General features: G+C 41.3%; 2 protein-coding genes, 1 long non-coding RNA gene and 1 pseudogene across 3 annotated transcripts; all 4 read left to right on the forward strand.

Annotated features, from left to right (window-relative positions):
- Positions 1 to 323: 323 nt before the first annotated feature.
- Positions 324 to 3,415, forward strand: LOC112246020. Its single transcript, XR_002952846.1, has 7 exons — positions 324 to 388; positions 498 to 847; positions 1,026 to 1,219; positions 1,347 to 1,495; positions 1,586 to 2,054; positions 2,165 to 2,249; positions 2,351 to 3,415. It is a non-coding gene; the product is annotated as an uncharacterized LOC112246020 (long non-coding RNA).
- Positions 3,416 to 11,008: 7,593 nt separating this feature from the next.
- On the forward strand, positions 11,009 to 22,190 carry LOC112246040 (annotated as a pseudogene).
- A 430-nt stretch (positions 22,191 to 22,620) lies between these two features.
- Positions 22,621 to 28,532, forward strand: LOC112246041 (BTB/POZ domain-containing protein KCTD5). The gene is made up of 6 exons (XM_024414301.1): positions 22,621 to 22,981; positions 24,294 to 24,402; positions 24,627 to 24,718; positions 25,166 to 25,261; positions 25,502 to 25,627; positions 26,260 to 28,532. The coding sequence occupies exons 1-6, from the start codon at positions 22,763 to 22,765 to the stop codon at positions 26,287 to 26,289; spliced, it is 672 nt and encodes a 223-aa protein (XP_024270069.1). The 5' UTR covers positions 22,621 to 22,762; the 3' UTR covers positions 26,290 to 28,532.
- A 3,875-nt stretch (positions 28,533 to 32,407) lies between these two features.
- LOC112246039 (SUMO-conjugating enzyme UBC9-B) lies at positions 32,408 to 44,425 on the forward strand. Its single transcript, XM_024414300.2, has 7 exons — positions 32,408 to 32,556; positions 34,410 to 34,489; positions 34,992 to 35,075; positions 36,966 to 37,038; positions 38,347 to 38,456; positions 43,528 to 43,607; positions 43,831 to 44,425. The coding sequence occupies exons 2-7, from the start codon at positions 34,424 to 34,426 to the stop codon at positions 43,889 to 43,891; spliced, it is 474 nt and encodes a 157-aa protein (XP_024270068.1). The 5' UTR covers positions 32,408 to 32,556; positions 34,410 to 34,423; the 3' UTR covers positions 43,892 to 44,425.
- The last annotated feature ends 12,510 nt before the right edge of the window (positions 44,426 to 56,935 follow it).

Consider the following 56,935-nt stretch of genomic DNA (forward strand, 5'->3'; position numbering starts at 1 on the left):
GACTTATCATATATAGCGTCATGTTTGTTTAAGTGTTCTTTGTCTTATTAAAGATGTATTCATCTCACGCTGCGCCTTGGTCTCACCCATTCAACGAACGTGACAGTATGACTTATACACCAACACAAAACACTTTTCTTTTTTTTTTGCAAGAGTGCAATGTGAAATAGAAAATATTAGACATATGTTCATAAATGTTATGATGGGTTAATTTGAGCAATTAGATAGTAATCAACTTTGTCACAGAGGCACGAAGAAGGCGTGGAAAAGCGAACAGCTTTCATATGATTACAGGATGTGACTTCCTCTCATCACGTTATGATGCTTGACTTCACGCACTCATTCATTCTCTCTGAGAGATGCCCTATCCACAAGACCCACGTACAAGGTAGTATGGACCTTTCTCAGAACTGTTTTCCATTGTGTACTTTCTACATTACTGTAAAATACATAATTTGCATGTTATACATGACTTATGCATGTTTTTCCTGGTTTAGCCTTACCGACTCATGCTAAGATGAAGCTTCTACTGGCACTTTGTGCAGTTTGGAACATCATCCAACTATCAGAGGGCTGTTCTTCTGGAAGTACTGTACAAGATTCCATTGTACTGTCCATTTTGTTCATGTTCAGATTTATGTCCAGGAGTAAAAGCTCATAACATAGGTGACATTGGTTGTGATAAAAGGGTGTGTTTCTTCCCAGAAATCACAGAAATGACAGATCGACTCGCCTGTGTATCTGATTATTGGTTTACAATTACCTGTACTTTGAACATCACTGACGAGCCTACAGATGTCAACAACACCCACTACTGGTTGAATTTCATCTGGCCTGATGAAGCTGGGTGAGCCTTATTGTGTGATGATGACGGATTCTTATGTTATGAATCTCTTGGTTCTGTCCATTGCATGAAGTGGAGAGACAAATACGCAACATTAAATGAGAACAAAAATGATTATGCTGAGGATAAATAATTACTAATATCATTTGAATCACAAAAATCATGAACATTTTTTCCACAGGAACACATTCAAATGTCCACTGGTGGAGATGGGGGACAGTTATGGTTGCACATTTGTGGCTGATTTTGATGAGAATGTAAGGTATAACGACGCTTCATTTAATAGCGTGGACTGTTTCAATGTGCGTCTTTGTTATAACATTGACTGCCAATCAAACTATGATAACTTGACAGACTTCGAACCATCCAAAAATAGTAAGTTCCCTGTGAAGATTATATTGATTTGCAATTCATGGAAAATTGCATGAAATAATTCTGATTGTGCAAAATATATTTGTCTATAGCTGACAAATAAGTGTAATGACTAACTCTTTGTCATCAGTTCAACCAACAGCTCCAAGTCATCTCGCTGTCCAGTGGACTTTAGAGGGTTACAAATGCACTTGGCAAAGTGGATATGAACACCATCCTTATTTAACAGAGTTCCATTACCAACTCTGCTTCTACAAATACCATGGCGATAAGGGCGAGGTAAAGTGCATTGTAATAGAAGTCATGCTTCAATGTCTTGTTAAAGTCAATGGTTGTTTGATTAATTGTTTCCTGAATTTTTTTTCTCAGGTGTTTTGTGTGTCCCCTCAAAACAAATCTATTTTAATTGATAGATCTGGACTTAAGCCAGATACCACATATGTTCTGAAAGTCAGATCTGAGCTATATAAGTCCTCTGGATATAAAGGACAGTGGAGTCAGTGGAGTGCATTGGTGCAATTGAGGACTGATGCAAAGGAAGGTGGGAGATATCTGCTTTGGAGACAAACTAGTTAAAGCATATAACACTCTTACCTATCTCCTCTTTGTTATTGTCCCAAAATATGCTATGGAGAAACCATTGAGGCTGCGTTTAGACAGACCAATTAGTGGGAAAATTATTTGAATTTGGCTGCTTCTCTAAACACAGCCATTGATGCATATACTATGTTTCTCCTTCAGCAGAACCAACTATAGTCCTTGTCCTCAGCAAGTTTGTATTTCCTGGTTGTGTGATTGCTGGAGTTCTGTTGTTTGGATTTTACAACCCCACTATAAGGTAACGGTCTTCTTCAGAAACCCATACAAATACTTAAAAATTGTGTCATGAGAAAGCGAGGCTGATTTGGAAGCACACACACAAATAATTTATAATCATTTGTGCCATAGAAAGATTTTATCTTCATTCTATGATGTGCCAAGCCCAGCCCCTTTATTCCAACCTCTCTACAAAGATTATAACAAACATTTCCAGGTAAAGTCGACTAATTAATTATTTCCCCAAAGTGGTCCTCATAACATTTTCAAAATGGTCCCTGGGATAAAGTTTATACTTGAATAATTTTTTCTCTATAGGACTGGCTTGAGTCAGAGTGCAATCTGATACCAACATACAAACCAGAAGAGTTCCTGACCATCGATACTTTGATTATTGAGGCCAAACCTATAGCAGAGGACCAGGACTGCTCAGCTTCAACACCATATCCCCTAGCACAAGTTCACACTCCCTATGTTGGTCCCTCAGTGATGGACTGGGTCTGCAGTCACAGTCCAAATGGAAATGGTCCAGGGGACATCCCTTACACCCAGCTGCCCTGCTCTCCCCTAGAGCTCCAGTTTGGAGCGATGGTCACCTCTTTCTCTCGGGACCCTTCGGTCTCCTGCGAGGGGGACTCTGGATGCGAGGACTTAACACTCAGCCCAGACAGCAGCTTACCTAATAGTCCTGTATCTAGTGAGCCAGAATGCACCTGTACTGATTACTGTATCCTACATGAAACCTCTAAAGGTTTTATCCCCACTGTTGTGTCCAAAGAGGTCTCTACTCATCCCTTGAAGAGTTATTGCATAGAGGGACCAGGTAAGGAGGAAACCTGTGCCACTGAGTGAAGTTACCAAACGTTACATCATATGCCAATAGGACAGACAGCCTACCTCTTGGGTTGTGAAAATGTACTGAGCAAGGGGTGTTCTAGTCTTTATAATTGCCTAAATGACATAATGTTGTCTTACGATCATTTGCAGTTTCTTACTTGTAATTCTGATGTAGAATTGTGTATACTATACTGTAATGAAGTGTGTTTTGTCTGTTTGAAATAATGTACATTTTTTAATTACTATATCAATTGTGTGATAGCTTAAATAGCTATTTTGGACCAGTTCATTTCATAATTTGTATGCACTGATGGCACTAGAGCCATTGATCCTTCAGTATGTGAGATAACCACCAGAGGACGCTGCGACTCAACACTTGCTACTATCTATAGGAGAAATTGGCGAGGTGCATTTTCTTGGATGAACAATTTCAGCTATATGTAATATTTCGAAAGTAGTTTAATAATCCTGTAATTACTATGTCCTTTAATTTGTATTGTATTACATACTTGTTCGCTATTGTAAATAAATTAATACATTGACGTATGGTTTGTGTCGTTTTCTATTTCGCAAAACAGTGGATGAGTAGCTATACTTATCAGAGGCAATTGCAACAATATATATGTATAGCCCACCAACGGTCTTCAGCTTGCTTCATCTTTCATTCTTAGTGCAATTTCAAAACATATGCGCGTGCTACAAATGAACGAGAGTAAAATGTTTTGTTGTCATATGACGTCACGTTCCATGTCAGCAAGTAATCACTGACCAGATAGTGAGTATCTGCCTGTGTTGCATTAACTGTCAGTTGGTTGTGGTAATGGTGAAAGTCAGGCAATGGTGACCTTATACTACTAACGTTAGCTAGTCAGCTTAGCGTGTGCGGGTAAGATTCACTTTCATGTTCGGTGTTGGGTCTAACAGTCAGCAGCTAGCACTGGTACTAGCTAACGTTAGCTATATTTCTACTTTAGCACATCCGTGTGTGCAGATGTCTTCTCAAATTTGTCTTGCAAAGATGTCTAATTGACAGACAAACACTTTTCAAACTGTGGCAGCCCTAGCCGACTAAACTCAACGATTGTTTCAGTATGATATGTTAGATAAAGGAATAACGACAGACACCAATGTCAGGTTCAATAGCCTTGTTTGTGCCTTGTACGAATGGTTACAACTGGAGTCCGGGGAACAGTGCGGCTAGTCGATTGCCTATCAACTAGACTCCGTAACATCATCCTTTTCAATAGAAAGTGTAAACATAAAGGCATAACATTAAATTCTTAACAGTCAGGTCATAACAATAGAAAAAGCATTACATTTTCTTTTTTACTTCAGTTGTCATCTTCCTTTTTTAATTTCAATGTAATTATTTAAGAACAAATATAGATTTTAATTAACCGAGGGCAAGTTAACAGTCCCTAACTTACAGAGTAAGCCTGTCCGGTGGCTTGCACAGCCGACCCACCCGTGAGTAAGTATTGGCTCTGACAGGGGTAGGATTAGGGGCATGAGCTGGAGAGCTTGGTGGGGTAGAAGCCTCACCTTCAGTTGGCTCATGTCTCAATTCTGCACCCCTTACCCTTAGGCCTGGACTGTGATCCAGCTCATCTAGGTGAGTGTATGGCGTGTTCTGGTTTGTCTGCTCTGCTACGCGCAGATCCACCCGATTGCGACGATAGAGGGAGCCACCAACATCCACCAGGTAAGAACGTGGTGCAACTCTCTGCAGGCATGTGCCCAGCCTCCAAAGTCCTGTGTGGTCTCCCGGCAGCGGTTTCATCCTTATCGTTTCACCCACCTCCAGCTCTGGTAGGTCCCAAGCAGTCCGGTCGTAGAAGCACTTAGCGAGCTGCTTTCTGTGACGCAGTTTGTCCGTGACGCCAACCATGACGCAGGGCTCAAGTAGCTTGTTAGCTACGGGGATGGTAGTCTTCAAACGTCTGGACAGAAGGCGTTGTGCTGGGCTGCTGTCCATGTTTTCAGTGGGTGTGTTCCTCCACTGTAAGATCGCTTTCCATGGGTCGTTGCTGTCGCGCAAGGCCCTGCTTAACAGGTTTTTTTTGCAATCTTGACAGCTGATTCTGCCTTGCCATTTGCTTTTGGGTGTCTTGGAGAGGAGGTCACGTGGTCAAACTCCCATTCTGAGGCGAAACGCTTGAACTGTGCAGTGAATTGTGGGCCATTGTCCGTGATTACCTTGTCAGGCTGACCTTGCCTTGCAAACTGCGCCTTGCAGCGCTTTATGACCGTCTCTGCAGACAAGTCAGGGAGCAGTTCAATTTCCCAAAAGTCAGAGTAGTGATCAACGATGAGAAGATAGTCCTTTTGTCTGTGGCTGAATAAGTCCATGCTGACGATTTGCCAGGCCCTTGTGGGCAGTTCGTGTGACATAATGGTTTCCTTTTGCTGTTCATGAGCGTACTCGTTGCATGTGGTACAGTTGCTAACAAAGTCTTTAATTTCTGCTTGCATGTTTGGCCAGTATAATGTTTCACGAGCCTGGCGGTAGCATGCATCACCTCCAACGTGACTGGAGTGTATGCGGGTAAGCATCTCTGGACGTAGTGATTTGGGAATAATGACCTTCTGACCTCTGAACAAGACGCCATTTTGCACGCTGATCTCATCTCGAAAGGTCCAGTATTCTCTCACTGTGAAAGGTGTCTCCTCTTTCAGGTATGGCCAACCTGCGAGAGCCATGGACTTCAGTGACTGTAGGCGTTCGTCCTTGTCAGTGTGTTGCCTTATCTGGGCTAGGCGGTGATCTGTGACGTTTAAGTAGTCTGCCTGATTGATCTGTTGAACATCTTGTTGTTCCTGCTGTAGCGAACAGATGGCCTGCCGCTGATAGACAGTGCCTCTGCCTGTACATTGTGTTGTTGCCCTGCTCAGTGTGTCGCTGATGTACATCTCTGGTCCTGGCTTGTAAATGACCTTCAGGCTGTAGTTTTGCAGAGTCAGGAGCATGCTTTGAAGCCTCTTGGGCGTGTTGAGGAGAGGTTTACTGAATATGGCAATGAGTGGTTTGTGGTCAGTTTCAGCGATGACCAGGTCTCGCCCATATAAGTAGTGATGGAATCGCTGGCAGGAGAAGACGATGCTGAGGCACTCTTTCTCAATTTGTGCATAGTTTTGTTCGGTGGGGGTGAGCGCTCTCGAGGCAAACGCAACAGGCTGGCCTTCCTGCATAAGGCAGCATCCAAGTCCCCTTTGGCTGGAGTCGCTCTGGATTGTGACAGGCTTCATGACGTCGTAGTAGCGCAACACTGGCATGGATGAAGCCAGAGATTTCATCTCCTGCACTGCGGCCTCGTGCTTGGGTAGCCAGTGCCATGGTGTGTCTTTGTCCAGCAACCGGCGCAGAGGCTCACAGACTGCTGATAGGTGTGGCATGAACTTTGCAAGATAGTTTGCAAAGCCGATGAGATGCTGTACTCCTTTTGCATCAGACGGGTTTGGCATGTCGAGGATCGCTCTGACCTTGTCTGGGTCCGGCTTCAGGCCTTTTGCCGAGAGAATGTGGCCATGGAAGTGGACGTCTTTCACCTTGAACTGCAGCTTCTTCAGGCCAAGGCGAAGCTTAACTGATCGGCAGCGCTCCATCAGTGCCAGGAGCTTCACATCGTGGTCGCGTACTGCTTCTTCGTCTGTGTCACCACAGCCTACGATCAGGACATCATCTGCGATGGGCTCAATGCCCTTGAGCCCAGCCAGTAACTCGTGCTGCTTACGTTGGTATATCTCAGGCGCCACCGAGACACCAAACGGGAGCTTGAGCCAGCGTTTCCGACCCCAGGGGGTCCAGAAGGTAGTCATGAGGCTGCTTTCTTCATCCAGCTTGCATTGAAGGAATGCATCTCGGGCATCCACCAAGGTGAAAATCCTGGCCTTGGGAAGCTTATGTGTCGGCATGATGTAGTGGGATCGTTTCAGTGCTTGGTTCAGATGCTTTGGGTCGATGCAGACCCTCAGCTTCTCTGGTTTTTTCACTATGACCGTATTGCTGATCAAGTCAGTTGGTTCAGTCACAGATGTCATGTGGCCATCGGCCTCATACTTGTCCAGCTGGGCCTTCACAGCCACTTTCATTGCAATGGGCACATTGCGAGAAGCACACTGGACTGGAGTGATGCTCTCATCCACTTCAAAGTGTACCTCCCCAGGCACAGATTCAACGGGCATGTTGAATACATCGTCATATCTGCTAAGTAGTTGTTCTTTGGACAGGGGTCCATGCTGGACATGATCCACAATGTGCAGGTCATTTGGTACAGTGAACTGCATCAGTCCCAGGCGTTCGCATGTAGAGCCTGAGAGGAGAGGATGTTGACTGGTTTTTACAATCTCAAACTCCAGCTTGTGTTTGCGTCCCCGAATAACACATTCGGTCTCAGTGCTGTGAGGGTGAGATTGTGCCGGTAGATATGCCTGCATTCGCTGCCCATTAAACTCCTCAGAGTTGCCGCTTGTACCTCGTTGGGTTTCTCTTGTAGACCGGTCGCCAGCGCATAGTCCTCGAATTCATCCCTGAAGTTGTCCCAATTAATATTCCAGTCCCCTGTGAGAACCATGGGATTTGGTGGCGGAATGTTCGCTGCCATAGCAATGGAATATGAGATTTCTTTGCCTTCAGTCATCGACGTAGGTAGGGATGCTAGCTAGGCAGCTAACAACGAGTTGATCAACGTTGTGAGTAGGAAACGGTGTGTGTTCGCATATGGAACGTAACTGCGCCTATACTGTACTTAGCTACAAAAATAACAAACGTGTGTTTTCCGAGCCACTTCTGACACCATGTTTCAGTATGATATGTTAGATAAAGGAATAACGACAGACACCAATGTCAGGTTCAATAGCCTTGTTTGTGCCTTGTACGAATGGCTACAACTGGAGTCTGGGGAACAGTCCGGCTAGTCGATTGCCTATCAACTAGACTCCGTAACAACGATGATGGAGTTGAGCAGCGTCTAGTTGTAGGCGGACTGGAGTTCCGAGTTCAGTTTTTGTTTAAATACTACGGATTTCCGCACCCAAAGAATAGTCAGCATTTACAAATGACATTGTCCTGTGTAAATGCGGGCTATTCTTTGGGTGCTGAAATCCGTCGTTTTTGTATAAAAACGTTATTTTATGTGACGTCGGCTCTGCAGTCTGCCCACGCTAACGTTATTTTGGGCTCAAATAGATCATACATCGTTGAGTTTATTCGGCTAAATCTGTATAGGCCAATGCTTCTGCAGCCATCTCTTTACATTAGTGTAATGTTACATCTAGAAGGATTGTTAATTTAACATAGCAATGTTGTTGGTTTTGGTTATCTGCTAGGTTATTACCACCGACCTATGCCATAAAGGTCAGGCCTCTTGGCAGAGGATGTAGGCCAGGGTGCCCCAACTGGCGAATTTGGCCCACATTTGATTTTATTTGCCCCACCCTCCCAGTGTTCTGAGCAAGATTATTATTATTATTTATTTTTTAAATTGTTGGACATAAGACTGTTTAACAAAAACAAATCAGCTCCAAGTTATTTTAATTTAAGAAATCTGTTCCAAAGTATTCCCACACACAATAGCAAGATACACTGTATTTGATCGTATACAAATGTCAGCAAGGTTTGAAATTATTATGTTTTAGTCAAATATATCTGTTTGGGCTTTTTGTGGTCCATTTTTAGTCTACAAATCGTTTGTAATTATGTCTCGGCCCCCTGACCATCCACACAAGAAAGAAAACTGAATCTAGTTCCCTGATGGAGACTAATTACCCACACACATACAGAAGGCTACAGTCCTCCGGAGAGCTGTAATATTATAGGGTCATATAATACCACAGTCATTATACCCATAAAACCTAGCGGTCATACAGAGAAACGGTTCCAATTGTTCTTCCACCATTCATCATTCTTCCCATAGAGGATTTTAGAGACACAGGCTTACCCTGGTGTGATGTTTTGATAACCGTGTCAATCTCTCTAGGTCTAGGACAAGGTGACTTTTATCAATATATTCGCCTGGATTAACCCCCCAAAATTGAAATGCTAATTAGCTGCTAATGTGGCTATCATAAATAACTACAAATGCCATGATGATCTGGGCGAGACTGCCGAATCGAGGCAAAGGTAAGAATCTCTGGATTACCTATCTAATGTTAGTTAAATGTAGTAATTAATAATTTGGCTACGTTTCTTTCAATTGACAATTCTGTGAACTGTCTTGTGCAAGTTTTAAATTGACCTGTTAGCAAAGGCGTCAGCTAGAGATGACGTGTAGGACCTTTCAGGGATTTGTAGTTTTGCGTGTCTACTTTGCTGCTAATTAGCATTTTTTTTAAATATGAGAGTAAATAGAGCCAAAAATACACTACCGTTCAATAGTTTGGGGTCACTTAGAAATGTCCTTGTGTTCCATGAAATGAGTTGCACAATGAATAGGAAATATAGTCAAGACATTGACATGGTTATAAATAATGAATTTTAATTGAAATAATAATTGCATCCTTCAAACTTTGCTTTCATCAAAGAATCCTCCATTTGCAGCAATTACAGCCTTGCAAAATTTGGCATTCTAGTTGTCAATTTGTTGAGGTAACCTGAAGAGATTTCACCCCATGCTTCCTGAAGCACCTCCCACAAGTTGGATTGGCTTGATGGGCACTTCTTACGTATCACACGGTCAAGCTGCTCCCACAACAGCTCAATAGGGTTGGGATCTGGTGACTGTGCTGGCCGCTCCATTATAGACAGAATACCAGCTGACTGCTTCCTCCCTAAATAGTTCTAGCATAGTTTGGAGCTGTGCTTTGGGTCATTGTCCTGTTGTAGGAGGAAATTCACTACAATTAAGCGCCATCCACAGGGTATGGCATGGTGTTGCTAAATGGAGTGATAGCCCTCCTTCAAGATCCCTTTTACCCTGTACAAATCTCCCACTTTACCATCACCAAAGCACCTCCAGACCATCACATTGCCTCAACCATGCTTGACAGATGGCGTCAAGCACTCCTCCAGCATCTTTTCATTTTTTCTGCATCTCACGAATGTTCTTTGATCCGAACACCTCAAACTTAGATTCGTCTGTCCATAACACTTTTTTTCCAATCTTCCTCTGCCCAGTGTCTGTGTTCTTTTGCTCATCTTAATCTTTTCTTTTTATTGGCCAGTCTGAGATATGGCTTTTCCTTTGCAACTCTGCCTAGAAGACCAGCATCCCGGAGTCGCCTCTTCACTGTTGACGTTGAGACTGGTGTTTTGCGGATACTATTTAATGAAGCTGCCAGTTGAGGACTTGTGAGGTGTCTGTTTCTCAAACTAGACACTCTAATGTACTCTAATGGACACCTCTTGCGCAGTTGTGCACCAGGGCCTCGCCTCCCACTCCTCTTTCTATTCTGGTTCTAGCCAAATTGTTCTGTGAAGGGAGTAATACACAGCGTTGTACAAGATCTTCAGTTTCTTGGCAATTTCTTGCATGGAATAGCCTTCATTTCTCAGAATAAGAATAGACTGACGAGTTTCAGAAGAAAGTTCTTTGTTTCTGGCCATTTTGAGCCTGTAATCGAACCCACAAATGCTGATGCTCCAGATACTCAACTAGTCTAAAGAAGGCCAGTTTTATTGCTTCTTTAATCAGAACAACAGTTTTCAGCTGTGCTAACATAATTGCAAAAGGGTTTTCTAATGATCAATTAGCCTTTTTAAAATAATAAACTTGGATTAGCTAACACAACGTGCCATTGGAACACAGGAGTGATGGTTGCTGATAATGGGCCTCTGTACGCCTATGTAGATATTCCATTAAAAATCTGCTGTTTCAAGCTACAATAGTCATTTACAACATTAACAATGTCTACATTATATTTCTGATCAATTTGATGTTATTTTAATGGACAATTTTCAAAAACAAGGACATTTCTAAGTGACCCCCTCTAAAATCCCTTATGGGAAAAAATGAATGGTAGAAAACGATTCTAACCATTTCCATGTTTGACCGCTAGGTTTTATGGGTATTATGACACCTCCACTGTGGGGCTCTATGGATAAGCTTGAACACAAACATTTAAAGAAGCTCTCTTTCTCACCTAGGCAAGACGTGTCACAACAGGAAACCACTGATCTTAATCCGTTCATAAAATAACGTTGTTTATAAATACAGATTCATGACCTTGTGTTTAAGTTTCCTAGAACACAGGTAATTTACGTTTATTGGCTTGTTTACTGCTTTGGAGATTAGACTAGGCTATGATTTCCTGTCTCTAGGACAGATGGCTTTGATTGTCCCAGTTAATTTTTAACTTTTTTGTTTTTACAGTAAGAGCTGTTTTCTTCTAAATTGTACATTTCTATGTGCAAAGGGACATACCCTTCTGGTTTCTGTGGTTTATAGTTTTGTCATGGTGTTGTTGGAGCACTGTCTTCTGTGGCAGGTGTCTGGAGTGGAAAGTACCCTACACCAGGGATTATCAACTAGATCCAGTCACAGGCTGTTTTTTTTCTTTTTTCTTGAGTGGATGGTCAGGGGGCCAGAAAATAACAACAAATAATTTGTGCACCAGATTCTACTCTGCTGAAATAGTATGTGCATTACACTATTTGCATTCTAAATGTATAATTCACAGGTAAGACCAATTTCACTATGTATTATTAAGTTTGACATAAACATGATTTTTAAAAGTATTTTTGTATCTTTGAATAACTTTTAATGGAAGTTTTATGTTTCTTGTTTAGAAATTGTGGGCTCTATTTTCGGCTTGCGCTAAGGAGTTGCAAGTGTCGAAAGCATGTTAGTTAGACAGTGTTCGTTTGCAATTTCGTCATGTAAAAACTGGCGCACAATTGATTTATTTATCCAGTCAGTCAATAAATAATATAATAATACTCGTAGGAAAGATTTTTATCTTTGGCTCACAATCTGTAGATACTATACGATTAGAAAGGTTCAAAATGTATGTAAAACATCACAGCACAATTGAAAAATATATGGCACTTGAAAACCAAACGAGAGTGGTCTATGGTGATAGGTGGGATGGGCAGAGCGTGGCAGAGGGGTGGGATTAAAGAGTTTATTTTTAGTAATGTATTATTGTTATGTGATCATTTGCAGACTAAAAATGTACCGCAAGAAGCCCAAACATTGAAATGATTATGTTTTATTCAAATATACAGTACCAGTCAAAAGTTTGGTCACACCTACTCATTCAACGTTTTGTCTTTATTTTTATTATTTTCTACATTGTAGAATAATAGTGAAGACATCAAAACTATGAAATAACACATAAGGGATCATGTAGTAACAAAAAAGTGTTAAACAAATATAATAAATATAATATTTGAGATTCTTCAAAGTAGCCAGCCTTTGCCTTGATGACAGCTTTGGACACGCTTGGCGTTCTCTCAACCAGCTTCACCTGGAATACTTTTCCAACAATCTTGAAGGAGTCCCCACATATCCTGAGCACTTGTTGGCTGCTTTTCATTCACTCTGTGGTCGAACTTGTCCCAAACCATCTCATTTTGGTTGAGGTCGGGTGATTGTGGAGGCCAGGTCATCTGATGCAACACTCATCACTCTCCTTCTTAGTCAAATAGCCCTTACAAATCCTGGAGGTGTGTTGGGTCATTTTCCTGTTTAAAAACAAATGATAGTCCCACTAAGCGCAAACCAGATGGGATGGAATATCGCTGCAGAATGCTGTAGTAGCCATGCTGGTTAAGTGTGCCTTGAATTCTAAATAAATCAGTGACAGTGTCACCAGCAAAGCACCATCACACCACCTCCTCCATGCTCCACAGTGGAAACCACACATGCGAAGATCCTCCATTAACCTACTCTGCGTCTCACAAAGACACGGCAGTTAGAACCAAAAATCTCAAATTTGGACTCATCAGACCAAAGGACAGATTTCTACCGGTCTAATGTTCATTGCTTGTGTTTCTTGGCCCAAGCAAGTCTTCTTGTTATTGGTGTCCTCCAGTAGGGGTTTCTTTGCAGCAATTCGACCATGAAGGCCTAATTCACGCAGTCTCCTCTGAACAGTCGATGTTGAGATGTGTCTGTTACTTAAACTCTGAGAAGCATTTATTTGGCCTGCAATCTGAGGAGCAGTTAACTCTAATGAACTTATTCTCTGCATCAGAGGTAACTCTGGGTCTTTCTTTCCTGTGGCGGTCCTCATGAGAGCCATTTTCATCATAGAGCTTGATGGTTTTTACACTTGAAAAAACTTTCAAAGTTCTTGAAATGTTCCGCATTGACTGACCTTCATGTCTTAAAGTAATGATGGACTGTAATTTCTCTTTGTTTATTTGAGCTGTTCTTGATATAATATGCACTTGGTCTTTTACCAAATAGGGCTATCTTCTGTTACCACCCCTACCTTGTCACAACACAACTGATTGGCTCAAATGCATTAAGAAGGAAAGAAATTCCAGCAATTAACTTTTAAAAAGTTAATTGAAATGCATTCCAGGTGACTACCTCGTGAAGCTGGTTGAGAGAATGTCAAGAGTGTGCAAAGCTGTCATCAAGGTGGCTACTTTGAAAAATATAAATTATATATATATTTTGTTGTTGAATTTTCCCCATTGTTCTCCCAAATTTTGTGGTATGCAATTGTTAGTAGTTACTATCTTGTCTCATCGCTACAACTTGTCACGCCCTGGTCAAAGTATTTTGTGTTTATCTTTATGTATTTGGTCAGGCCAGGGTGTGGCATGGGGTTTTTGTAATTGTGGTGTGTTTGTCTTGGGGTTTTGGTGGTGGTATTGGGATTGTAGCTTAGTGGGTTGTCTAGCAAGGTCTATGGCTGTCTGGAGTGGTTCTCAATCAGAGGCAGGTGCTTATCGTTGTCTCTGATTGGGAACCATATTTAGGCAGCCATATTCTTTGAGTTTGTCGTGGGTGATTGTCCTTAGTGTCTTACTTGTACTCTCTGTTAGTTTGCACTAGATAGGCTGTTTTCGGTTTTCGTTACGTTTATTGTTTTGTAGTGTTTAGTCGTGTTTAGTGTTTAGTCGTGTTTACGTTTTGTTTAATAAATATGGATCGCAATCGACACGCTGCAGTTTGGTCCGACTCTCCTTCATCACCACTAGAAAACCGTTACACAACTTCGGTACGGGCTCGGGAGAGACGAAGGTCGAGAGCCATGCGTCCTCCGAAACACAACACAACACAACCCAACCACGCCGCACTGCTTCTTAACACAGCACACATCCAACCCGTATGCCAGCCACAGGAGTCGCTAGTGCACGATGAGACAAGGATATCCCTACCGGCTAAACCCTCCCTAACCCGGACGACGGTAGGCCAATTGTGCGTCGCCCCATGGACCTCCCGGTCGTGACAGAGACGTGCGATGCAGTGCCTTAGACCACTGTGCCACCCGAGAGGCCTTATAAATTATATTTTGATTTGTTTAACACTTTTTTGGTTACTACATGATTCCATATGTGTTATTTCCACAAATAACACAAATAACCGGGCTCCCGAGTGGCGCAGCGGTCTAAGGTACTGCATCTCAGTGCTTGAGGCGTCACTACAGACACCCTGGTTCTATTCCAGGCTGTGTCACGGTGTAGGCCGTCATTGTAAACAAACATTTGTTCTTAACTGACTTGCCTAGTTAAATAAAGATTACATTGTAAAACATTTAAATAAACATTTCATACTTGATGTCTTGACTATTCTACAATGTAGAAAATAGTATCAATAAAGAAAGTCTTGAATGAGTAGGTGTGTCCAAACTTTTCGCTGGTACTGTATATTTCAATAAAACGTTATTTAAAACATTGCCTACATTTTGTATACGATCAAATATACAGTATCTCTATTATGGGTGGGAATACTTTGGAACAGATTTCCAAAATTAAAAATCACTTGGAGCTGATTTGCTGCTGTTATTAGTCTTTATGTCCGACAATTAAATAGATTTTTTTTTGGGGGGTTGCTCAGAACTTGGGGGGCAAATAAAATGAAATGCAGGCCAAATTCGGCCCGTGGGCCGCCAGTTGGGAAACTGCCCTGCACAAAAAAACTGGATAGGTGCTGCTAGGGCTGGGCGCCATGCTGCTTGTGTTTCTATTGTTTTGATGGTTGCTTCTCTCAATGGACTCATTCACCAGTGTCTCTAAACCTTGTGTTTTCTGTTGTAGCTTAAGTCAACGATCACTTAGCCTAATAAAAGTAATTTATGAAAGTAACTTGCTACCATATTTTCATGATTGTCCCAGGACAATATTCTATAAGATAAACAACAGCTATTAATGTTTTTTTAAATATATATATTTAACCTTTATTTAACTAGGCAAGTCAGTTAAGAACAAATTCTTATTTAAAATGACGGCCTAGGAACAGATTTAAGCCTTGATAAGGGGCAGAACAACAGATTTTTACCTTGTCAGCTAGGGGGTTCAATCTAGTAACCTTTCGGTTATTGGCCCAATGCTCTAACCACTAGGCTGTCTGCTGCCCCATGCTATGTTGTTGTCTTCGGTCTTTCTTTATGTAGTGTTGTCTCTTGTCGTGATGTGTATTTTGTCCTATATTTTTATTTAATATATTTTTAATCCCAGCCCCCGTCCCCGCAGGATGGCCTTTTGGTAGGCTGTCATTGTAAATAAGAATTTGTTCTTAACTGACTTGCCTAGTTAAATAAAGGTTAAATAAAAAAGCATGGCAGCAACACATGACAACACAGCATGGTAGCAACACAACATGACAACAATGTGGTAGCAAAACAACATGGCAGCAGCACAAAACAGGGTACAAACATTCTTGGGCACAGACAACAGCACAAAGGGGAAGACGGTAGAGACAACAATAGATCATGCAAAGCAGCCACAACTGTCAGTATGAGTGTCCATATTGAGTCTTTGAATTAAGAGATTGAGATAAATCTGTCCAGTTTGAGTGTTTGTTGCAGCTCGTTCCAGTTGCTAGCTGCAGCTAACTGAAAAGAGGAGCGACCCAGGGATCTTTGACAGAATGTGTTGTATGTGGAGGATGAGGGCTGCAGTAGATATCTCAGATATTAAAGACCCTTTCTCTCTCGGAGTCTTACTTGAATAATGAAATGGTAATTATAAGGAATTGGAACAGCACCTGTAGTCATGCGTGAAAAAAAAACATAAACAAGAACTCTCCCTGTGCGGAAGCAGCACGCTAGTTTATCAGCTGTGGGTTACTCGCTGTATGGTGGTTTTCTTTGTGTGTGTGTGTGTGTGTGTGTGTGTGAGAGAGGGGAGGGAAAGTGTGGTGTAGCTTTGTTTTTTTTTGTTATGTGACTGTTGTTTTTCTGTCTCTGTACATCCTTTAAGGTATGCTGCCGTTCCTATTCTGTCCAGCATCATCCTGTATTCCTCCCCTCCACCTTCTATGGTAAGAATCACCTGGACTCCAGTTTGTTCCTCCACCTAGGAATGGAGGGCCCTCAAGCCTCCCCAACACTTGGAAAGCAGCCAGAGGACTTCAAATTTGGTCGAATTCTAGGAGAAGGCTCCTATTCAACAGTAAGTCCTCATACATTTTCTATGGTGTTGTATTTTGTGTGTGGGGCTTACAGATAACAGGTGCAGTCATATTAATTACTTTTATTTTCTATTGTTGGTAAAGGGTTGATGGATTGTTAGAAAAATATATTTGTTGATTGCAAACTTGTTTCAGGTTGTGCTGGCAAGAGAACAGGCCACAGGGAAGGAATATGCTAGTAAGACCCTACAAATTTGTTTTCTCTTGTTGCATGATGCTGATGATCCTCAAGTGGCATTCAAATGACTGTCCTGGATTTGTGCTAAACAATAATGCTCTTTGAAGTGAGGAAACTGGTATTTGATTCAGTCATAAACACAGAGTGAAGCATATCGGTTTGAATTGTGTTTCAGTGAAGATTCTGGAGAAGGTGCACATCCGGAAGGAGAACAAGGCACATTGCGTGACGCGAGAGAGGGATATCATGTCAAGCTTAGACCATCCATTTATCGTCAAGCTCTACTTCACATTTCAAGATGCGAAAAGGTTGTGTATCCTTTGAAATTATCAGAACATGGGCTACTTCAAGACTTCTACATGATAATATCTGACCTCATCTATTTTGTGATCTTAGTACCATTATCCTTAACGGCCTCCTGTTAGATTTTGGCATAAGCTATGCAAGAAATGGGGAATTACTGAAATACATTCGCAAAATAGGCTCCTTCGATGAGATGTGCACTAGATTCTACTCTGCTGAAATAGTATGTGCATTACAGTATTTGCATTCTAAAGGCATAATTCACAGGTAAGACCAATTACACGATGTATTATTAAGTTTGACAAACATTCATTTATTTGATATTGTTGCATAATTTTTTTTAATGGAAGTTTTATAATGTTCCTTGATTAGATATTGTGGGTTCTATTTTCGGCTGCCGCTAAGGAGGCGCAAGTGTCAAACGCCCGTTAGTTTGCAATGTCGTCATGTAAAAACTGGCACACTGGCATTTTCTAGACCGAATGCCAGGTTCGGCAATTTACCTGACTAACATCAGCTCGCTTGCGCTGAGTAAACATTTGAGTTTTTGCCCTCTGCTTTTTCATTATTCACAATACACATACTTGCATACTATATAAGCATTTACGAGAATCTGCCGAGCACATAGGTAACGATACAATCGACAGGAGCCTAGTATTTTGTATAGACGTGCAAATGCTATGGTAAAGACACTTGAATTGAAAATATACTGCGCATCCTAAAACACACACACACATATGCCTACCGGCGTACTTAATTTCACTTGTTCCAAGTATTGATCCCCAGCTCCAAAGAGTGCCTCTCATCTGGTTAACAAAGACACACTCCTCCAAACATATTTAAATTATTCAGTCCTATAATGCAGTATCAATGGTAGGCCTAAGCTATATTTCGCTTATTGAGGACGTGCCTCACACATACAATACAATTTACAGGAGCCTAGTAATTTGTTTTTATTCAGGAAAAGTTTGACGCATTAAGACATATAAGCTAGGCTCATTGAAACCAATTAAAACCATGTTGACTTCCAACACTCCAAACATAGGCTATTGAGCAGACTCGTTACTGTAGCCTATGCTATTTAATAAACTTTAGTATCAATCCAAAATGGACCAGGATGAAAGAATATTGTGTGCCTCCAGCCGAATTGGAAGTGATGACAACACAGACTGTCAATAACCAACAGAACTTGAGACAAACGCATGCCATATTAAGCCATGGAACGCATTGATTGGCCAGTGAGTGGCCAAGCCCTCGTCACACCTACAACTTGTTCATTCTTCAAAACCCAGCCCTTTTACGCCACTGCCAGCTATATTGTAGTTATAATTCCGGCTGTGAAAATGGCAAAAATATTTCTAACACACCCCTGAACCTATTGCGCTATCGCCAGCGCTTAGATTTACCAGTGCATTAGGTTTGTTAAAATGTCATGATATGAATTCTATTTGAAGGTTTTAAGTGGTGTGGCTTTTTCTTTACAGGGACCTCAAACCAGAGAATATTTTACTGAATGAGGACATGCACATTCAAATAACAGACTTTGGAACTGCAAAACAACTCTCATCAGATAGTACACAAAGTAATTTAACACATATTGCTTTGTCTTTGTGTAATTTTCCTCCAGTTTGTTGATAGATTAAGTACAGTACATTGGTTTGTTTACCCCTTATCGTATTGCGGTTAACTTATCTATCTATACCTCTCTAAAGGCTAACAAAATTGTTTTTGTTATTTATAGGAACATGCACAATGGTCTCTATGGATGGGCTTCATAGATATGGAGGCAAATTATAGCAAATTGCTAGTTATAGAGTGCTCAGAATATAATTTTAATAGGTCAAATAGTGCCATTTTAAGCACAATTGAGTAAAGACATCTTCAGTGAAGGTACCAAATGTGTCGTGAATAATTTGTCCATACTTATAGTTCATATGATTGTTTTCTTTTGCAGACAGAGCAAACTCCTTTGTTGGAACAGCTGAGTATGTTTCTCCAGAACTACTCACTCAGAAATCTGCCTGCAAAAGGTAGTTTCACTCGAATTCATTCAGTACCCTGATTTGAATCCAATATTCAAGTTATCTGTGTAGTTCTCTGTTACTGTATCACTTCTAGCCTCGCTTGCCATGCTTTATGCAGCCGGGAACAAGACTGGTATATTTCTGGCCATGTTCACATCACTATGATAAAACCCAACACTGAAAGAAGTTACCCGAATCTGTCATGTTTTCTGGTGTCTTTTAGCTCTGACCTTTGGGGTTTAGGCTGTATCATCTACCAGTTGGTAGCAGGATTACCACCATTTAGAGCTGGGTAAGTTGCGTATCATACATTATTATTTTCCTTTTATTCAGGTAAAATATTTGAGAAGTGTTATTGTCAGGGGTTTTGCAGAAGCGCACTTTGTGATTTGGTAAACAATGTAGTCTATTTGTTATCGCTGTCTAAAAACAGTGTGTGAAATAACAGGAAGTTATGGCTGTGGTGTTTATGACTTGTTTGTGTATTGAGTGCCTGGAGGCTTGAAGAAACCCCAGTCACTCTGTCACATGGCAGCAGCTTCATGGTTCAACTACAAACCAACACATTTACCTCAAAGTACAGTGACAGTTGTGTATACTGTATGCATCTGCCACTTCCAGGCAATCAAGCCCCAAAGAAGACATCAATATGACACAAGTCCTAAAATGTGCCTTGCACTCTCATATGATCTTCTGTCTGTCCATGTGGTTGATGGTGTTATTTGCTCACCAGGAATGACTACCTGAAATTCCAGAAGATTATTAAACTGGAGTATGAATTTCCTGATAAATTCTTTCCTAATGCGAAGGATCTAGTGGAACAGCTTCTGGTGAGTCTAATCATATGAATTATTCAAATACATTCGGATGTTGTTCCTCAGTTCCATACTAAGACCCAATGAGTGTCATTATTAACTAAGCATTGCTTTATTTTTGTGGTAGTGCTTGGATCCCTCCAACCGATTAGGTTGTGAGGAGATGGGTGGGTACAACCCTCTCAGAGCCCATTTTTTCTTTGAGGCCATCACATGGGAGAACCTTCACCTACAGACACCCCCCAAACTCACCCCCTACCTGCCAGCCATGGCTGAGGATGATGAGGACTATTATGGAAATGTAGGTTTTCCCCTCTTGACATATGATTAAAGGTTGACACAAACCCTTGTTGACATATTGTTTCCCCAATATGTCAAATTGGCGTGTCCTTGTTTGGTAATCTGTACTGAAAACACCCTGATCATGATGTGGTTCCATCCACAGTATGATGACCTCCTCAGCCAGTTCAGCAACATGCAGGTTGTCCAGTCCAGCTCCTTTCAACCACTGTTTGTGGCCAACCCCAGTCCCATCCCCAACTCCAACCCCGCACAAAGGCCCAACAGCAACATCGAGCAGTACATTCATGACCTGGACAACAACTCCTTTGAGCTGGACCTGCAGTTTTCCACTGAGGTGAAGCGGCTACTGCTTGAGAAACAAACAAGCAGAAACCCCTGGTAGGCCTGCAGCGATGTACTCGTGAGCAAAACATGTTTTTGTGGACAGAGTGTCAGAAGACTGATTAACTGTCAATATTATCTCACCATAATATTGACACATACTGTAGTTGATGATCTCATGCTCATCTGTTGGGATTCCTATGTTTACTTACAATATTTACACAATTCTATGTTTGATATCTTGTAAACATGAAGCACTTTACCTAAAGACAATACAACGCCAACAATAATATGATAAACTGTGAACTGTCTCAAGAAAGATTTGGGGAATTAACTTTTTTTAATGTATTTAAGGAATCAGTTTGTGGAGAATAATTTGATCCTCAAGATGGGACCAGTGGATAAAAGGAAGGTAAGGATATATGTAATCCTAAATTACTGTGCAGTAATGTTCGATTTTTCAGTTTGAAGGGGAGGAGTGAATGTCTTGATACTGTACTCTTCCAACACTAAAGTAACATACTGCCCTCCTCTGGCAGTTGTTTTCAATTTCTGCCAGGAATCAATTTGGGACATCTTGAACCATACTGACTTCACCTACAGGCAATGGATTTATTTTTTATGTCTGAGAATCGCTCTCTGCTTTTACAGGGGCTGTTTGCACGTCGGCGCCAGCTATTGTTGACCGAGGGACCACACCTTTACTATGTGGACCCAGTTAACAAGGTTTTGAAAGGAGAGATCCCCTGGTCCCCCGCACTGCGCCCAGAGGCCAAGAACTTCAAGACCTTCTTTGTCCATACAGTAATGAATTAGTCTATTGCAATTAATAGCTCAACTTTAGCTAACAAAACTCACTTTATAAAACTATCAGTAACAGTGACCTATTCTCCTCTTTGCAGCCTAACAGAACATACTATCTGATGGACCCGTGCGGGAATGCTGACAAATGGTGCAACAAAATTCAAGAAGTGTGGCAAAAGATCTATAACACGCATTTTAACTCATGCATGTAGGTTGGGTACACTATCTTTTGAAGACAGGTCTTACCCTGTAATGACTGGAGACAGAGAACGAAGGTGTTAATTCATAAATGCTGGAAAACACCTAGCTGTAATGTAGCTTACAAGTTGGTTTCCCTATTACTCCACACATTTGATTTCTTGTAGGGCAGCAGGTTCAGGGCATGTTCCATTGTAATGCAGAATTTGATACATTCAGCTGGATCTAAAGCCATTCTGGTATAGAAAGGACCTATTATTCAAGGAAGTAGAATGGCTATTGCAACTATTCTAACTGATGATTTGTTAGGCTTGGATGGCCTCATATCTGACATGGTGGCCTTGGTACTCTTAAACTATTTGTCTTCTATAGCAGAGAATAAACTTTGGTCAAACCACATGGGCTGGTGCTGCTTTAAAAATTAGGATTTGACTTGGATGTTGGTTGAACAGTTCATCAAAATTGCAAAGGAGAATGTTGTAGCCTGTTTTTGACTGTTCTCATTTCTGGGAGAAGTTGATTGTAAATGTTAGACAGATATTTTGTTTGTTTATTCTACTGACCATTGCTGTGATTTACAAAATGGGATGCAAGTAAAGTGTAAGATGTATATTTTGTATTTGTTTTAGGCTTCTATCCTTTGCTGATTAATCCTCATGTTATCCAAACAGTTCAAATGTGGTAATCATTTGGATAATGTCCCGGGTTCATGTTTACATAATTTAAATGTAAATCAATTGAATGTAAATTATGATATTTTGCTACTTTTCGTTGTAATCTACATTTTATTTATGGATGGTGACATGGTTATGTTTTACATAAATATATGTGGGCCTGGCCTATCTTGTTGTGTGCAAGTTTCAAATGGTTTATTGGAAGAATGCAGCATATATATATATATATATATATAAAGTGGCTTGGTAATAAAAGCATGTGGGATTTTGGCAAACGTCCTGTATTTATTTATACTTAGTTTGGGTGAAGGCTCAGTATGATTATTTGGGGACCAAACCTTTTTTGAAGTCATGGAGTTCCAACTGCAAAAATGATTCTTATGAGAAGGATGCAGGGAGTGGGGGGAGGGGTCACTAGCTTCAGTAGCTACAAAGTTATAAACCCCGCCCATTTCTACAATTTATTATCTTAAAATGTTATTTTAAAGTTAAGCTTAACTTTAACCACACTGCTATACTTATGTCTGACCCTAACCTTAAATTAAGACCAAAAAATAAAATATTTGTAGCCAATTTTGACTGTGGCTGTGGAATCTGACGAATGTATAATACAAACTGGAAACTGGTGGGTGGGGGTTGTCAAACTTGGGTTACCGTACTTCATGGCTATGCCTTGCCCAGTTTCCCGGCCCGCTTCAACTCAGTTCCTGTAACTTTAGCTAGCGACGCATCCAGGTTCAAGGAGCTGGGATGGCGGAGAAGAGCCCTGAATCCAGCGGCTCAGTTGACCAGTGTCCCGCCCTGTCTCCGGAACAGAGAATGCAGTCACCTGGGATCGGGGCATCCAAATGGGTCCGTCTGAATGTCGGTGGGACATACTTTCTCACAACGAGACAAACGTTGTGCCGAGACTCAAAATCGTTCCTGTACCGTCTGTGCCAGGCCGACCCCGACCTAGACTCTGACAAGGTAGGATATCTGTCTAGCTAGCTAACGTTACTAGCTAGTTGGCTAATGTTAACTAGCTAACCGTTTGTCTGTTTTACACAGCATGTGAATGTTCTAACGTTAACTTACGTTACCTAGCTAGCATATCCAGACCGATTTACTAACTAGTTAGCTAAATATTTTCGTTGTTTAGCCAGGAAGTAAGCCAAGCGGGTAGCTAACTTAGATGGTCAACGTTAGCTACTAATGTCGTTACTAGTACGGGCTAGCTAGTTCAGCTGGCCAACGTTAACTCCCAAAGAACTTGACTAACTAGCTAAATAACGTTAGTTTGTTTTCCTGTTTTTAATCTGGATAACCCTCCTGACTACAGATCTACAGTAGCTAACTAACAAATATTAATTTGGAATACAGCACTTTTCTACTCGTACTAAGATAACATTCGTGTATATAGTACAGTACTAGTATCTGTCAGCTCGCTAACAGGCAAGTTAGCAATCCAGCCAACCACAAACTGTTACTGTAGCCATCTAGCTGGTGAATATCAGAATAACGCCTACACGCAAATGGACCTTAGAATACATTGTTGACAAAACCAATGAATTGTGTGTATAAATGTTTTTTGTGTAAATAATTGGGCTTATAATTTACAATTGTGCAAATGAGCCCCCCCCTCTGGAAAAGGAGCGTTGCCCCTGTAAGAGAAAGTATGATAATCCACATGTTGAAAGTGTTTACCATCCTGATTTCCAACCCTCAAAGGTCACCATGCATCATTTAACAGGAGGATGACATTTAAAAGCTGGCAAAAGACCTTACAAGACAAGTTGGCTCAGTCATACAGGTGCATTTGCAATGAGTCTTGGGCTCTGAAAGATTCACAGTATCCCAGCAGAATAGTTTCATCCCATAGTTATCTAGGATATTTATGAAACTATGCTGATTAGCATTCCTCATTTGAATTTGAGGTGAAAGTCTCCAATGTCTGTAATCTTCATGTGTCCAATGTAATGTGGTAAGGAGATGTATCTCTGCCCTCTGTATTGATTCTTGCTAATGATGGCGTGTGTGTGTGTGTGAAGGCTGGAGCAAGGCCGCTGTGGTGATTCTTCAGGGATAATGAGACCTGCTAAATGTCAGTTACCCCATGTTGGCGCTGCTCCAAGCTCTGGACACAGAGCTGTTGTATCCATGGATTGGCTATGGGCTTATTATGCGATTGCACAGTTCTGTTTCGATGTTTGTCACTGTACAAAAATCGTCAATGGTATCTCCCCTGATTTTGTTATTGATAATCTGCTTTTCTCATTGTTATCGACTTCTCTTTCTTCAGGATGAAACGGGTGCCTATTTGATAGACCGGGACCCAACGTACTTTGGTCCAGTGCTCAACTACCTGAGGCATGGAAAACTGGTGCTCAATAGAGGCCTTGCCGAGGAAGGTATGATGATAATGTCTTGGGGATATTCTAGGATATGCTGAGACATGTCTGAAGTGTTGTGCCATTCTGTCATTTTTGTTGCCGTTTCTTTTTCGCTCCAACACTTCACACGCTAACAATCACACGTTACATTTAAAACCACAGCAGTTCTCATTAGCATACATAGTTGTTTTCAATGATTGGGGTTTTAATAACTGGTTAAATACATTCTGTTCCCCTCCAAGGTGTACTGGAAGAGGCTGAATTCTACAATATCCCTTCTTTGATCAGGCTAATTAAAGACAAAATCAGGGAGAGGGACTGCAAAACAGTTCAGGTGTGTGGGCTTGACTAAAATTGCTATTGCTATCTGGGTGATTTCTTTCTTCCCTGAGACTGTCCTGTTGTAATCACTAATACAGAGCTCTGGATATTAAAGGGTGCAGTGGGGTGGCCTTGGGGCCTCTAAGGTCCTCTAACTACTGGCCAGAGGCACATCCTTGGCAAGCTCCCTCCCTCCCGAGGATCACCTCTGTTTACATGGTCTATCACTGCAATGATTCTGGGCACAAGCTCCACTTAAGCTACTGGGATTTCCAGGTCTTGTTGATGTATTGGCATTAGTCCATAGTCTCCTGACCCTTGCCAGGTAGATGAGGTCAGGAATTGGCACATACTGGCTATGCTTTGCTCTGGGGGGGATGGGAGATTCATATGTAGCCTATTGAGAGCACTTGCTGCTCTGTTGCATGTGAATTAACATTGCCTCTTTTTCTCTCTACAGCTCCCTATAAAACATGTCTACAGAGTCTTGCAGTGCCAAGAAGAGGAGCTAACACAAATGGTTTCCACCATGTCAGATGGTTGGAAGTTTGAGCAGGTAATTATCTTGAAAGGAAGAGATTGGGGAGTGTTCTGCCTCCTATTTTCAGAAATGTTCCTCTCAGCTGCACTTTGACTTGTGTTGGTTGATTTACGGAGTACAGTGTTTAACATAAATACTATAATCGTCTTCATTTGTAGTCCTTGTGAAATACAACCTTGCCGCATAATTTGGTTACACAGCTGTTATTGTGGTACTGTATTTATTTTTGTGAAAGTCTGAATCGTCCTCCCTCAGTTGGTCAGTATTGGCTCCTCATATAACTATGGAAACGAAGACCAGGCAGAGTTCCTGTGTGTTGTCTCTAAGGAGCTACATAACCAATCATATGGCACAAGCAGTGAACCAAGTGAAAAGGCCAAGGTGAGTATCCCAGCACTGCAACAAAAACGTCTTTCATCATCGTCCTGTCCATTGTTACAACCATGTATTGTGAGTTACACCAAGTTTGGTATACATGTTGTCTCACATGGCTTTGTCTAATATAAATGCACGCATAACTTTTTTATTGGTCATGGATGCTGCAATTCCTTTCTCTGCATGCTGCATTTCCTGCAGAGGACAAGTACAAGGATTGTTAGAAACATTTTGCCAATGAATGTATCTACCTTTGAATGTAAGGGGACAATGGGTGAGATTTTTCTTAGACCCCTGCCATTGTAGCCTTAAACCTTTCTCCAAGAGCCCCTTCATCCCTATGAGCCCATTACCTAGAGAGCATCCCGCTGATCATTATCTAGACGAGAGTAATGCCTTGATAATGATTTAAACTACGTTAATATTTAATGACCTCCTGTCACTAGCTTCTGCAGTTCACGGAATTCTCCATAGCCTTAGTCTCCCCGCTTTCCAGTCTCCTGGTAAAAAAAAAGAAGAACATTTTAGGCTTCTTCCTGCCTGTTAGCATTTAACTCATAGTACTTTTTGTCAAAGGTTTTCTGGAACATCTGTTGAAATAGGCCTTAACGTCTTATTTTGACCATTTTCATTTGCAGATTCTTCAAGAACAAGGCTCTCGAATGTGAAGAGACTGTTCAGTCCTTAGGATTGCGTCCTACTATGATGTCCAGATATAAAGACACAAACTACATCACATTCTGAGGAGTGTTATGGCACGCTGAAGAAGATGGCTAACTGCAGTCTACACATTGTACACACCATTTTTCTTTTCAGACATCAAATCAAAATGTGCAAAACGATAGCATTACTCAGTTTTTGGGCCTACATAGTAAAATAGGACTGTAGATTTTCACACAGAGAGAAGGGCCTTATCACTTATCATATTGTCCACAGCATCTATACTTGGTCCATCATTTACTCAGGGTCTCTAATAGTGTTTTGGAAGATGTATTAGGTGTGCACTGTCTGGTGGGACATTATTTCAAACATCTGTGCGTACTACATTATGCCAGTCCTTCACATACAAAAATCAAACCTCTGAGAAATGAATTGGAAAGCATGTTTTAAAAGTTAAATATTTAAGACTATTTATATGGAGTTGTATAGATTCATACTGTCTTGTTAGGGGCGAAGGCTGTATTGAAAGTTTATTTATTTTTTTACATATCTTTAAACTGATTATGTCCCTTTCCAAATATCCCTTCAACCTGCACATGATCAGTTTTTTTGGAAGGAGGACATTCTTATAACTACTTCTACCAGGGTTCTTGTATGATAATGAGGTTGAAGTGATGTTAGGGAATGCCAGATGTTAAAGGACTAAAACTTGTCTTCCATCCCCAGACTCTGGTGTGTTTTAGTTGGGTTACCTGTTAGGCAGCCACTGTGGAACTGGAACACATTGTTATATTTTAGAGGACATTATACCTAGAGCCATTTGATAGGCACATTTTTTCACATTGACATGTGTGGAACAGCTGGTTTTGTGACGGGCCTGTTTTCCATTTTACGTGAGAAAGAAAAGCATTTTTGTCTCTTGCATGAATTAGTGCATATCTGCTTGTTTGTGTGTGTATACACAATCCTTACGCTTCTGCGGTTTGACTATATGGAGCTTTGACAGGGCTGTATACCAAGCAAAATTACACCAAACTGGCAGTTTTCAATCATACAAGTCCTAAGCTAAGATGCTTTGGTCATGTATTGATGAAAAGATTGGATATTATAATCTGTAGTCATTACCATGGTTCAATTTGTAGATGGTTGAGCTACTTATTGAATACATTAACATTGTCAGTATATGAAAACATTTCTTTTGGGAAAATTTTGTCTTTGTTCAATGACCAAATCAACGTCTGAATTTCAACTTTAATCTGAATTTCTTTTGTCAGGGATAAGGAAATTCGGTAGACTACATGCATATCTATGAGGAGTTGTACGTAGAGAAAGTATAATAATATTCAGATGTGTTATCAGTGTATGCTTTTTCTTCCTAACACACACACACAGGGCTTTAACTAGTGGAATACAAGCTATAATCTCTGTAAAGGTCAATTGGACCCCTCCTGTTGCCTGATCAAGGTAAAGTTTACATGTCTAGTGTTTTATAATCCGGATCTTACTTACCTTGCCATTTTGACACAATGCTCTAATTTGGCTGGTTTAAACATCTGTATATTACTGTGTTTACATATCCCAGATACCCAGGTAGTTGCTGTCAGCCATTTATCTAGTACGCAGACGGATAGTTTTCCAATATTTCCGTGGACAGTTTTTCTTGGTCACTGAGTTGTCTTGTGGTGATAAGTGCCTCTGATGCTTCACACTGCATGTGAAATCTTGCAGTGATGCCCATAACCACAAGGGCTCACTGTTTGTGTCCACCCTGCAGTGACCGTGAAGACATTCTGAACAGTGTGGGCCATGTGTGTCTAGTGTGGTGTCCTTTGACTGCAGATTCTTAAACACAGAAGGGGGTGTCAGCCATTGCATGCATGGCCTGATGCACCTTCCACCATGCCCTCGGCTCTGTAGGACACCACTTCACTCCACTGTGACACTTCAGCTCCTGTTTGACTGTTATTTTCTAGAATGCTTATCAAGACACACATGTGATCCCTCTGAGGCCACTATGGGTTTCTAAAGGGACATTGTTCCAGTTTCCCGTTAAATGTATTTTAAAAATGAACAGAGGCAGACAATTGTTATTTGCTCCATTTGATCACTGCTGTTCAAATATATTAGTATCAAATGTTTTTTATTTTTTATGCTTACTGTGTGTATATATAGCATGTTTTGACTGGGGATAATGGAAATTATGGTGATGCTAGATCTGGTGGATTTAATCAATAAATGGTAATGAAGTCAACTCTTGTAATTGCATTTGAACAAACTTGCAGAGCCATAGAGAAATAACCACATGGCTCTGTCATCAATATGTTAGATGTACTGTATAGAGCACGGGTGCACTTGAAAGGAAATATGGTAATAACTAAACATCTTTAGACACTGGTAGGCCATCATTGTAAATAAGAATTTGTTCTTAACTGACTTACCTAGTTAGATAAATATCAAATGAGAGACTCAAGTTTGGTCCATCACAGAGTTAAATCATATTGAGCTACTGTACAGTATGAAGATGGGCAGAAACTGCTACTCATAGAGCCCCAAAGTGGAGGTGTCATAATACCAATAAAACCTAGCGGTTAAAACGATAAATGGTTCCAATTGTTTTTTCCATTCATTTTCCTATTAGGGAAATTTAGAATCAAAACAAGGGCTGTGTTTTGAAAAGGCTTACCCTGGTGTGACGTTCTGATAACAATGTAAATCTCTCAGATAAGGTGACTTTCATCAATATATTCAGCATTATTTTCTCTCAGATCTGGAAAAAAAATGCTAATTAGCATTAAAGTAGACATCATGCAAGACTACAAATCCCAGCAAGCTCCTGCACGTCATCTCTGGCTAACAGGTATTGTGTCTATTTAAAACTTGCACAAGACCGTTCACATAATTGTCCATTTAAAGAAATGTTGCCAATTTAATCATTACTAGATTTAGCTAACAGATAGTTAATCCAGAGATTCTAATCTTAGCTTCGATTCGGCAGTCTTGTCATGGCATTTTCAGTTCTTTATGACAGCCACATTAGTTACCGTTTCATTTTGGGGGGGTAATATATTGATAAAAGTAACTTTGTCCTAGAGAGATTTACACTGTTATCAAAATGGCATGCCAGAGTAAGCCTACATGAAACAGCCCTTAGTTTAAGTGTTTCTAAAATCCCCTATGGGATAAATGAATCGTGGAAAAACAATTGTAACCATTTCCCTGTTTGACCACTAGGCTTTATGGGTATTACTCATACTGTGTTTTATTTTTATTTATTTAACCAGGCAAGTCAGTTAAGAACAAATTATTATTTACAATGACGGCCTAACTCGGACGACGCTTGGCCAATTGTGTTATGATTAAGCCTGGAATCGAATCAGGGTCTGTAGTGACACCTCTAGCACAGGTGTAGTGCCTTATGGCACTCGGGTGGTATTCTATAGAACTCTATCACACTTGTAGGCAATGTCATCGGGTCTAATGGTCCAGACTGTGCATATATGCTGTCAAAGGCACTCCTTCAATATCAACTTGTTTTTTTTTTGTGTAAATTAACTTGTCAGTTTGTCACCTTCACGAGGTTGGAGTAAAAACATGTTCCACTACTTAAGACATTGGCTCGAATCTAGGTTGTACATTTTCTCGAAATCTGAAGGCACAACTGAGGAAGAATGTTTCTTTTTTCTCATTGACTTCTCAAACCCCAAACTCCGGCCTGGTCTGCTTGGTCTGTTTTGTAATCCTTCCCGGAAGTCTCGCGACGTTGCACCTCTGGGTTTAGAAACTTTATGGCACAACATTGTTGAACGTTCAGATAGAAACACATCGAGGAACTTTGGTCAATCAATCTAGCACTAAAGTTTCAGTAGCCTACGATGCACCAAAGATGTACTAGTTCCGTTCTGGTTTCACCCTCCTAAACACGACCCAGGTTTTGTGAACAAACCTCGTTTGTGAAGGGATCATCTGTATGTGTTAGAAACGAAGTAGTGTGATTATTGTCATAATGTTTAGCAGCTACTACAACGCGTATTAATGCATCACTATCTCTTTCCACACAGGATGCAATATTTAAGTAGGAAAATACTCTCGAGTGATTCCCCAAAATATTGTCATAAACTAAGATTTTGCACAGTCCTAGCCAGAAGATTCCAACCCTACTATTACACTTTCTTTTTTTTTACAGTGAGCTGCACTGGGGATGGAAAGCTATCATGGTTAAAATAAGACAACTGAGCCAGAGTAAGATAGGGGTCAGAAAACGTACGTCAATGCAGGCATGGGGTATAGAGAGAAATAGTAATGGTGTCTTTTTGTAGGCATGAACTCCGCCGTGGTCCGTTGGACAAAGCCTATAAGGAATATAAATGGCGTTTTTGTGGGGGTTTTGGATGAACGGCAAAAATAAGGTCTGTGGTAAACACAGGCTTAGGAGATCTTATATATTTTGTTCTATGAGATAATCTTCATAAGCTAATGTCACATTTTGTAAATGTTTAAGAATTTATGTTTTAAAAAAGCACAAAGGTTTCATAATTCATAAAAGTCATGTTAACGGACTGCTATTATCGTATAGAACCAAATGGATCAGATCTCCTAAGCCAGTGTTCACCTCAGACCTTATTTTCTGCATTTATTCAAAGACCCTAAACTTTCTCTACTCATTTTTGAGTGGCGTAGTGGTCTAAGACACTGCATCTCAGTGCAAGAGGCATCACTGCAGTACCTGGTTCGAATCCAGGCTGCATCACATCTTGCCGTGATTGGGAGTCCAATAAGGCAGTGCACAATTGGCCCAGTGTCATCCGGGTTTGGTCAGGGTAGACCGTCATTGTATCTAATTTCTGAGTTTTAGGACTACAAGCTGGTGAGCTCTACTAGCACTGAACTCCAAATGTTACTTTTATCCAAACTGATACATCAAGAAGATGGAAATACTGTTTTTTTTGCTGTTGAAAAACTGCCTTTTTTTGTCCCCCATTTTGGGATGACTGTGTAATCAATTGTTTTGTTATTCAACACGACGTGCCATTCCATAATGGCTGCTGTAACTACTTCTAGTTAGCATGAGGTCGAAAAAGGGCAGCTTTTTTTAAAGAAAACCAACAGTATATATATATTTTTAATTTAACCCAGTTTCGTGGTATCCAATTGTTTAGTAGCTACTATCTTGTCTCATCGCTATAACTCCCGTACGGGCTCGGGAGAGACAAAGGTTGAAAGTCATGCGTCCTCCGATACACAACCCAACCAAGCCGCACTGCTTCTTAACACAGCACGCATCCAACCCGAATGTGTCAGAGGAAACACCATGCACCTGGCAATCTTGGTTGGCGCGCACTGCGCCTAGCCCGCCACAGGAGTCGCTGGTGCGTGATGAGAGGATATCCCTACCAGCCAACCCCTCCCTAACCCAGACGACGCTAGGCCAATTGTGCTTCGACCCATGGACCTCCCGGTCGCGGCCGGTTACGACAGAGCCTGGGTGCGAACCCAGAGTCTCTGGTGGCACAGCTGGCGCTGCAGTACAGCGCCCTTAACCACCCGGGAGGCCAAAAAACAACAGTATTTTAATCTTCTGGTTGAATCAGTTTGGATGAAGGTCAGATCTTGGAATACAGTAACATATCCCATCACTGTATTAAGGTATGTTTTCTGACCCATATCTTGCGCCAACTCTGCAGTGTCTTAAATTAACTATGACGGCGTTCCGACCCCAGTGCAGCTCAGTGTAAACAAGCATAATGGTAGGGTCGAAATCTTTTGGATACACTCAGTCCCTAACTTTGGGTGTACTGTCTCTTTAAATGCATAGCTGTCCAATGCTTTGCCTGAAAGTCATGATTAAAATCTCTAAATTATCATATAATTTGTACGAACATACACCGTACCTTAATTTTTTGCTAAATATAATATATTCATCGTATTAGTTGTATCACCACATAGTTCACAGAATATTCAATGTTTCATGTTTTTGTCTTGTTTGTTCTTGTTAAATAGCTGACCCAAAATAATTTGGGATGGTAGCAAATTTGATTACAACCACTCTTAATAAGCAACACCTTGTAGATAACTAATTGTCATATTAAGTCATTGGCGCTAATTGTTTTCAGGCACTAGCAAGTAATCAGGTCCTATTTAGCCTAGGCTAAATTTCACTTTTTTTTTTTCAGGAGGGAAACTTCACTAGCCTAGCTAGATTTGTCTCGAGTTAGATTTTAACAATTGGGCTACCCGAGTGTTTTTTTAAAAATATAGTGATTTTTATCACACTGAAGGTAAGTCTTTGTCGCCTACTGAGAATGTTTAGTTTTTTATCCGTAGTCGGTGTAAGTTAGTTTTTTTTTGGTTTGGGGTTTATGAAGCTAACGCCTGAAGGCTTGCTACTATTAGCTAGGCTAAAGTAGTTGGCTAGCTAACTACGCTATTCAGACGGAAGACTGAAACACCTGTATTTACGTCTTAAACGTCATGTTTTATCTCGGCTGGATATGTGTATTTAACTTGGTAAGGCATCCTAAACTGGACTTCCATGTAGCTAACCTAGCCTCGAAATGTGACTACTGCGCACTCTGTTGCACACTTGTTTAGCGGCTTTTTATGCCAGCATTGCGCAGAGTTGCATATTCGCGTTGGACAACAAAGACTGCAATTGTAACTACTGCTGTACAAGTTATCCAATCAAGACATACTTTATGGGGCATGTGTGTGTCAACAAAAGCTGCTATAGCGAACATGCTAGTTTGCTACATTTGCAACCAGTGTTACCTGTTCCTTTGTACCATTCCGCTGAGTGATAACCTAAACATCCAACAGATCTCGTTTGTGGGAATTGAATTCCTAAACCTCGAGGCCAAAGTTTCTCCTGTCATTATATTTTAGGTCTCGCAATCTTGTCAGCATATTGATAGTGGCACATTAAAAAAAATGTGTCGCGTTAGTCTGGTATGAAGCTTCAATACTATAGCCACAGATGGAACAACGAGACAGATATTACACTGGATTTGTAAATATGAAGCGTCGCTTGGCGTTTAATATCTCTACCAAATATGGTAGTGAGAGGAAGCCCACTGGCGCGCAGTGAGAGAAGATGGAACGAAATCGATTTTGGACTATATTCTGCACATTTTCTCATCGATGAAACATTTGTTCTCAAGTCTTTTCCCAAAACTAGTCTGTTTTGAACAGAGTGGACTAAGATCCAGACTTTAGCCTTTGCCAAAGTTTATAAAATCGCAGTGTTTAGGTGCAATGTCGAATTGAGTTAGTGCACACACGCATTTGAGTAGGCGTTCCCTAACGGAAGTATTCAGATGTATGCTAGAACTGGCCAATAGGATCTCGCTAGTTTGGCTCTGCCCACCTTGCTTGTTATGCCCACTATGACTCATCTGTTCCCATTGGAATTGACAGTGTGGTCCATCTTGGTTTAGTTAAAATATTTGCTATAGCTTTTCTACACCAGGGCCCCCAGCTACCTACAATAACTAGGCTCCCCAGATAATGTAAAGTAAAATATTTTCACCATTCAGTTTGTTTTGGTCTTTAGTTTGTTTTGTGCAGTCAATGCTTACATTACACTAAGCTAAGAGAAAAGGGCTCCAAGGTTTATTCGGCTCTCCCCATAGGGGAACCCTTTGGGGTTCTAGGCTATTCCTGGATACAAAATGGTTTCTGCATAGGGTTTTCCTATGGGGACATTTGAAGAACCAGATTGAACCTTTCCTAAGAGTGTAGGTGAACTTAGAGCCTACCTGAATGGAAGTCAGTTGTACCTGTTTACTACACACACAAAAAAAAGCAAACAAGCTGCATTACAATAATGTTGAAAACAATATGAAAGACTGAGTTCATATTGAACACATTTAGGCTAGGTGTTTGGTTGTGCCCCTTGGAACCTGTGGATGTGACCTAGTTGATGTGGTTGCAGCATTGTGAACTTTCTGAGCACCACATTTGGCTGTGCTGTTATCCAGAGACTAGTAACATGAATTGATCAAATGCCAGAGAAATGAAAACCACCTGAACTGATCTGAACTGACCACCTGAATGCCAAACTTGTGCATCACATCTGCATTGTTTTATTTTAATAGAGCTGTATACCACTGTTGATCTCTTGTTTTTGATTTAGGGAGTCCTCACGTCATGTCTGGTATAGCCTTAAGTCGTCTTGCACAAGAAAGGAAGGCCTGGAGGAAAGACCATCCTTTTGTGAGTATCAAGGGACTTGGGTGGAAGCCATTTTCATGTCAACAGTGCCTTTTTCGTATAAGCCTAGCTGTTTCTTTAAGGGCATGTGTCATTTTGGAAGACCTTCTTGTGGAAATATGTTTCTGGATAGTCTATTCCACAACATTTTACACTATGCCAAGCACAGCTGTACTGCCCTGGCCTGGTTGAATAAACTTTATTGATCCCAAGTGGGAAATTGGATTTGTCACCAGCATTACTCTTACAGGGGGACAATACAAACACAGGCATAGGTCTACATCTGAACAGGTACTACATAACTGATGGCTGTTGGAACTAATAAAATAGCCTACATTACAGGTGACTGAGCCGTTAACGGGGCAGCGCTGCCAACTAAACACATTGAGTTACGCAGCCAAAGAGGGTCGGGGGCTCAGGATTGATTCTGGGCAGGGCTGTAGTTGGCAATTTCATGGAGTTAGACATTTAACAATGTGTAACACTATCTCTTCCCTCTCCCTAGGGGTTTGTTGCTGTGCCAACAAAAAACCCAGATGGAACAATGAACTTGATGAATTGGGAGTGTGCCATCCCTGGAAAGAAGGGGGTAAGAGTCTCTCATGAGTGGGAGCAGAACATTCTGTATATATTTTGTAGGTACTAGAGGTCGACCGATTATGATTTTTCAACGCCGATACCGATTATTGGAGCAAAAAAAGCCGATGCCGAATTGTTTTTATTTTATATTTGTAATAATGACAATTACAACAATACTGAATGAACACTTATTTTAATTTAATACATAAATAAAATAAATTTAGCTTCAAATAATGGTTTAAATAATGCAAAAACAAAGTGTTGGAGAAGAAAGTAAAAGTGCAATTGTGCCATGTAAAAAAAAAAAAAAAGCTAACGTTTAAGTTCCTTGCTCAGAACATGAGAACATATGAAAGCTGGTGGTTCCTTTTAACATGAGTCTTCAATATTTTAAGTTTAAAGTTGTAGTTATTATAGGAATTATAGGACTATTTCTCTCAATACCATTTGTATTTCATTAACCTTTGACTATTGGATGTTCTTATAGGCACTTTAGTATTGCCAGTGTAACAGTATAGCTTCCGTCCCTCTCCTCGCTCGAACCAGGAACACATTAACAGCCACCCTCGACGCAGCGTTACCCATGCAGAGCAAGGGGAACACCACTCCAAGTCTCAGAGCGAGTGACGTTTGAAACACTATTAGCCCGCACCCCGCTAACTAGCTAGCTTTTCACATCGGTTACACCAGCCTAATCTGGGAGTTGATAGGCTTGAAGTCATAAACAGCGCAATGCTTGAAGCTAATGCTAAGAGCTGCTGGCAAAATGCACAAAAGTGCTGTTTGAATGAATGCTTACAAGCCTGCTGCTGCCTACCATCGCTCAGTCAGATTGCTCTATCAAATCATAGACCTAGTTATATCATAATAAAACACAGAAATACGAGCCTTAGGTCATTCATTTGGTCGAATCCGGAAACTGACTCGAAAGCAAATTAGGCGGCCCAAACTGTTGCATATACACTGACTCTGCGTGCAATACACACAAGAGAAGTGACACAATTTCACCTGGTTAATATTGCCTGCTAACCTGGATTTCTTTTAGCTAAATATGCAGGTTTCAAAATATATACTTCTGTGTATTGATTTCTAGAAAGGCATTGATGTTTATGGTTAGGTACACATTGGAGCAACGACAGTCTTTCTCACGAATACACACCGCATCAATTATATGCAACGCAGGACACGCTAGATAAACTAGTAATATCATTAACCATGTGTAGTTAACTAGTGATTATGATTGTTTTTATAAGAAGTTTAATTGCTAGCTAGCAACTTACCTTGGCTTACTGCATTCGCGTAACAGGCAGGCTCCTTGTGGAGTGCAATGTAATCAGTTGGTTAGAGCATTGGACTAGTTAACTGAGGTTGCAAGATTGAATCCCCGAGCTGACAAGGTAAAAATATGTCATTCTGCCAATGAACAAGGCAGTTAACCCACCGTTCCTAGGTCGTCATTGAAAATAAGAATGTGTTCTTCACTGACTTGCCTAGTTAAATAAAGGTGTAAAAGGGAAAAAAACTGCCAAATCGGTGTCCAAAAATACAGTTTTCCGATTGTTATGAAAAATTAGGGCTGATTAAGTTATCGGCCATTCCGATTAATCGGTCGACCTCTAGTAGGTATCACTATGTTCAGACTGGAGGAAGCAATCACTCCTTTGCAGCCTAATAAGTTGGCACTGTATGGACAGCAGATTTTGTTTTAATGCAACTAAGCAGGGTATTAATTGGTTGTAGGAAATATTAAATACACTGAGGTGCTGGTACTAACATCTGTACAGCTACTGGATGACCAATGTTAATTGATTACCACAGTTGTGCGACATTCATTGCTTCACTATGAATAACTCCAGTTACTAAAGGAGTGTTGACCAAATTGCTATATTTCTCTCCACAGACCCCATGGGAGGGGGGCTTGTTTAAACTCCGAATGCTCTTCAAGGATGACTATCCTTCTTCACCTCCCAAGTGTATGTTTTCTCTTTTTAAAAGTCCAATGAAGCTGTTATCTGTATAAGTTCTGGGTAACAGTTAAGTACCTTACTGTGGGTGAATGATGCGTCTTGCTGTAGAGATCCAGCATTTACAATATTACACTGATTAGCCACATGGTGGCCCTGTAACAAGGAAATGCAAACTTTCATGAAATTCGCCACATGGTCCCTCATAAGGAACTAATTAGCCTCTGGAAACCATAAGGTCTGCCATTGAGAAATTTGTGATACACCTAAGGTGCTACTCTTATGGCACCGAATGACTGATCTACATGAAACTTGATATGGCATCTATGGCCAAAGGTCTCAACGCAATATTTTTCATACTAGTACCTAAAACATGGCCACTATTGATGGCTCCTGAGTGGCGCATCGATCTAAGGCACTGCATCTCAGTGCAAGAGTCGTCACAAACAGTCCCTTGTTTGAATCCAGGCTGTATCACATCTGGCCGGGATTGGAGTCCCATAGGGCGCCGCACAATTGGCACAGCGTTGGCTGGGGTAGGCGGTCATCGTAAATAATATTTTTCTTAACAGACTTGACTAGTTAAATAAAATAAAAATGACCAATGTTTACATGGATGTGGTCTGGCACATACATGTTGCAAACACTCAATACTTAACATATGCAAGCGCATTCATATTGACCACATGGTGGCTATATAACACGCACATGTTTTTATTGCTGTCTGACTCAGTGTTGAAATTTGGCACACATGCTCAGGGAAATGAGTCTAGCTAACCCACGCTACATCTGACACCACGGGCCCACGCCATATCTGACACCGATGGACCCATTTGCCACAACTTGGAGTGATGCGTCTTAATAAATGGACCTGTCATTTACAAAATTACTGATTGCCCCAAGGGGGTGCTGCATTAGTGGGTGATGACATGCTTACTCTTGCCTTGTTGGCCATTTTAATTGAAAACAAACAAAAATAGCTTCTATGAAGAGCAATTTCTCAAGAGAATTTTGCTAGGACTGGTGGTGTGAGTGGGTAGGGGGAAAACAGAACCAGCTGTTTGAACTATCCTTGTTGGTCTATTAACACATTTTACCAGGCAGGCTGAAACTACATCCCACTAAAACAGGCTGAAATTTCAGTCTTTTCAAACCGCTCTTATACTAAAAGGGCATTATCATAATGTTCAGTATTATTCAAACCTCTGTGTGGATAGAGGGAGATATCTATTGATAATCACAGTGTTTAATGAACTGCAAATAAGTGCCATCTGGAATTTTCTCCATATTGTGCGAATAATTATATTTTCTCCGCAGGCAAATTTGAGCCCCCTTTGTTCCATCCAAATGTATATCCCTCTGGTACAGTCTGTCTATCGATTTTAGAGGAGGACAAAGACTGGAGGCCAGCCATCACTATCAAACAAGTAAGAGCTTTCATCCAAGACCTCTCTCTGGTTTTAGCTTTTTCTTTGCCTATAACCCTAGAATAGTAATATACACCCCTCTGTATGTATTTGGACAGTGAAGCTAATATTAAAAATTTGCCTGTATACTCCAGTATTTTGGATTTGGATCAAATGTTTCATATGATGCGACGGTACAGAATGTCACATTTTATTTGAGTATTTTCATACAGATCTGTTTTTAAACATTTAGAAATGAAAGCACTCTATCTAGTCTCCCCCCCCTTTTCCAAAAATAGAGAAAGATACAGAAATTTGAGAAGTATTAATAAATGCACAGTGAGTAACGTTAACTTGGCTATATACATTGGGTACCAGTAGAGCCGATGTGCAAGGGTACGAGGTAATTGCCGTAGATGGTGCATTCACCTGGACTTTGTCCATTTTGTTACGTTACAGCCTTATTCTAAAATGGATTTTTAAAAATCAGTAATTTAAACACTACTACATAATGACGAAACACAACAGGATTTTAGAAATGTTTGCAAAGTTGTACAAAAACTACCTTATTTACTTAAATATTCAGACCCTTTGCTATGAGACTTGAAGTTGGTCTCCGGTGCATCCTGTTTCCTTGAGCTGTTTCCACAACATGGAGTCCACCTGTAATAAATTCAAGTGATTGAACATGATTTGGAAAGACACAACTGTCTAAGGTCCCATGGTTGACAGTGCATGTCAGAGCAAAAACCAATCCATGAGGTCGTAGGAATTTACCTTAGAGCGTCGAGACAAGATTCTGGCACAGTTCTAGGGAAGGGTACCAAAAAATGTGTTGCATTGAAGGTTCCCAAGAACAGTGGCCTCCATTCTTAAATGGAAGAGGTGTTTGGAACCAGTAAGACTTTTCTTAGACTTGGCCAAACTGTGCAATCGGGGGAGAATGGTCTTTGTCAGGGAAGTGCCCAAAAACCTGATGGTCACCCTGACAGAGTTCCTCTGTGGAGATTGCTGTCCTTCTGGAAGGTTCTCCCATCTCTGCAGCACTCCACCAATCAGACCTTTATGGTATAGTGGCCAGACGGAAGCCACTTGGTAAAAGGCACATGGCAGCCCGCTTGGAGTTTGCCAAAAGACATCTAAAAAGACTCTGACCATGAGAAATAATATTATCTGATCTGATGAAACCTGCCACCATCCCTACAGTGAAGCATTGTGGTGGTGGCAGCATCATGCTGTGGGGATGTTTTTCAGCGACAGGGTCTGGGAGACTAGTTAGGATCGAGGCAAAGATGAACAGCAAAAGTACAGAGATCCTTGATGAAAACCTGCGCCAGAGTGCTCAGGACCTCAGACTGGGGCAAAGGTTCATTTTCCAACCGGACAATGATCCTAAGCACGCAGCCAAGACGAGGCATGGGTGGCTTCGGGACAAGTCTCTGAATGTCTTTGAGTGGCCCAGCCAGAGCCTGGACTTGAACCCGATCGAACATCTCTGGAGAGATGTGAAAATGGCTGTGCAGTGACACTCCCCACCCATCCTGACAGAGCATGAGGATCTGCAGAGAAGAATGAGAGAAACTCCCCAAATACAGGTGTGCCAAGCGTCATACCAAGAAGACTCAAGGCTGTAATCACTGCCAAAGGTCCTTCAACAGTTTCATAGCTTAAAATACATTTGCAAAATGTATAAACCTGTTTTTGCTTTGTCATTAAACGGTATTGTGGGGGGACTATTTGATGCATTTTAGATTAAGGCTGTAAGATGACCAGGAACTTGAGGCGCTCAACCCGCTCCACTACAGACCCGTCGACGTGAATGGGGGTGTGCTAGGCCCTCATTTCCTGTAGTCCACGATAAGCTCCTTTGTCTTGTTAAGGGGGAGGTTGTTGTCCTGGCACCACACTGCCAGGTCTCTGAACTCCTTTCGGCCTGATCACAGACAACAATTTGCCATTTGTCAGCAAACCTAATGATGGATTAGAGTTGTGCGCTGAGGGGCCCCTGTTTTGAAGGTCAGCGTGACTGTTTCCTACCCTCACCACTTAGGGGCGGCCTGTAGTGGTTCCAGTTGCAGAGGGAGGTATTCAGTCCCAGGGAGATCGGTTAAGTGATGAGCTTGGAGGGCACTGGTGCTGTGACACCGCCCCAGACCATGACGGACCCTCCACCTCCAAATCGATCTCGCGCCAGAGTACAGGCCTTGGTGTAACGCTCATTCCTTTGACGATAAACGCGAATCCGACCATCACTCCTGGTGAGACACAACTGTGACTCGTCAGTGAAGAGCAATTTTTGCCAGTCCTCTCTGGTCCAGCGACGGTGGGTATGTGCCCATAGGTGACGTTGTTGCAGGTGATGTCTGGTGAGGACCTGCCTTACAACAGGCCTACAAGCCCTTAGTCCATCCTCTCAGCCTATTGCAGACAGTCTGAGCACTGATGGAAGGATTGTGCATTCCTCGTGTAACTCTGGCAGTTGTTGCCATCCTGTAAATGTCCCGCAGGTGTGATGTACCAATCCTGTGCAGGTGTTACATGTGGTCTGCCACTGCGAGGACAATCAGCTGGCCGTCCTGACTTGCGTAGTGCTAATGTGTTAGCAGTCTGTTAGTGATAACAATAGCGGGCTAGTTGGCTTGCAAGCTAATTTGTAGCAATAATACATTCAAAGTGTTTGCTTGTTAGTTGGCAGAAAATGTAATTGAAACCAGTAGTCATGAGTGTAATCAATTGTGGCTTTGTAATGCATTTAGAATTCCAATCAGTTTTAGGTAGTAACAGTACAGAAGTGAGGGAATTTTGATGCATATTCTAATACACATCCATAGGTTACATGTGGTTGTTTATGCTTACCTCCCCATTTAACCTGGTCTGCGATTCAACTCTATTGAAAATGCCCTTTGTTACAAATTTAACTAGAACAATGCACAGCCACTGATGACAAACTTCTGGTAGAAGGCAGTATAGAAAATGAACACTGATCTCAAGCCGACGTGCTAGTGAGTAGCCAGCTGATTTTTATTTAAAGTCTAGCCAACTTGTAACTATTTGGTTGCTAACAAGGCAGAACAGTTGAATTTTTATGTATACACCTTTCTCCAACTGTTTGAACAGCCTGTTTAGATGTTGAAATCAATTGGCCTACCTGGATAAGATGCTTATTTCTCAGAATGGGATGCCAATTCCTTATATAGATGTATTTTATAAATGTGCAATGAACATTAAAAATACAAGACAGCTAGCACAAGTCTGGCTAAAGTGCTGTTTGCGGTATGTGATGCTGCATGCGACAAACTGATTATTTAATTTTCCACTATCCTATTTGTTGATACTCCTGCTCTGTTCTACATTTTGGGAGTTGAGACACAAGGGTATGGTTAAAAAGGATAAGTTCTCTATTACAGTAAAATGGTTTGATGCATTTCGGGGACCACATTATTTTAATGTGTTTTTTTGGGACAAAATGCAAATGGTGAGTTCAAACTGCTTGTCAGAGATGAGGACCTTTTCTGTCTTGTGATTGGCGGGGGAGTGGTTTGTTGTCTGCAAGTGGGAAGGGGCACAGAAGGAGCGAAGGAGACTAGATAGACCCTAAAGACAAACGCTCATAATGTATTCTTGAGATACATTTGGAACATTGTGCTGAAACATACATTTTATATGTTGCCCAGCCCTAATGTACATCCCGGTCACTGTGGGGACGATGTAATTGCTGTACTTATTAATGAAGCCGGTGACCGATGTGGTAAACTACTCGATGCCATCGGATGAATCCCAGCACTTTATCAGTCTGTGCTAGCAAAAGTCTTGTAGCCTAGCATCTGCTTTATTGAACCACTTCTATATTGGGCATGTCACTGTTACTTCCTGAATATTTGCTTGTAAGCGGGAATCGGGAGGATAAAGTTATGGTCAGATTTGCCAAATGGAGGTCGAGGGAGAGTTTTGTATGCTTATCCATGTAGAGAGTAAAGTTGAGGTTTTGCCTCAAGTTGCTCAGGTGACATGCTGGTAGAAATTGTCATGGATTTCAGTTTCCCTGCATTAAAATCCCGTGCCACTAGGAGCAATACTTCTGGATGAGCATTTTCTTGATTGCTTATGACCCTATACAGCTCGTTGTGCAACGGTTTGTGGAGGTAAATAGACAGGGAATAAAAATATAGATGACCACCCTCTTGGTAAATAGTATATGTAGTGTATCAAAGTAGTCAGGTTTAGTATTTGGGCCTATATTCCTTGCACACACTGACTACATCAAGCTTGTGACTAACTCGTTGAATGCATTTGCAGTTTGTTTTGGGGTTTTGACAAATAGGAACTGAATGGTGATTTGATGACTGGAGTAATATTATCTAGGTTTTTGAACATTTGTAAATTAATCCCGAGAATGCCAAGATTTAAGAAGTCATGAATGATTCCAGTCAGAGGCTTCAACAAAACATGCTACCTTCTCACCATTCGCAATAACAGGAGATTAGCATTTTTCAGAGGTATGATCTTTGTGCCTCTAACCTCACTTACCATAATTCACCAATACATTTTGAAACAGTAAAACAGGTGTAGGAAAATATCCTTGAATGAAAGTTGACATTCTGTACTGTCACCTCATTGGGCTCCTGAGTGGCGCAGCGGTCTAAGGCACTGCATCTCAGTGCTAGAGATGTCACTACACACACCCACAACCGGCTGTGATTGGGAGTCCCATAGGGTGGTGCACAATTGTCCCAGCATCGTCTGGGTTTGGCCAGCGTGGGCAGTCATTCTAAATAAGAATTGTTCTTAACGGTCTTGCCTACTTAAATAAATGTTTCTAAGTGATCTCAAATCCAAAATGCTGGGCTATAGAGACTAACATTTTAGCTTTACTGTCCAAATGCGTATGGAGTGGCTACATTTAGATGAGATCTTTGCGTCAGTGTGGATGAGAACTGTACCCGTGTACACAGGTGACTTCTGACTGCACTGTAAACTGCTTTGCTGCAGAGGGCAGCATGGCTTCATGGTGGTAACTTATTAGGGGAAATTGATTTGAAGCCATGGAAGGTTGCGAAACAAATTGCCTTTTATACTTTGTTTTCATCCACAGATATTGTTAGGAATCCAAGAGCTCCTAAATGAACCAAATATCCAGGATCCTGCACAAGCTGAGGCGTATACAATTTACTGGTGGGTCTGAGCCAGTAGATATTTTAATTAAGTGAAAGGTTTGTCAAATGTCAGTCGGAATAGGATATACACAGCTGCTGGCAATCTTCTCATTAGCTTGTGCCCATCCTGGCCAATAGTTTGTCTAGCTGTTTGCCAGCATTGTTGAAAGGCTGTTAGTTGATACTTGATATTTCCAGGAAATATCCCATTCCTCATAACATGCCTCCATCTTTCATTTCAGCCAAAACAGAGTGGAATATGAAAAAAGGGTTCGAGCACAAGCCAAAAAGTTTTCTCCATAAAGCTTCAAGACTACGCAAGATTGAAATTGGTTCGCTGAGGATTTTGTCTCTGCCCCCTTTTTGTCTGCCTCCAACTATGTCCATTGTTCACCTATTTCCTGCTGGACTGTTTTAAAACTGAATGTGTGCCATTTCTTTCCATCACCCACATACTGATGCACCCCTTTGCTTTTTTTTTGACTCGGAAGTCCTGGATTTGAAGGTGGACTATGCCTCCACCACAAAGGATTTTCCGTACTCCAACTGTGGTATTTCTTTTTCAAGAGCTCACGCTTGTCAGAAAAGACTATGAAATGGGAGTCACTTCTGTTGATTTTTTTTTTTATTAATGTATTCAATGTTAGAATTATTTTGCCTACGTTCTGATAAAGATATAGAAAAACAGGCCTCAATGAACCCATTCAAAGGTAGTTTAGTGTATCTGCATCAGACTCTGTTAAGTTGTTTTGGTCCAAATATTTAGGTTTAAATAAAATGTTTGTACCAAGTAAGTGTTAATACATGTAGATGGACTCAGTTCCATCTTTCCCAATGCATTGTGTTGCCAGTTGAATGCTTGTTACTCTTGAAGGCTGACTTTGGGTAGAAATAAGTTTTAGGTGTACCTGATCAAATCACATTCTTTCACGGTCATTTAATGCTTAAACAAATGGTTGAATAAGAGCTATGGCTACAGAAGTGCCATTTTATCAATTGCTTCTGTCCAAAAAAAAACAAATTTTGTCAAATGACAATACATACTCGACGAGTTATTGGCTCGTTGAAGTCGGCAATTTACATAAACTTAACACGGAGCCCAAACCGGCTGCGCGTGCGCCATTGTGCATTAATTTATTTTGTCCCCCTACGATCAAGACACGCAGGTTAAAATATCATAACGACCTCTGAACCAATTACATTAATTTGGGAACAGGTCAAAAAGCATTAAAACATTATGGTAATTCAGCTAGTAAGCCTGCACTTGCTAGCTAATTTGTCCTATTTAGCTAGCTTGCTGTTGCTAGCTAAGTTGTCCTTGGATATAAAAAAAAAATACCAGAAATGCACGAGGTCCTCTACTGTGACAATTAATCCACACACAAAATGGTCAAATGACTCGTTTCTAGTCATCTCTCCTCCTTCCAGGCTTTTTCATCTTTGTACTAATGGTGATTGACATCTAAACTTCCATAGTATTACTACACTGACCGGCAACACAGTTTGTCTTTCAATCCCCCATGTGGGTATAACCAATGAGGAGATGGCATGTGGGTACCTGCTTCATTAAACCAATGAGGTGGGACAGGCAGGACTTGCAGCGTGATCTGCGTCGGAAATGGAAAGGAGTTCTATTTAGGCCCTTGGCAACGCATTTATTTTGCAAGCGGTGTGGTCAACCTATTAGGTAGGAGTCATTTAAACTAGTTTTTCAACCACTCCACAAATTTCTTAACTGTAGTTTTGGCAAGTCGTTTAGGACATCTACTTTGTTCAATGACAAGTCATTTTTCCAACAATTGTTTACAGAGACTATTTCACTTATAATTCACTATCACAATTCCAGAGGGTCAGACGTTTACATGCACTAAGTTGACTGCCTTTAAACAGCTTGGAAAATTCCTGAAAATGATGTCATGGCTTTAGAAGCTTCTGATAGGCAAATTGACATCATTTGAGTCAATTGTAGGTGTACCTGTGGATGTATTTCAAGGCCTACCTTTGAACTCAGTGCCTCTTTGCTTGACATCATGGGGAAATCAGCGAAGACCACAGGAAAAAAAATTGTAGACCTCCACAAGTTTGATTCAATCTTGGGAGCAATTTCCAAATGCCTGAAGGTACCACGTTCACCTGAACAAACAATAGTATGCAAGTATAAACACCATGGGACCATGCAGCCATCATACCGCTCAGGAAGAAGATGCGTTCTGTGTCCTAGAGATGAATGTACTTTGGTGTGAAAAGTCCAAATCAATCCCAGAACAACAGCAAAGGACCCTGTGAAGATGCTGGAGGAAACGGTACAAAAGTATCTATGTCCACAGTAAAACAAGTCCTATATCGACATAACCTTAAAACCCGCTCAGCAAGGAAGAAGTCACTGCTCCAAAACCGCCATAAAAAAGCCAGACTACGGTTTGCAACTGCACGTGGGGACAAAGATCATATTCTTTTGGAGAGATGTCCTCTGGTCCGATGAAACAAAAATAGAACTGTTTGGCCATAATGACTATCATTATGTTTGGAGGAAAAGGGGGGAGGCTTGCAAGCCGAAGAACACCATCCCAACCGTGAAGCACGGGGGTGCAGCATCATGTTGTGGGGGTGCTTTGCTGCAGGAGGGACTGGTGCACTTCACAAAATAGATGGCATCATGAGGATGGAAAATGATGTGGATATATTGAAGCAACATCTCAAGACATCAGTCAGGAAGTTAAAGCTTGGTCACAAATGGGTCTTCCAAATGGACATGACCTCAAGCATACTTCCAAAGTTGTGGCAAAATGGCTTAAGGACAACAAAGTCCAGGTATTGGAGTGGCCATCACAAAGCCCTCAATCCTATAGAAGCGTTGTGGACAGAACTGAAAAAGCCTGTGCGAGCAAGGAGGCCTACAGACCTGACTCCGTTACACCAGCTCTGTCAGGAGGTATGGGACAAAATTCACCCTACTTATTGTGGGAAGCTTGTGGAAGGCTACCTGAAACGTTTGACCCAAGTTAAACAATTTAAAGGCAATGCTACCAAATACTAATTCAGTGTATGTAAACTTCTGACCCACTGGGAATGTGATGAAAGAAATAAAAGCTGAAATAAATTATTCTCTACTATTATTCTGACATTTCACATTCTTATAATAAAGTGGTGATCCTAACTGACCTAAAAATGGAATTATTACTAGGATCAAATGTCAGGAATTGTGAAAAACTGAGTTTAAATGTATTTGGCTTGGCTAAGGTGTATGTAAACTTCCGACTTCAACTGTACATCGGTCTCTGCATGCATGAACAGAATGAACCACTAAAAGCACACCCCATTTCTGTTTGAAAATGGAGAATGCGGAGGAGTTGGACTGTTTGTCATGCCCAAAGTCTACCTTTAATGCTGATTGTGCACAGTAAGGATACTGGATTATATTAGTAATAGGTTTTGGGTGACTGTCAGGACCGTTCAAACGAGACTGTACCTATGAGACAATCTAGTAACCCTACATAAGGGATCCTTTTAAGGGAGGATGTAATGGGTTTATAGATCCTGGCGGCCCGTGATTTGTTGTTTTTGTTTTAGATCCTTCTTTTTTTTTTTGCACATAAGAATTAAACACCAACAAATCAGTTCCAAGTGATTTTAATTTGAAATCTGTTCCAAAGTATTCCCACTCATAATAGAGATGTGATCATTAGCAAGTTTTGAAATGGTTTGTCTAATATCTTTTTGGGATTCTTGCGGTCTGCAAATATTTGTTATGTTCCGGCCCCCTGACCATCTGCTCAAGGAAAACTCGTCCCGTGTTGAATCTAGTTGCACTATCCCTTTAGCACAGGGATCGTCGAGATTTTGGCAACTAAGACATGTTATCCATGAGTTTATCTGACTGGGCAGGTAGAAAAAGGCAAAATAGCCAAAATCTCATTCTTATTCCTTTAATCAATATAACTAGGGAATAGTAATTGACTTCTGTGTGTGCATGTCACACCTTTTCAAAGAGGGAATCCTCTTCATTCTACGCTAACCCCATGGGCCCTTATGATTGCGTTTCACATTCTGGTTACAGCTAGCAATTAACACATCATGCAAATTTCAGGTTTTGTGATGCAAATTATATCATTAGTGCAGTCACAGTCATGCACACCAGCTATACATCCTGTTTTGTGCCAGATTTGCTCAGGAACACAAATCAGTGTTGATATTACATGACCAGCGTGTTTATCAGGCTGTGTGTTTTGAAGTGACTCATTTCTGTCTGATTGTCATTGACAGACTGCCAAGTTTTTTGTTGTCCATTATTCCTTAGTTTCCTCTGATCCGCCTCAAATTGCTACTCTTACTGTGTACATGAATAATAACCCAAATGAGTGTCGCTGTGTTGGTGAACCAAGCCGTTGCCATACGGTGTTCCTTGGGTTGAAGTGGCATAATTCTGTAAGTCAGATTTCTAATCAGCTCAGTTCATCCACTAAGGCAATCACTTTCAGAAAATCTCCTTGGTGTCATACTCGTTAAAAAGCATGATACAAACCTTGGTTACACCTCAGTGACAAGGTGGTGTGTTGTGGATGACTATTGATTTTGTCAGAGTTAAGTCAATGTTCGCTACTTGTGCTGTTTTGACAACCCCACATTAATGGATCAGCTCAAATAGCACTACTGAAAATCATTTCAGGGTGCGAACAAAAAACTGGGTGAAGTGGAAGAGCGTTAATGACTATCTGCAGGGTGGCTTTATGGGACGTCATTAAACATGGATTTAAGCTAATCAGTTTTTTCCCCAACGTTATTTTCCCCTCCTTATTCTCTAAACTAAGAGGCTTGTTATTTTAAAGATACTGTGCCACTGCCACTTCAAACAGTTCCAGCCAGCTGGGGCGGTGCACTAATGATGTGGCCATGGAAACGGAGCGGCCAAAGGGTCACCCTGTGTCTTATCACTAAGCACAAAACAAGGACCATCCTTTGTTCCCTTCTGCAGTTTTAGAGTTAGGATAGCTGACATGATGGAAGACAAACCAGATAAAACATGGAATAAATGAATTGCATATTCATTCAAACATGCTTATTCGCTGTGGCGCAATCTTACTTTTTGAAACCTGGTAACTGGGATGTGGGACTAGGCAGGAGAGGGAATCCTATACTAGGTTCATCAGCAAATGGAAGAGTCACAACCTGTCCTTGACGAGTAGGTGAAGGAGGGAGTACTGGTGCTCCATCTAGCTGCAACTTCAAAGGCCTAAGAAGACCCGTTGACTGGACTTGTTGCATCATCTTTCAATGCTGTGCTTTCATTTCTAATTTCTGACTCTGGGTCAGAAATTGCTGCAACACGCCATTAAAATGTATTCCGATACAGGCGCACTCTGAGAAAAACAGTGTTCTTAAAGAGTTATTCTGCTGTCCCCATTGGAGAACCCTTTTTGGTTCCAGGTAGAACCCTTTTTGGGTTCCATGTAGAACCCTCTGTGGAAAGGGTTTTATATGGAACCCAAAAGGGTTCTTCAAAGAGTTATGCTATGGGGACAGCTGAAGAACCCGTTTAGGTTGTAGATAGTACACTCTTAGAAAAAAGGTGCTATTGAGAGGTCCTTAGGAAGAAAGGCACCTAGCAGCAGACAAACAATTACGTTTAGAGGGGCTCTTTACATGGGCAACAGTCCAATCACAGTCTAACCCTTGCTGAGCCATTCATTTTCATTATTAAAGAGGAAATATTAAAATAACCAACTCATCTGTTAATGCCATTGTCTGCCCACAGTCTTCTTAACTCCTTTTTTTCTCTCCTTTCACTATAGGCATGGAAAACTCTTTACATGGCTCCTGAGCAATAACAACTATACTGAGCAATATATAATCGCAACATGCAACAATTTTAATGATTTTACTGGGTTACAGTTCATATAAGGAAATCAGTCAATTGAAATAATTGAAATGACTGGGCAGGAGTACAGCCATGGGTGGGCCTGGAAGGGCATAGGCCCACCCACTTGGGAGCCAGCCCACCCACTGGGGAGCCAGGCCCAGCCAATCAGAATGTGTTTTTCACCACGAAAGGCATTTATTACAGACAGAAATATCCCTCAGTTTCATCAGCTGAGTGGCTGGTCTCAGACAATCCCACAGGTGAAGAAGCCAGATGTGGAGGTTCTGGGCTAGCGTGGTTACACGTGGTCTGCGGTTGTGAGGCCGGGTTGGACGCACTGCCAAATTCTCTAAAACGATGTTGGAGGCAGCTTATGGTAGAGAAATGAACATTTAATTATCTGGAGACAGCTCTGGTGGACATTCCTGCAGTTAGCATGCCAGTTGCACGCTCCCTCAAAACTTGAGATATCTGTGGCATTGTGTTGTGTGGCAAAACTGCACATTTTAGAGTGGCCTTTTATTGTCCCCAGCACAAGCTGCACCTGTGTAATGATCATGCTGTTTAATCAGCTTCTTGAAATGCTACACCGGTCAGGTGGATTATCTTGGCAAGGGAGAAATGCTCACTAACAGGGATGTAAACAAAATTGTGAAAAAGATTTGAGAGAGATAAGGTTTTTGTGGGTATGGAACATTTCTGGAATGTTTTATTTCAGCTCATGAAACAAGGGACCAACACTTTGCATGCTGCGTTTATATTGTCGTTCAGTATAATTCTGTCCACATAACTGAAGTCAATTAAAAGTGCCCTTGTATCGCCTTTCCTTCAGCAGATCAATAGATGTGAACAGCCTAATCACAAGATCCTGTTGCGCCTTGGCTTTTCCGCTGGCGCTAAGTGGTTCGATTTGGGAAGTGTCCATCCCTGTGCCATGAAATGGTGCCTGACTGGAGCTTTTTCTTCACTGGCTGTGTGTGGAATAATTGCTGCATGTGGAGAGGCACCTAACCCCAGCAGCCGCTTAATTAATATGTGTGCACGAAAGAGAGGGAGAGAGCGATGTGTAGTATCTGACAGGGAAGCTAAGGGTTGTTGGTTCATGGGAATTGGGAAGGAGACCCTCTCAAGTTGCCATCATGTTGTTGTGTGTGAAAGAAAAACACATTTTCCTTGCTGACAATATTCTCATGTAGTTTATCACTCTTTATCAAAAAGAGTCATTGTGGGCCTATTGTAAAAAGTCTGATTACAATATGAAATCTTGGTTTCCTGGCTGAGAGGAGTAACATGTAATACATTTAACTCGGGCTGAAGGCGATCTACAATCACACTGAGTAATGCGGCATCTCAAGGCACAGGAGAGACCTTACAGAGGCTTGGGGCCCCGTACATTAGTTAAAAGTCTGTAATAATCCAATTACAAAACCCCACAATGTGTGCATGGATGCCCAGACGGTTGCAGCACAGATGTCCTCAACAGATCACCTCTGAGCAGTGCCCAGGAGGTGGTAACACCCATGCTGTGACTCAGAACCCCTGCGGGGACTCTTGGACAGCATTTGAATAAGCAGGCAAAATAGCCCCCACCATCCAGAGGGAAAAAGCTTCTGATCTGAAAACCTGTCAAAAGTTAGGAAAGAGAGAGCCAGTCCTTAGATGGGTGTAGCATGTATCACCCTATTATGGGATTTGATATCCTGCAACCTATTCACAACAGTACACCATACGGCCCACCATCAAATAACATGGAACCCTAAAAGTCATGCTGGCAATATTGGTGGCCATCCTTCAAGTGCATTATAGGTTCACAAGGAGGAAGCCAGCTATGGTCTTTTCTGAGCCAAAGTCTGGTTTAGTAGCAGCCCTTCCCATATTAGGCTAGAGCCAAAATACCACTCAAAAACTATCTTTTGGTATTTGTTTCATTTATTGTAAGTTTTCTTCCATATTAAGAGATAAAACAGAAATATAAAATAAGAATAAAAAACGAACAAAAAATGGAAATTGAACACTAAAGCTTGATTTAAATAAAGGAAATAGCCCCAATACATGGAATGCACATTGTAATCATGAGACAAGTAAACAACCATTCTAAGAGAATCCTAGCAGAATTATAGCTGATAAATCAGGTTATTGGTAATTCAGGTAAGGTTCGCACACTTTGTACAACTGATCTGTTTTAGAATGTAATGTACATGTCAAATATTCCAATGGAACCCATTGAAATAGTATCTTATGCCAACCTTTAAAAGATGGGACCTTGTCAGCAATCCACTGTAAGAGGATGTTTTTCCTCTCTGCGAAGGTAAGGATGTTTTACAACCTTCTCTTACCCACAGAAGTAACATGCCTACTAGGGAGACCTAACAGCAAAGAAACCAGGACCAATTCTAGGTCGACCCCTAGAATTTGTTCAATTTCTTGAAAGACATTAGAACAGCACCTTTTTGTAATTTGGAAAAAAAACATGCATATATCCAAATGTACTCCCACATCTCCTCGTCGAATAGTAACAGACAGTTCATTCTCCCACACTGGCTTGACACCTTGTTTGTCTACAGTAGAAAAGGGCCTTAAAGCATTGTAAAATGAACTTACAGACTTTTCCTGCTTTTCCTGCTTCTACACCTGCATTGCTTGCTGTTTGGGGTTTTAGGCTGGGTTTCTGTACAGCACTTTGAGATATTAGCTGATGTACGAAGGGCTATATAAATACATTTGATTTGATTTTGATTTGATTTAGGAGCTGATATTTCTCAACCATCTGCTCCAATGACATTAGAATCTTGTCAGCTAATAAATAATTTAGTCTGCCTATGCCCTTATTAAGCCAAAGGTTAAAGCCAACATCCAGCAATCCTGTTACAAAATCAGGGTTGTTAAGAGTCACTGTAAGAGCAGAGGTTAGTTTGGACCTTCCCTCAAAACGTTGAACTGATCTCCATGCTTTGAGTGTATTATGTGTAATGGGATTATTGCAGCTATCTTTTATAGATTTGAAGCTTCTGAAAAATAAAAGATCCTGCAAGGGGTGTTTTTAAAAAGAAGTTTCAATATCTAACCAAATAGAGGAGTCATCATTTGTTATCCAGTCAGTAATATGCCTTAATTGGGCACACCACTTATAAAACCTCATATTGGGCAGATATAAGAGCCCTATAGAACCTGGCAGCTGCAATATTGCCATCTTAACTCTTGGCTAGCGTTTACTACATATAAAGGAACTTAACCAGCCATTTAAACATGTTCTTACTTTATTGGAAAATAAGACCGGGATGATTTGGATTGGGTTTAAGTAGTCTAGGTAAAACATTCATTTTCAAGAGGGATATTCTACCTAACCATGAAATCGGAAGAGAATTCCAGCGCTCCAGGTTAGTCCACTATTGATACAGTCCCAAAATGTTTTGCTTGTCAGCAATCGAGTTTTCAAGATATAGAACTTTCATCAGTGGTGTAAAGTACTTAAGTAAAAAATACTTGAATGTACTACTTAACTATTTTTGGGGGGGTTTCTACTTTACTATTTATATTTTTGACAACATTCCTAAACAAAATTTGTATTTACTCCCATACATTGTCCCTGACACCGAAAAGTACTTGTTACATTTCAAATGCTCAGGTAGGACAGCATTATGGTCCAATTCATGCACCTATCAATATAACGCGTCATCATCCGTACTGCCTCTGATCTGGCGGATTCACTAAACACAAATACTGCGTTTGTAAATTATCTATGACTGTTGGAGTGTGCCCCTGTCTGTCTGTAAAAAAAGAAAATGTGTGCAGTCTGGTTTGCTTAATATAAGGAATTTGATGTATTTTTTACCTTTATTTAACCAGGCAAGTCAGTTAAGAACAAATTCTTATTTTCAATGACGGCCTAGGAACAGTGGGTTAACTGCCTGTTCAGGGGCAGAACGACAGATTTGTACCTTGTCAGCTCGGGGGTTTGAACTTGCAACCTTCCGGTTACTAGTCCAACGCTCTAACCACTATAGCATTTACTTTTACTCAAGTATGACAATTGTGTACTTTTCCCATCACTGTACTTAAGTACATTTAAAACCAGATACTTTTAGTATTTTATTCAAGTACTATTTTACCGGGTGACTTTCACTTTTATGTGAGTAATTTTCTATTAAGGTATCTTTACTTTTACTCAAGTATGACAATTGAATAATTCTTCCACCACTGACTTTCAAAATACAGAAAGTGTCATAGTATGATGTGTTTTACATGGAATTTTCCTTTTATTAATTAGCCAAGTAGCTAACAGCGTGTGGCTATCGACTATGCTAAACTGAGTTGGGGGGAAAAGACATCACCCAAGCAGGAAGCCTTTTCTACTGTGTGGGCCAATTAAGCGTTAAGCATTGGGTATAGGAGATTCAAAGTTCACACCAATTCAGAGTTCACACATTCTGAGTTAACAGCTCATACAAATCAATGCCTGGCATTGGGTCCCGTGGGCTCAGTTGTCTTCCTGCGGCGATGGTTGTGGGTTCGATTCCCACGGGGACCAGTATGAAAAATGAAAATGTATGCTCTGGATAAATGTAAAATGTAATTGTGTGAGGAAGGTTTGAAGTTTGCATCCTGTAGCACTAATTCCAAGAAGTTTTGGGACACTGTGAAGTCCATGGAGAATAAGGCACCTCCTCCTAGCTGCCCACTGCTCTGAGGCTAGGAAACATTGTCATCTACGATAATCAATAATTTCAATAAGCATTTTTCTACGGCTGGCCATGCTTTCCACCTGGCTACCCCTACCCCGGCCAACATCTCAGCACCCACTGCAGCAACTTGCCCAAGCCCCCCACCCCCCCGCTTCTCCTTCACCCAAATCCAGACAGCTGATGTTCTGAAAGAGAAAAATCTGGATCCCTACAAATCAGCTGGGATTGATAATCTGGACCCTCTCTTTCTAAAATTATCAGTGGAAATTGTTGCAACTATTACTAGCCTAGTCAACCTATCTTTCGTATCGTCTGAGATCCCCAAAGATTGGAAAGCTGCCGTGGCCATCCCCCTCTTCAAAGGGGGAGACATTCTAGACCCAAACTGTTATAGACCTATATCCATCCTGCCCTGCCTTTCTAAAATCTTCGAAAGCCAAATGAACAAACAGATCACCGACCATTTTGAATCCCACCGTACCTTCTCCACTATGCAATCTGGTTTCCGAGCTAGTCATGGGTGCACCTCAGCCACGCTCAAGGTCCTAAACGATATCATAACCGCCATTGATAAGTACTGTGCAGTACTGTGCAGCCGTCTTCATCGACCTGGCTTTCAACTCTGTCAATCACCACATTCTTATCGGCAGACTCATTGGCCTTGGCTTCTCAAATGACTGCCTCGCCTGGTTCACCAACTACTTCTCAGATAGAGTTCAGTGTGTCAAATTGGAGAGCCGGTTGTCCAGACCTCTGGCAGTCTCTATGGGGGTGCCACAGGGTTCAATTCTCGGGCCGACTCTTTTCTCTGTATTTATCAATGATGTCGTTCTTGCTGCTGGTGATTCTCTGATCCACCTCTACTCAGACAACACCATTCTGTATACTTCTGGCCCTTCTTTGGACACTGTGCTAACCAACCTCCAAAACAAGCTTCAATGCCATACAACACTACCTCCGAGGCCTCGAAATGCTTTTAAATGCAAATAAAACTATGTGCATGCTCTTCAACCGATTGCTGCTTGCACCCTCCCGCCCATCTAGCATCACTACTCTGGACGGTTCTGACTTAGAATATGTGGACAACTACTAGCTAGGTGTCTGGTTAGACTGTAAACTCTCCTTCCAGACTCACATTAAGCATCTCCAATCCAAAATTAAATCTAGAATCGGCTTCCTATTTCGCAAACAAAGCCTCCTTCACTCATGCTGCCAAACATACCCTCATAAAACTGACTCCCGATCCTTGACTTTGGTGATGTCATTTACAAAATAGCCTCAAACACTCTACTCAGCAAACTGGATGTAGTCTATCACAGCGCCATATGTATTGTCACCAAAGCCCCATATACTACCCACCACTGCGACCTGTATGCTCTCTTTGGCTGGCCCTCGCTATATATTTGTCGCCAAACCCACTGGCTCCAGGTCATCTATAAGTCTATGCTAGGTAAAGCCCTGCCTTTATCTCAGCTCACTGGTCACCATAGCAACACCCACCCGTAACCCGTAGCACGTGCTCCAGCAAGTATATTTCACTGGTCACCCCCAAAGCCAACACTCCCTTTGGCTGCCTTTCCTTCCAGTTCTCTGCTGCCAATGACTGGAACGAATTGCAAAAATCACTGAAGCTGGAGTCTTATATCTCCCTCTCTAACTTTAAGCATCAGCTGTCAGAGCAGCTTACCGATCACTGTACCTGTACACAGCCCATCTGTAAATAGCACACCCAACTACCACATCCCCATATTGTTACTTATCCTCTTGCTCTTTTGCACCCCAGTGTCTTTACGTGCACATCATCATCTGCACATCTGTCACTCCAGTGTTAATGCTAAATTGTAATTATTTCGCCTCCATGGCCTATTTATTGGCTTACCTCCCTGCTCATCTACATTTGCACACCATGTACATATATTTTTATATTGTGTTATTGACTGTACGTTTGTTTGTGTAACTTTTGTCGCACTGCTTTGCTTTATCTTGGCCAGGTCGCAGTTGTAAATGAGATATATACAGTGGGGCAAAAAAGTATTTTGTCAGCCACCAATTGTGCAAGTTCTCCCACTTAAAAAGATGAGAGAGGCCTGTAATTTTCATCATAGGTACACTTCAACTATGACAGACAAAATGAGAAAATCACATTGTAGGATTTTTAAGGAATTTATTTGCAAATTATGGTGGAAAATAAGTATTTGGTCAATAACAAAAGTTTATCTCAATACTTTGTTATACACCCTTTGTTGGCAATGACAGAGGTCAAACATTTTCTGTAAGTCTTCACAAGGTTTTCACACACTGTTGCTGGTATTTTGTCCCATTCATCCATGCAGATCTCCTCTAGAGCAGTGATGTTTTGGGGCTGTTGCTGGGCTACACGGACCCTCAACTCCCTCCAAAGATTTTCTCTGGGGTTGCGATCTGGAGACTGGCTAGGCCACTCCAGGACCTTGAAATGCTTCTTACGAAGCCACTCCTTTGTTGCCCGGGTGGTGTGTTTGGGATCATTGTCATGCTGAACGACCCAGCCACATTTCATCTTCAATGCCCTTGCTGATGGAAGGAGGTTTTCACTCAAAATCTCACAATACATGGCCCCGTTCTTTCCTTTACACGGATCAGTCGTCCTGGTCCCTTTGCAGAAAACAGCCCCAAAGCATGATGTTTCCACCCCCATGCTTCACAGTAGGTATGGTGTTCTTTGGATGCAACTCAGCATTCTTTGTCTTCCAAACACGACAAGTTGAGTTTTTACCAAAAAGTTATATTTTGGTTTCATCTGACCATATGACATTCTCCCAATCTTCT

The sequence above is a fragment of the Oncorhynchus tshawytscha genome, linkage group LG27 (assembly GCF_018296145.1).
Source record: "Oncorhynchus tshawytscha isolate Ot180627B linkage group LG27, Otsh_v2.0, whole genome shotgun sequence".
NCBI lineage: Eukaryota > Metazoa > Chordata > Actinopteri > Salmoniformes > Salmonidae > Oncorhynchus > Oncorhynchus tshawytscha.

What these genes read in the sequence shown, in the direction of transcription:
- LOC112246039 (XM_024414300.2), top strand. Translation starts at nt 34,424, where the DNA reads ATGTCTGGTATAGCCTTAAGTCGTCTTGCACAAGAAAGGAAGGCCTGG. An exon ending in CCATCCCTGGAAAGAAGGGG is followed by an intron (nt 35,076 to 36,965) that starts GTAAGAGTCTCT and finishes TTCTCTCCACAG; the next exon opens with ACCCCATGGGAGGGGGGCTT. An exon ending in GAGGCGTATACAATTTACTG is followed by an intron (nt 43,608 to 43,830) that starts GTGGGTCTGAGC and finishes CTTTCATTTCAG; the next exon opens with CCAAAACAGAGTGGAATATG.
- LOC112246041 (XM_024414301.1), top strand. Translation starts at nt 22,763, where the DNA reads ATGGCGGAGAAGAGCCCTGAATCCAGCGGCTCAGTTGACCAGTGTCCC. An exon ending in TAGAGGCCTTGCCGAGGAAG is followed by an intron (nt 24,403 to 24,626) that starts GTATGATGATAA and finishes TTCCCCTCCAAG; the next exon opens with GTGTACTGGAAGAGGCTGAA. An exon ending in GGGACTGCAAAACAGTTCAG is followed by an intron (nt 24,719 to 25,165) that starts GTGTGTGGGCTT and finishes TTCTCTCTACAG; the next exon opens with CTCCCTATAAAACATGTCTA.